This window comes from Notolepis coatsorum (assembly GCF_963971535.1).
Source record: "Notolepis coatsorum genome assembly, chromosome: 11".
Lineage (NCBI taxonomy): Eukaryota > Metazoa > Chordata > Actinopteri > Aulopiformes > Paralepididae > Notolepis > Notolepis coatsorum.
This window is the reverse complement of record NC_140175.1, coordinates 61,727,794-61,799,882: the sequence shown is the minus strand read 5'-3', so window position 1 is coordinate 61,799,882 and position 72,089 is coordinate 61,727,794.

Sequence of the window (72,089 nt, the reverse complement as noted above, 5' to 3'; positions counted from 1 at the left end):
CTCATACAGCTGGTGACAACGTGCTGGACGAGCTCCGCCCTCCCTCGGCAAACTGAGAGAGAAGCAGAGGAAGTAAATATTGCGTCTCTTCTGTCGGCAGTGGATTTAGCTCTCAATCGGTAAACTCTTAATATACATTACTATTGAAATGCATTTTTACTTAACTTTACAGCATTATTCAAACGTGATAGGAAGTTATGAGTCATCAGCCGTTTATATGCAGTACGTTTTTGCCTACAGATTATACAGTACATGGCAAAAGAGATCCGTTTTGCAGAGTTGGAGAAAGTAGCGTTTTTTTCAACCTGTTGACGTTTGAAGGTGAGTTTAAACTACTAAATAAGATTCGATTCCTAAACACTGTCACAACAGCAGTCATATTGTATATTTTCAACAATACGTTTGTTTACCAATAGGTTATTGGGTTTGTGTTGCCGCTGTTTAAGGAGACTCCAATTGAATTGATTTACCGAGTGACTGAGTTCGTTTTTTCTCAAATGTAAACTACAGTATAAGATCCAACAATGTCACAACAGCAGTCATATTGTATATTTTCAACAATACGTTTGTTTACCAACGTGGGTTTGTGTTGGCAGTTTCAACAGTTGGATGTACTCGGTGAAGCTGACTGAGTCGTGTTTTGTTTCTGCACAGCAGATCTATAATAATAACGATAATACATTGTGTCCTATCTATCTATCTCACTATCTATATGCTATGCTTTTATTTTTTACTCTGTTTATTTGATCAGGGACAGTGCATATCAATCAACAGTTATACATTTATAAATGAATACAAATTAAAAACTGTAAATATGCCAACATTAGCAGGGTTGCTAGTTTTCAGTTGTAGTCCCTGGGCTAGATGTTTAAAGCCCAACCTCCAGGTTAAACCCTACTGATCAATTATGGGTAGTTTACATCATTGGTATATAATTATATATATATATCTGTACATATCTCTTACCTACTCTTACTAGTTACACTGCTGGCCAGTATGACTTACTACCATAGTGTCTTTATACCTGTATCACTGTACATATTAATACTATATCTAAATCTGTACATATCTCTTACCTACTCTTACTAGTTACACTGCTGTCAGTATGACTTATACCATAGTGTCTTTATACCTGTATCACTGTACATATTAATACTATATCTAAATCTGTACATATCTCTTACCTACTCTTACTAGTTACACTGCTGGCCAGTATGACTTATACCATAGTGTCTTTATACCTGTATCACTGTACATATTAATACTACAACTCTGTACATACATGTAGTACTCATAGTACTAATTTATATATGTTATACCCAGTTTAACCACCTGTACAGTGTATATTACTATTTCACGTTACTGCTACATAGTCACTCTGGTTGGATGCCAAACCTCTTTTAGTTGTACTGTACTTGTGCTGCATGATGACAATACATTACAATCTGCACTGAATTAGTCACAGAATGTTTTGGGACTAGAAGGTTTACAGGGTTAACCGGCTGTCGTGTGGCAGTGAAAGGGTTAACCTTCTGTGTATTGTTGAAGGTTTAGTCCACATTGTTTATTGAACAAAAATACAACATGAAGGTTGGCCTTTAAGCCAGAAACAATAGTACTGTTACATTTGCAACATACGATATGCAAATATACAGTAAGGAACCTGACGCAAACTTTGCCATCACAACCATTGAACTATTATAATAGTTAGGATCTATGGGTAACAGTACTGTATATTTGCATATCATATATATGTCACAAATGTAACAGTACTATATACCTGTATGTCATGTATGTCCCTACGTCATAAATGTCATGTATGTTGTGTGTGTCATAAATGTCACTATGAATTGAAAATAGGGGACCCTGATGTAAACAAGACAAACGTCTTTCTCTGGTCTGCATCCCCTTAACAATTGTGTGTATTGAGCCGTACTGTATTGTACCCATTCTGCGTCTAGCCTTAACATGGTGAAAACACGTCTTTAAGCTATTGTATTGTACCCATTCTGCAATCTGTTAATAAAGTTTTCAATCGATCAATCACTAGCTAGCTATAGCTAACGTTACTCAACGATATATTGATTGATTGAAAACTTTAACAGATTGCAGAATGGGTACAATACAGACCATAGAAAGACTTTCATCTTGTTTACATCAGGGTCCCCCATTTTAAATTCATTGATTGATTGATTGATTGATTGAAACGTGTATTAACAGATTGCAGAATGGGTACAGACCGTTTCTAAAAGAGAATATATACATTTGTTCTGTGTGTGTTCTGTCCTGTATACTTCCATAGTAAATCTTCCATGTTCTGTGTGTTCTGTCCTACTTCCATAGTAAATCTTCCATGTTCTGTGTGTGTTCTGTCCTACTTCCGTAGTAAATCTTCCATGTTCTGTGTGTATTCTGTCCCACTTCAGGAGCAAGTCCTTCATGTTCTGCGGCCTGTATGCCGCCATCATATTCGGCGGGCAGTACTTCATGAGGGAGAGGCCCAAGCTGAACCTGCAGAGGCCGATGGTGCTGTGAGCCACATGCCGGGACCGAACAAGATTTAAATTGTAGCTATTCCCCTAATCTGTTAGCAATTTTAGTATATAAACCAAACTTAGGTGTGAGGTTAAAATCTTTCTCCGTTTAAACAAACATGACTCACAACAGAGCAGAAAACTGTCTTGAGTCTGATCTCTATTGTTAAACCTACATGTATGGGATTCAAGCCTGCTTGATTAATAACAAACACATCTTTCTATAATGTTGTGATAGAGCCTGCACAAGTATTATCTGTTCCAAGGTGATGGAGCCTACGGTAGTAAAGATGTAAAGAGTCTGCGGACAGTGTCTGGTTTTAATGTACTAATGGACTGATGGTCATTGTGTTTATGTTTGTGTACTTGTGCATGTGATTGTGTGTGTGTGTGTGTACTTATGTGCTCCAGCTCCTATCATATGTATTGTACTAATAATAGTGTTTACGTTCCATGTGTCCATATCTGGCTGCCAAGAGGTGCGAGGAGCTGAAGGAGAAGGAGAACACAGAGCTGCTGCGGGACCTGGAGCAGAAGAACGCCATGATCTCGGTCCTGGAGAGCAGCATCAAGGACATATAAACTGTACATTGGAAGAGGTCTACAAATATACAGCATTGTTGGGGGGGGGGGCTCTCTCGCATATAGTAATAATAGAGTATATACATTTGAGGGGGAATAAACTGTACATATACAGCACTGTTTGTGATACAAAAATAGTAGAGTACATTAACCTGGCACACAACATACTTGTTCACATGTCATTTTTCTTTCACTCTAAAGGAAATATGTCTCACATACAGTAGACCCCCCAGTAGCCTACTTTGTGGAGACGAAGATGATGAGTACCAGTCTTCTCCTCAGACATATAAACTACATTGGAAGAGGTCTACAAATATACAGCACTGTTTGTGATACAAAAATAGTATATAGTAATAATAGAGTATATACATTTGAGGGGGAATAAACTGTACTTTAGAGTGAAAGAAAAATGACATGTGAACAAGTATGTTGTGTGCCAGGTTAATGTACTCTACTATTTTTGTATCACAAACAGTGCTGTATATGTACAGTTTATTCCCCCTCAAATGTATATACTCTATTATTACTATATGCGAGAGAGCCCCCCCCCCCCCAACAGTGCTGTATATTTGTACTACGACTATGCTTGCACCTCATGGTACCAAAGCACCTCAAAGGCGCTAAAAACAAGATTACAAACATCACAAAACAAACTGGTCAGACTTCTACTTGACCTTACCCCTAGAACCCACCTCACATTCACTCACAGACGGCAGAGGTGCCAACCTCCTCATCAGGAGCAATTGGGGATTAAGCGTCTTGCTCAAGGACACTTTGACACGCTGCCGGGAACATTGGAATGCGCTGGCTGCAACCCCCACACCATTGAAATGCTAATTGTCCAGCACCTAGTATTTACTACTCTCATGATAGAAGCAGATGGAATCATGAGAGAGTAGCCTGCTTCTAACAAACATAATTATGTATTGTGTGCAGCCACTTTCTTTGTTAGGCAGACATCTGCAGAGGGCATCTGCCTTTTTTTAATATTAGCATTTTATATAAAAGTATTCTGTACTTCTGTATGACAACTAATAAAGAAACTTGAACATCAAATAATCAACATTCTGTTCTCTATTCCAGGCTAGATCTGACCTTGACTCATGTTACAGGATTAATACACATTTTCTTACACCCATATTGCTAGTTTTCACCTGAAGGGCAAATTACAGGGCCAGTCCAGTAAAAAAATACATTAATCATGTATCATTATGTTTAAAATAAATTGCATTTTGGTACAAACCTTGTCAACTTTGCCTTCCTGTGGGCTATGTTATGTATATGAGCAAATTGCATATAGCATTCTCTTTGGTAGCATTCATTCTGTGTTTATTGTGTCATACTGGGGAATAATATTAATATTATTATGTCCTATTGGGGACACAATTTTAAATTCTGAGCAATTCAATCGTTTTTTTTATAGAGCTCATCTGTGACGTCGGTACAGTGCGAAATGCAATCTTATAGTAACAAAACAATACACAAATTGAACATAGTTTTGAACGTTTTATTACAATAGTATTTACTGTCATGTTGCAATGTATAATCCAGCTAGCGTTCCAGTCAGATCCATTCTCCGTTCTTGTTGACAATTTTGGGGTCCGTGTCACCTGTACAAGAAAGATGACCCATGCGTTGAACAAAGTACCAACACTACGTTCATCAATCATAAATCTAAATGCCAAATCTTTTAAATCATGATTTTGTCTCAGTTTCATAAGAACAAGCAAGAGCTGCACACGCAGGGGCATTGTGTTAATTTGCCAATCAGTTCTGCTATATGTCAATGGGACTGAAGTTTGCTGTGAGAGGGCAGGCTGACTGCATCAGAATTTGGCAAGATACTAAAGAGAAAGAAAATTTCAGATGCCTTCATACAGTCCACATATTACCCCAAGCCCTTCACTGCTACAGTGACTTTGTACTTTTTACAAGAAGAGATATATATATTGAGAGAGTTCACAGAGATATTCAGTTCATCAATGACATGATTGTAAAGTTGCACACATTCCATGATGCTCACTTTAGTCCAAAAACATAAATCATACCTCTTTCATTGTCACTCATGTCCTGTGTTGGATTGACCTGTGTCGTCTCTGTGAGGGCAGTAACATCTCCATACTCCACATACTGATAACACAGTTGGATGTATTGATAACAGAGCTAGAACTTAACGTTATGATGCAGAAATATGTGCGATATTGTTACCTTTTTTGGGTGAGAGCAGACACGAGAGCCCGGATGGGAGATGGCTTCCCATCTCTGAAGTGCTTTGGGGTGATATTCCAATGTACAGTTTTGCTTGTTCAGTTGTACAGTGTCCCCCACCCACTCTTCCTACCCAACCTCCCCCCCAACATCCTCCAATGTACAGTTTCTATGTCAAATGTATATACTCTCTTTTCTGGACTCTTTTCGTATCACAAACAGTACTGTATTTGCAAATCTGGTATGTCATAGATGTAGCAGTACTGTCTATCTGTATGTCATGTATGTCATATATGTTATGATGAATTGAAAATGGGGGACCCTGATGTAAACAAGACGAAAGTCTTTCTCTGGTCTGCATCCCCTTAACAATTGTATGTATTGAGCTGTACTGTAATGTACCCATTCTGCAATCTGTTAATAAACTTTTCAATCAATCAATCAAGTATTGATTATTTTTTTTATATCACGTTAACAATCAAATGGCTAGCAAGCTCACCTGTGACATACTGTACAGTGCAAAATACTTTCGTCTTGTTTACATCAGGGTCCCCCATTTTCAATTCATAATGACATACATGACATACAGGTAGACAGTACTGCTACTGTACATCTATACATTTATGACATATCAGTTTTGCAAATACAGTACTGTTTGTGATACAAAGTAGTACCTGACGCATCGCTACTGTACAGTAACTCCAGTAGGTGGTAATAGATAGTAATACATACTGTACTGTAGTCAGAAATAAACGTTACCAAAATAATAACGTTTAGGCAAATCACAGACGCGGATACTACCACGTCTCTCTGTCGTCTTGTTTACATCAGGGTCCCCCATTTTCAATTCATAATGACATACATGACATACAGGTAGACAGTACTGCTACTGTACATCTATACATTTATGACATATCAGTTTTGCAAATACAGTACTGTTTGTGATACAAAGTAGTACCTGACGCATCGCTACTGTACAGTAACTCCGCCATCACAACCATTGAACTATTATAACTCTGTTACACCTATACACGGCTGGCCCATAGTAGGTAGTAATAGATAGTAATACATACTGTACTGTAGTCAGAAATAAACGTTACCAAAATAATAACGTTTAGGCAAATCACAGACGCGGATACTACCACGTCTCTCTGTTGTACCACGCAATAGGTTGAATTGTAGTGAGATAAGTTCGAGGTGTTTCATGTTTCATAAAAATACGAATTTCATAATATATTATAGCTTACTTGAATGAACAATCTCCCTCCCCACTTTACCAGCATATTTTAAATTCACAATAAAGTCTCTCTGTCTCGCGCAGTCCCAACGTTGACAGTGGCTCGTGTTATTGAAACAAAGGCAGTGTTGAATGAGGAATCAATAGACCGCCGCCGCGCCGGGCGACTTTGCGCCTCCTGGCGGCATAAAACAGAACGGCAGCCTGGGTCACAATTAATTAAAACGACGTGATATAACCGTGCGCACGTCGCGGCAAAGCGCCCAGGAATACTAAAAGCTTCATCTGTATATATCGCGCCACTCACTCATATCAGACGTCACCTCACTGCACTTATGTGTATCAAATATCATGTATGTGACAAATAAACCTCTTGAATCTTGACTTGCCATATTCAATCAGTTTCAGTAACTACAGAACAGTACATTAGACTCACTTGTTGTTTGGTTGCGCATCAGGTTGGAACAAGCCTCGAGCCGTCGCGTTAACCCTTTGAGAATCTTTTGTCGGCAACACCGGCAGGGCTTGATAAAGTGTGTGTCCAGACTCTATATAAATCCAAATCCAACACTGTCAGTAATGTACAGTATCTCGTGCTGATCTCTCCAACTCCTGAGAATACACATATCTTGTTATTACCGAACCACGAGCCTAGCTAAGCTGACGCACTGAATCGAAACTACTACACTGGACTGACTGGCGCCGCCCCGCCACAGTCTATAGGGTCTATGCCGTTCCGCGTAGCATTAGCTGGCACCATTCTCTGATTGGATTTCAAGGCTGTCAATCATTCAATCCCCGTTCGTGAATGGCAAGCGCAATACTGCACAGACCGGGCTTAGATGACATTAATAGCCTATTTTGATTGGCTATTATATTCATAAGGTCAGCCCGTGCAGGATAGTTGCAGTGTGTTGCACTAAGTGATTGACAGCTTTCCATTACTAGTGCAGTATGGGAGAAGGGCAGGCCTGATCAGAGAGCTCAGAGCCGTCACTTGGCCATTTATGAAGAAAAAAAAATTCACTGGCATTTTTTTACAGAGGAAAACATTTCTAATAAAAATAAAAAAATAATAATATTAAAAGAAATAAAAAATAAAAATATATATATATGTAAATTAATAATAATTATGAGTGAATTTGTGCTTCACGTGTTGTCATTGAATAACCTCCACTGTATGTAGCCCTGTCCCTCATCATACTACAGTAGCTGTGGGTAGTTAGCCCTGTTCATCATACCACAGTAGCTGTGGGTAGTTAGCCCTGTTCAGCATACTACAGTAGCTGTGGGTAGTTAGCCCTGTTCATCATACTACAGTAGCTGTGGGTAGTTAGCCCTGTTCCTCATCATACTACAGTAGCTGTGGGTAGTTAGCCCTGTTCATCATACCACAGTAGCTGTGGGTAGTTAGCCCTGTTCCTCATCATACTACAGTAGCTGTGGGTAGTTAGCTCTGTCCCTCATCATACTACAGTAGCTGTGGGTAGTTAGCATAGCTGTCAACATAGGCAGGAGACAAAATGTGTACATTTTAGCCCCACCCCTTCCCCCGGCCCCGCCCCCTCCCACTCGGCCCCGCCCCCTCCCAATGGAGCTGCCTCGTCGCTTGCCATCTGCTGGTCAAAACCTGTATGTACCCAGCCATTCGTTTAAGGGTAAACTGTAAATCTTTTTTCACAGGAAATGGACTGTATTATTTTACAGATTACTTTTGTGTTCCTACTTTAAGTGTAAATGCTATAAAAATACAGTAAATTACCTTTTATCAAAATATTAACCATTAAATAAAGGTTGTAATCTGTAAATGTATTTGATTTTACTGTAAATGTTATGATGAATTGAAAATGGGGGAAGAAGTCCTTCTCTGCTAAAAACAAGCCATTGTAATTGATTTGCTCCCACCTTGCGGTGAAAACGGAATTCCCTCATTTATACACCTATTGCACTCTTCCACAGCCAGACACTCTCACATCACATCTTAACCTTAAACAATCATTCTTTACGGCGGCTAGGTGGTGTAGTGGGCAAGGCACTCGCCACCAGTGTAGAGACGCTAGGATTCGCGTGTTCGAATCCAGCTCTCCACATTGTTTTCAGTTTAGCTGGTCGTCCGCAGTAATACACATTGGCCGTATTACGGGGAGGGAAAACTGAAGGGTGGGGATCGAACGTTGTGAACAAGCGACTCCTACAAGTCGGTTGGTGCGCCTGCGCAGTAGAATCAGGAAGTGTCGGGGGCAGCGTGAGCCTCCCACGCGTTACTCCTCGACACTGAGAGATCGAGCTGCGCAGGTGAAAAGATGCGACTGCTGTTACCTCAAGTACCGGAGGGGACTTGTGCTATGTATGACTTAGTCCACATTGCAGCCGGCTTGTGGGAGGCAAGAAACAGCGTTCGTGACTGGGGAGGGTTGAATTGGATGTTACGAAATTGGGATGGGGGAAAAATATAGAAAAAATGGGAGAAAAAGCGGATAAAAAAAAACAATCATTCTTTACATACCACGAGAGATAAACATATTTCTTCATTCATATCAACAGTCACAAAACATTCATCCAAACTTTATCTGACTTGCTTTCACGCAAACCAGTGCAGCATGTCACTATTCTGCTGACATCATTCATTCACCTAAGCCAATGGGAGGTCACATTGTTCAGTCATACCACACAGACCAATGAGAGACGTCGATATTCAACCAAACTCCCCAGTCATCCAAAACAGGAAGTAAAAAACGTTCATTCTTATCGGCAACCTTCCTCATTATATGCCAAACCAGCTCGATTTAAAAAAAATCTGCTTTCACAGTTACATTCACACCTCTCACCCAACCTTAGTTCATGTCATTAATCCTTACGTAAACCACTTCCCGCACGTAAATTGAATCTAACGTCACACGTTAAGCCAAAGCCGAAGATTTTCGTCCGCCATCCCGTTTTAAACAGCGTAAATATGACATTTCTCTTCGTTTTTAAAGCAATCAATTCATATTCGCCAACTCCTACACATCATAGCTAGTATCCCTCCGTTTTTAATAACAATCCGACCGTCGCAACATATTCTAAACACATAATATTCGCTGACGTTGTGTTTTCCACCGTGTGAGACATTGAAATCAGCTCGGCATACTTTACACTGCTGCCACCTGTCGTCACGGAGGGGAATTGCAGCCATTTTGTAAAAATTAATAAGTACAAAATACGAGCCAATTCCGTGAACCGTGAACAGGGCGTGAAGAAGGTTGAAAAAACAGGAGAATCCCGGAAAAACGGTAGGGTTGACAGCTATGGAGTTAGCCCTGTTTCTCAACAATTTATTAAACACAAGTACATCTTATTGAACATCATTTTGATATTTCATTACCAATTATCATAGCAAAACAGCTTTTTCAAACAGTCTGTAATGCATTTTGGAAACGGGAGATGGGCTCATGGTATAAAGGGCCACCTGGCCTGAGAAACGTAAGGCGGAAAGAAAAAGTAAGGACTTACTTCTGGTCATTATTTGGGTAGAACACACATATTTTGAATGCCTTAGGCAGACTTCAAATGAGCCATTTTAATCTAGATTAATCTAGATTATTACATGGCGTTTTCACATTCGCCGAAATGCTTGCTTGTGATTGGTCAATAGCCCCCCGACAGCGGTAATTATTTTTCAATAATGACCGCTGTTTTTTCAATAATGACCGCAGTGCGCAGCTGTTGGCAATCAAGCCCACATCAGTGCAGCAAATCAGACACACCTGCCGCGCTGCACTGACAGCGGAGTGTCAGCGGAGCCAGAACAGAGGCTGCCCGCGATAATAATAATCACTTTATTTGGGCTGACAGAGCCACAGAACAACTGCGATTTGTCAAATGAATTAGGTATATTGTTAGTAAGTTAGCCATGTAATAAGCGGGATAATGTATAGCGCTGCACTGACAGCGGAGTGTCAGCGGAGCCAGAACAGAGGCTGCCCGCGATAATAATAATCACTTTATTTGGGCTGACAGAGCCACAGAACAACTGCGATTTGTCAAATGAATTAGGTATATTGTTAGTAAGTTAGCCATGTAATAAGCGGGATAATGTATAGCCTACTCGGTCATTGTCGCAAAATAATTTACCTTCACTGACGTTTAAAACACCTCGGCGCGGCGCCTCGGTATTTTACGTGTCGGTCAATTATTTTGCGACAATGACCTCGTAGCCATACATTATCCCTTACTTAACTCCAGGATTGCAGATAGATTAATCTAGATAAAAAAAAAAAATCTATGCCCACCTCTAGTAAAAACACATTGGTAATTGTTGCAGCATTACAGTTGTTACGGACGGTGTCCTTATGTATATATATAGAGGGAGTAATGTATAATAATCTGTTGTATATATAGGCATGTGTTGTTTGTTGTGTTCTTTTGTCTCCCTCTTGTGTCTACATATCCCCATTCTCAGGTGTCTCCCAGTCCCAGTTGCAGCAGCAGCTGGTCAATCACCATCTCACTCCAGCAACAGCAACAGCAGCAGCAACAGCTGAGGCTCGTCAGCAATCAACCTTCTCTCTCACTTCATATGTCCCATTGTGTGCAGTGTTAGCCAGAGCTCTCTGGTTGATGGTTGTGGTAACTATCTCTGTGTCTTTGTGGTAGAGCTCTCTGTGTGTCATTTGGTATAGAGCCGTGGCTTTTTCTAGTATTTTGTAGAGCTGGTGAAGGCTCTGGTATTTGGTAGAGCTGGTGAAGGCTCTGGTATTTGGTAGAGCTGGTGAAGGCTCTGGTTCTTTGTGTTATTGTTTAGTGAACCACATTGTATCTTTTGGTTTTCCTTGTTATTGCACATTTCTGTCTAACCTTAATCCTTTGTATATTTGTTTGTCACCCAGCCTATGGTGATTGCTTTTCTTTGTATTAATCTTTTGTTTCGCACACAGGGTCATTGAGGACAGGAAGATACCCTGGGGTAAAAAATGTTGCATCACATAGGTGACCTGATGTTAAAGACACCAGCCTTAGGGTGAGCACCGCCACTTGTACTTTTGGGCATCTGCGCCTGTAAAGAGGAGGGTGGGATTTCATTTCCTTTTATATTTCATTTGGTGCCACTGGTAGTCCTCCTTGATCTCTGTGTTGCTGTGTTTTATAAATAAATACTATTATTTTGCAACTTGTTTCCTTGGTTTTGTGTCACTGCACCCTCACCTACCCTGTCTGTGGCCTTGTGTTGCGTCCCCTTACTGGGGTGCGTAACAACAGTGTATGCATTTTTTATTTCTTTTTTCACAGTAACAACAACACCAACACAGACACAGGACAAAAAACAGTGCAGTGGAGGATTAATAATTTAAATACATATATATATATATGTAAAGTGCAGAGTTCCAGTAAAGACCAGTGCAGTGTCATTGTGCCAGTGTCACTTGGGGGCGGAGGGGGGGGGGGACCTGAGGCATTGATCGGGGGGTGGACCTGAGGCATTGATCAGCCTGGCGGAGGACAGGGCGACAGGTCTGTAGTCATTAAGGCCCACATGGAGCGCAAGCAGTAAGGCCAACGTCTCCTGCTCTATTGTAGAGTAGCGTGTCTGGCTGCCATTACATTTCTTTGAGAAGTAGCCAACAGGATGGACCAAACCCTCCGAACACAACTTGCATCAACCTCAACAGAAAAAGGTCTACTAAAATCAGGAGCACTAAGGACTGGGGCACTGCATAAAAGGGCTTTACAGCTTTCAAAAGCTTGCTGACATCTATCTGTCCACACAAAAGACACCAAGGGACTGATCAGGTCAGTTAGAGGGGCTGCAACTAAGGAGAAATTTTTACAGAACCCTCTGTGGTATGTTCTGAAGCCTGATTGATCCTCCATGATGTTGACTATTTTTCAAGTATCTTGCTAATGAATGGGAGGTTATATAGTTCCGCCTATAGTTGGCCAGTACATTACTGTCTAGTTTGGGTTTCTTTAGTAAAGGTTTTATGACCGCTGTTTTGAATGCATATGGGAAAATGCTGTCAGAAGAGATATATTTATAGTCTTTAGGACATGATATGAAATATATTCCATCTCAGTTGATGTACTGCAAGTGCATTTTCACATGGTTACTTTTTTGCAGGGTTTACAGATGGTATCTGTGTTTGCATCAGGGGTAATGCTTATTTTGTTATTCTTCACATTTTGATGCAGAGGACTGTGGAGGGGTGGGGGCAGTGTTGAGTAGCTGGTCAATGACAGAGAGTAATATTCTAAATTATACATTTACAGCATTTTCTGTGATACTCTTAGACAAGTATTCCTTTCTTGCCACCTGTACTGCTTTGTTATAGGCAGTCATTGCTTCTTTATATACTGTATATCACAGTGAACTGTGAGCTTAGTTTTCCTCCATTTTCATTCAGCAGCTCTACATATTCTCTTAGTCTGACCAGCACTGCTATTGCCACAGCATCTAGTGTAAATGATAAGGGGTTGTTGAGATTTTCAATCATGCATTTTAAAGAGCAGTCCAGGCTGGGGCGGTCCAGATAGTATCATGATATTTGAGAACTTTTCCTCTGCCATGTCATCTAGTACCCTTCGCCTAACAACGGTCTCCGTTTTGGTCTCTGTTAAGATTAGGTTAGCATAAAAGAATACAAAGTGATGGTCGGATATAGGTAATTTGATTACCGACACGTCAATCAATGTTCAACCTTGTTGTCATCACTAAGTCTAGGGTGTTACCATGCTGATGAGTGGTTTCATTTACATGTTGTATTAGCTCAAATATGTTCAATACGTTGATAAGCTCAATAGCCACATACAGTACACTACCCCCTCCTCTCTTCCTACCTCACACACATATGTTTGCCTGCATCCCAGTCTCTCGCTCTGTCCCTCTCGTCTTCACCAACTCTTTACCATGACAAATAATAAATAACTTTATTTGTATAGCACTTTTCATACAGAAGTTGCAGTTCAAAGTGCTTCACAACAGTAAAAAAATACAGGCATAAGCGAGCATAAAAAAGATAGAGGTAGCAAGGTAAGGTAAATCACAGTTTCATTCAGTAATACAATTAATAAAAATAGTTTAAAATGATTCAGTTTAAAAATAGTCTAAAAATTATAAAATAGAACGGACATACAACAGGGTATTTAACATACAACAGAGCAGTGCATCAGTAAGAAGTGAAAAGTGTGATAAAATAGTTCTCTTAAAATTACAGTGCATACAGTATAAAATTAGCTTTGAACCGACACATGAATTCAAACACTGTAATCACAGTGTTTAGAGGGTCTATCACAGTGTTTGTCGGGTCTATCACAGTGTTTAGAGGGTCTGTCACAGTGTTTAGAGGGTCTGTCACAGTGTTTAGAGGGTCTATCAGTGTTTAGAGGGTCTATCAGTGTTTAGAGGGTCTGTCACCGTGTTTAGAGGGTCTGTCACAGTGTTTAGAGGGCTATCACAGTGTTTGTCGGGTCTATCACAGTGTTTAGAGGGTCTGTCACAGTGTTTAGAGGGTCTGTCACAGTGTTTAGAGGGTCTATCAGTGTTTAGAGCGTCTATCACAGTGTTTAGAGGGTCTGTCACAGTGTTTAGAGGGTCAAGGTTGTCACAGTGTTTAGAGGGTCTATCAGTGTTTAGAGGGTGTGATAGACCCTCTAAACACTGTGCTAGACCCTCTAAACACTGTGATAGACCCTCTAAACACTGATAGACTCTCTAAACACTGTGATAGACCCTCTAAACACTGTGATAGACCCTCTAAACACTGTGATAGATCTTGTGGGGCGGCGTGGCTCAGGGGTAGAGCGGGTCGCCCAATGATCGAAGGGTTGGTGGTTCGAATCCCGCTCAAGCCCATGTCCATCCCACTGCCGTTGTGTCCTTGGGCAAGACACTTAACCTACTTGCCTCGTATGAATGTGTATGCGTGTGAATGAATGTTGGTGGTGGTCGGAGGGGCCGTAGGCGATGATTATTCGCCACGCTTCCGTGAGTCTGCCTCAGGGCAGCTCTGGCTGCAATTGTAGCTTACCACCACCGGTATGACTGTGTATGAATGAATAATGGACTCTGTACGCGCTCTGGGGTCACTGGGGTGTCATGAAGAGCGCTATATAAATCCAATCCATTATTATTATTATTATCACAGTGTTTACAGTGTTTGTCGGGTCTATCACAGTGTTTAGAGGGTCTATCAGTGTTTCAAGGGTCTATCACAGTGTTTGTAGGGTTTGTAATCACTCGTTTAGCATTTCAAATATTTTAATATTTAAATAAATAAAACTTACATCAACTCCGAGCAGCAGTTTCTCCGTAGGCTCCTTGAAGTACACCATAAGGAGTCTTCTCCGAAGCCTCTGGATCATATCTGGCCAGAACTTCCCTGATCTCCGGGTTTTCCAGTTTCTGGCAGAACTGCAGGATGGTCCGTCCTCTCTGACCCAGGGCATCTTGGATCTTTTGAAGGGCATCGGTGTCTGTCAGGAGGCCAAAGTGGGAGAAAAGCCCCGTCTGAGCGAAGAGAAAAGGCCATTCCTCTTTGAGCTCCACCATCATTGGTGCAGGCATTTTGTTCAAGTACCGCTGCAGGATGACGTAGGTCCTCTGCATCAGAAGTTCTGCTCTCTGCCCCACCCATCCCTTCCTCTGTGTACAGACATACAAATACATGTAATGAGTACCCAAGTAACAACAATTAAATTTGATGTCGCCACCTCTGGGAAATTGAGTGGCAAACCTTTAATTTCATGCTATCTCATCATTACTCATTCTGAATATTAAGGTGGCCTTTTTGCTTAATGTGGGATGTTTATTCATGTGTCAATTCACCAAAAGTAAAGTAGATTGCATGCCTGAGTAGATGTTCCGCAGATCCCTTTTCAAAGCCCCCAAGGCTTCCTCTGTCTCCCCGTCCGGTATGTCTGCTGGGCCCCACCTCACACACCTAGGGATAGGAAGGAATCATAGGTTAACTCAATAATATTGGGGGAAATTATATTTTACAAAATCTATACATAATTTAAACATTCAATCCAAATAACCTAAGTTAGTCTAGCATGGCAGTGCCCCTGTAACCCCTAATTGCTCCCAATGGAGTGTGAATGGAGAGGACACTGGCACTGTTTTGCCACCCGTACACATAGGGACCTCTCATCAGCCTGGACTCTCCTGCCACTCCAGTGTGTCGTCTTCCCTCTCTGCGGCGTCTAGCCTTCTTTAAATACAAGGAAACTAACACTAAACAGCAAAAAAAATTATGATGCTGTTAAATGATAAGTTCACAATTTGACTGTAGACCCCTCTACCATGAACCTGAAACACAGAACCAATCATTTCACTCATCACTGCAGTGTTGAGCTTCATCACATATGGGACATAAGATCTCTCCCTGTGCAAGCTGTGTAAGGATGATGAACCTTCAACCTATTAAAGAAAATAATTTTTAGAATCAGTGAAGCAAATGTGACCACTGTGTTTCTGTCCTGTGTGAATAACGGACACGGGAGTCGAGATGGATGGAGCACTTCTCTTTTACTGAGCTGTGAATGGGACACACAACCAGCAGGTTAACCTGTTCCACCCGAGTGTTGCATAAAATGTGTGTTTTTAATATCAAACGTATTCAAGTATTAACATCACTAACATGTCACAAAAGCATGTAGAATGTATATTATCATCAATACGTTAGTTTAGCAATAGGTTAAAAGTGCCATTCGATAGATTTAACGTTTCGATTTGCTGAAGTATATTCCGAGAGGGCGACCATTTTGGAAATTTTTAACTGTGGGAATTTTTCTGAACTACACTTCCTGGAAGATTATAATGGGATTCAAGGTTCAGAGTCAGTTCTGTATGAATTATTTCAATAACTGTTATTATTCGGGATAATAAGCCACAAAAGGTAACGTTTGACACATTTTAAAACGCAATTAATTTCTCTTCCCTATTGTTAACATGTAGGAACAATTAGATCTGAAATTAGTTTCAAAACGGTTGCACTGTGGGGAAAATTAAAAAGTACAGAAGATTACAGTAGATTATTATCTGTTCTTATGCATGCCTGGTGATACTAAATCCAAATTGAAAGGCATTTGAAAGATAATATATGTATATACATATATAACCTACCTGTATAAAGGTTAAAAGTTGTTGCAAATATTTGTTTCCCCTCATAAATATACCACTATATACATTAATTTCTTATATTAGTTTTAAAATGACCATTTAACAGTTTAACAGTGCTCTGAAAATGCTCTGAGAACATGCAGTCATCATTCACTGTTTTAAGCACAAACACATAAGGGAGGGAGGGAGGGAGGGAGAGAGACAGGCCCGGCCTGTATGCCTGCACCCTGCCATGTTGTTGGTTTACCATGACTTTTTAGCAAGCAAGCATAATGGTAGCAGCAATGCTAAGCTAACTGATTGTGCCAGTGTATCCTGTTAAAGAATACAGCATAAACCACATTTTGAAACGTTACTGATGTTAGCCTACATAAAATGTATAAAAGTATATGCAACAGGTGGATATCACTAAACACCAAAATCAAGAAACATTCATTATAGCTAACTGCTAACGCTACTAGCTAAATTAGCTTCAGCTAGCAGGCATGCATAACGGTTAATATAATATTCTCTACCATGTAAAAACGAACACGGCACTACTCCGCTGGCGTTTGCAATCGAAAGCATACATACAACATACAACATAATCGACATTATTGCCATGCAGTACTCACCAGTCTTAACGATGCAGAGAGACATGAGGTAGCTGCCAGGAAGCTGCCGCACAGGTGCATTCTGGGAGGCGGGGCACAAGTGCAGTGCAGTCTGGGTGATGAGACAATGACGACAAACAGCATACGTTGAACAGCATACGTTGATTCAACATTTATTAGATCTTGGCATTTCAATCATTAAAATTCAACCACAAAACAATATTGATTCAATGACATGTTTTTAACATTGGTCAATTGGTTCATCGGTTAATGGTTGATCCACCATCAATCGTCGACCTTAACCAAAAATCAAGCATTTTGACCATAACTCAACATTGAATTAACATCTTTTGCTATCTGGGTACGGAAATAACCTAAAGGGGATACTTCAAAGCATTACTTGTACTTTACGTCTGTATGTATTATTACTGTTTAGCTAGCGCGCTTTTAATTAAAACACTGGTTATTGTTATAACTCTGTCTCTGGTCTACTATTCTTTTAATTGTGCATATTACTCCTCTCCTCATTCGAACCTAGAACTGTGCCCGTGGCGAACAGCTGTTACTGTTAGTGATACAAGTGCTACATAAAAAAACACATGTTCTGAGAAACCAACAAGGTTTTCAAGACGATCGATTAATTAGAATATCGTGATCGATTGTATCAAATGCTGCACTGAGATCTAGCAGGATAAGGATGGAGATCTTATTCTCATCAGAGTTTAGCATGAGGTCACTGATTATTTTGGTGAGGGCAGTTTCAGTGCTATGATATTTTCTGAATCCCGGCTGAAATTCTTCTAAGATGTTGTTTTCTTCAAGAAAGGAATTAATTTGAACTGAAACTATCATTTCAAGTACTTTACTAATGAATGGTAGGTTGGATATTGGACAATAATTTGCCATTACATTATTATCCAAGTTAGTATTTTTTAGTAATGGCTTTACAACTGCTGTTTTAAATAGCAAGCATCATTAGAAATAATTAAAAACAGGCTTTCTGTGTAGAGGTTGCATGTTCTCCCCATGTTTGCATGGGTTTCCACTGGGTACTCTGATTTCCTCCCACACCATGCATGTTAAGTACATACAGTACTCCTGCCATTATCCACTGGCATTAGAACTAGAGTTGGTCCCCGGGTGCTGGACTATGGATGCTCCTAAATATAGCATTTTCATGGGTTAGAAATTCCTGGTAAAAATCTAGTTGAAAGAATGAATGATCATTGCATTTATATAACTTTTCTAGACAAGTCAACTCAAGTTCGATGCTGCTTCACGAACAATGTCACTCACCCTTCCTGCTGACTTGTTGTACAGAACTTGTAAGTCACTTTGGATAAAAGTGTAAATGCATAATGTAAGTGTAAATGTAAATATACAGATACAGCTGGGAAAAGTCCAGGAACAGCTGTTTGCCTGCCGTTATGATGCCGTTTTGCGAGGTTAATGTTAACAATGACCAGCGGGGGCGCTCTCATACAGCTGGTGACAACTGCCCGACGCGCCGGCTTTTGTTCATTCATTGGAGGAGCTCCGTGCTGGACTAAGCTCGAGTTCCATTCAATTCCATTACAGCTGGTGACTTCATTCATAGGATGCTACAACGTCCTACAATATGTCTACAGACTGCATGAATGAATGTTGCTGAATTAAAGAATGAATAAGTTAAACGTGTCAATTCAGCAGTCAAAGTGTATAATATTAAAACGTGTCAAATCTAACTTCATTATTAGATGGCCGACGTACGGCTCTCTTGTCCATTCATTTCATCAAAAGAAAGCGTTAGTGTAATGCTTCTTGGTAACAATAAGTTTGTGTACGCAATGTTGCTGAATAAAATAATGAAACCGTTAAGACCTGTCGAATTAGCAGTGGAGGTGCCAGGTGGGCTCTATTTATAATGATATATTTTGTCTACTCCCGTGGTCTAGTGGTTTATCCCCATTCCTTTCAAGCCGACGCCCGGGGTTTGATTCCCAGCCCTTTCTAATATTTATATATTTTTTTTATTATTTATAAAATTAAATTGCCCGCAACGATGTGCATAATACAATAGTAATAATATATAATAAGAATCCAACCAATAGAGCGACATTGTGCAATAAACAAGTAAACAAAGTAGGGCATATCGGCATTTGTACATGAGTTAAGAGTGTTCTCACGGCGCGTCATCAAACCGGAAGTCGGCCTACTTGGCGATAAACTTGGATGTAAACAACGCGTGATTGCATCGAACTAGCAACTCTTCAAGTTCATTTTTGCTCAAAATGGTCAATTATTGCCGTGTTCTTGGCTGTACTAATAGGTCGGATAGGGAAACGCATTTGGAGTTCTTCAGATTGCCAATTGTCATCACAAATCAAGGAGAAGAGGGCAAACAGGAAAGGAGACGTTTGTGGTTGGCCAAACTGAACCAGGATTTCCATGGCAAGACTCTTGTCAACATTCGAGTTTGTTCTGCGCATTTCTTGTCAGGTAATGTGAAATATATTCTTGGCTGGATATGATTGTTATCTCATTTCATAACCTACTACAGTAGTAGTGTAAGACTCAGTTTACGTTATGGTAACGTTACGTCAGGTAACGTTATGTGAAATATTAATAACAGCAACTATCATTTTACAGTGGAATAGTATGATGCTGGATATGATTCTTATCTCATTTCATAACATACTACAGTAGTAGTGTAAGACTCAGTTTACGTTATGGTAACGTTACGTCAGGTAACGTTATGTGAAATATTAATAACAGCAACTATCATTTTACAGTGGAATAGTATGAGGCTGGATATGATTCTTATCTCATTTCATAACCTACTACAGTGTAAGACTCCGTTTCTGTAAATGTTCCTAAAATGTAGTGTCAAAACAAAGTGTTTCTTGTCAGGTAACGTTATGTGAAATATTAATAACAGCAACTATCATTTTACAGTGGAATAGTATGAGGCTGGATATGATTCTTATCTCATTTCATAACCTACTACAGTGTAAGACTCCGTTTCTGTAAATGTTCCTAAAATGTAGTGTCAAAACAAAGTGTTTCTTGTCAGGTAACGTTATATGAAATATTAATAACAGCGACTATCATTTTACAGTGGAATAGTATGAGGCTGGATATGATTCTTATCTCATTTCATAACCTACTACAGTGTAAGACTCCGTTTCTGTAAATGTTCCTAAAATGTAGTGTCAAAACAAAGTGTTTCTTGTCAGGTAACGTTATGTGAAATATTAATAACAGCGACTATCATTTTACAGTGGAATAGTATGAGGCTGGATATGATTCTTATCTCATTTCATAACCTACTACAGTAGTAGTGTAAGACTCAGTTTACGTTATGGTAACGTTACGTCAGGTAACGTTATGTGAAATATTAATAACAGCGACTATCATTTTACAGTGGAATAGTATGAGGCTGGATATGATTCTTATCTCATTTCATAACCTACTACAGTGTAAGACTCCGTTTCTGTAAATGTTCCTAAAATGTAGCGTCTAAAGTGTGCTATATTTTTCATTATTGTATTCCAGGTAAAAAGTGTCACCTGTACAAGAAAGATGACCCAGATTGGGTGCCATCTGTAAATATGACCGGAAAGCAACAGCCTTCTTCTCTGCAACCACCTAAAGAAACACAATACCAACGGCGTGTGAATCGTACCCAGCAGAAACTGAAGGTGGATGCTGCCCATGCCTTGCTTCTTATGGACATACCAGCTGCTGCTGATGATTCTGCTGCAAGTGATAATGTGTGCAGTATAGGTACTCAAACTGATATGACTGGTGATTTTATTTATTCTATGACCAATGAAGTTATAAATCTGAGAGCGGAAAACCTTCAGTTGCGTTCTGATGTGAAACAGTTGTCCTCTACCTATGACCAAAGTGCATTTGTGGGTAAAGATGAGAAGGTTTTATTTTTCACTGGTCTACCTACATTCCAGATTTTGTTAGCACTCTATGCATACCTTAGTCCCCACCTTCCTGTGAAGAAGTCGCTTAATCCATTCAAGATGCTGATGCTGACATTGATGCGACTAAGGCTTAATGTTTCTACAACCTTCCTATGTTATGCATTCAATGTGTCAATATCCACTGCTTCTAGGGTATTTACTTATTGTATTTTGCACAATCACAATGTTGAGTTTTTTTGTGGAGGACATCTTCAGTTTTGCAGGATTTTGAGAAAGCATGGCACTTGAGACAAAACACACTATATCCTATATAATTGTATTTTAATTCCTCTTGTTTCTTTATATACATTGCGTACAGCTTGTTATATTACATTTTATTGTATTTTCTTGTTCTTGTGACCATCTTGGTCGACAGGTCATTTGTCAAGTAATTGGTCAAACGTTTCACACCGAAACGTCATGATATGATTTCAGGCTGCCAATAAATTTGGAAAAACCTGGAGTGCGTGCCTGGACATTGTTTTTCCATATTTTTATGTGTGGTACAATACACCATTCCCATCAGAACACTTGAATAACAGAAGAGACAGTTTTGTATGTAACGTGTTTAATAATTGTTTAATAATTTTGTCACAGGAGAGATTAGCCTCTAGGATGGAACCCAGGTAGGTAATTTCATCTTTCCTTGTGACAATATTGTCACCCACTGTAACTGAGAAGTTACAAGTTGTCGAACAGAACTTGTAAGTCGCTTTGGATAAAAGTGTCAGCTATTTTCTTTTCTATTTTTTTTTTTATATCCTTTATTTATCCAGGAATGTCCCATTGAGATACAATATATCTTCTTCCAGGGAGTCCTGACCAACACGGCACACAACACGTTTCAACATAAAAACAAGGGCATTAAACAAAAAACATACAAATCAAATATGTGATAGTGGCTTAGCCACACATTTTGCAGAGATTTGTAGCAGTGTTCCATTCAGATTATCAACACCGCAAGGTTTATCTGGTTTAAGTGATAGGAGGAGCTTTTCAATATCATTTGGACTTGTGCATTTAAATTTAAATCGGCATTTCTTGTCATACATTATATGTTTTTTAATTACAGAGTCTGACAGCTTACCACTCATTGGCAACATTTGATTTATAATTGTGTTTACCTTGGAAACAAAGTAATTGTTGAAATGAGTTGCAATGTCAAATGGTTCATTCAATGTTTTCCATAGTCTCTTACTATCCCCTTTACACTCCTCCAATCTGGTTTGATAATAATGTTTTTTCTTCTGTAATTGTATTCATTTATAAATGTATAACTGTTGATTGATATGCACTGTCCCTGATCAAATAAACTGAGTAAACTCAAACGAAACTATTTTTTTATTGCACAATCGTAGCGGGCATTGTAACGTTTGGGGTTTTGCGAGAGAACCAGTGTTGCAGTGAAAGATTAAACAAGTGAGAGAGACAGATGGACAGAATGAATTAATGAAAACTTTATTTAACTGATTGCAGAATGGGTACAATACAGTATGGCTCAATACACACAAAATGTTTAAGGGGATGCAGAGCAGAGAAAGACTAGCCTGTGAAGGTGTCACATTGGATTGGCAACCCCCCCCCACACACCATTGAAATGCTAATTGTTGGGGGACCCTGATGTAAACGAGACGAAAGTATTTCTCAGGTCTGCACCCCCTTAACAATTGTATGTATTGAGCTGGACTAAGCTCATTGAGCTGAGTAATATTATTGGCAAAACTTAGCCTGAAGTATATAATTAGGTTGCTGTATATCAAAAAAAAAAAAATTGTTCTTGTTACTGACTCGTGTCAATCTTCCATGTTTTCGCTATAGTGTGTAGACCTTGCTACACATGTATTTCGTTCATATTGTTTATGGACAATGAGATGGGAGTGGAACTTTGTACATGCCCTTTGGGCTTCGTTCCCTCCTAGCACTGTTTTTTTAAATAATGTGCTAAATAAATAAAATAAACTAAACATATGAAGCTAAATACTCTGCTCTCACATTGTAGCTTCCTGGGGGCTTGTTCAGAGGAGGCTGCAGGTAGACGTGCTGCAGGTAGAGGTGCAGATAATTAGGTTGCTGTTTATCATAATGAAGCTAAATACTCTGCTCTCACATTGTAGCTTCCTGGGGGCTTGTTCAGAGGAGGCTGAACTCACATTTCGCCGTGAACTCAGCTGTAACATTATTACTGACTGTGGATCGCTCGTGCTATCGCGCAACGTGATTGGTTGTTTCAAAACAAAGTGGGTCTGGGAAATGAAGTGTGGATTCGCGCAAAATGAATTAATATATATACATTTAATAACGTTAATTTTTAATCGTTGGGCATGGGGGGAGGTATCAAGTCTTTTCAAGTCAAGTGAAGTTGCGTAGCAACAACAGCGCGCAAAATGAATTAATATATATACATTTAATAACGTTAATTTTTAATCGTTGGGCATGGGGGGAGGTATCAAGTCTTTTCAAGTCAAGTGAAGTTGCGTAGCAACAACAGACAATAAGTTGACTCAGAATAACTCATGTACAAATGCCGATATGCCCTACTTTGTTTACTTGTTACAATGTCGCTCTATTGGTTGGATTCTTATTATATATTATTACTATTGTATTATGCACATCGTTGCGGGCAATTTAATTTTTATAAATAATAAAAAAATATATAAATATTAGAAAGGCCTGGGAATCAAACCCCGGGCGTCGGCTTGAAAGGAATGGGGATAAACCACTAGACCACGGCACTAGTGAAAATATATCATTATAAATAGAGCCCACCTAGCTATCTACACAAAATATATACATTGACTGCTCCATTCGACAGGTTTTAACTGGTTAATTATTTTATTCAGCAACATTGCTTTAGACATGGTATGGTATTTATTTTAGACAACAAAACATACAGATCGTTATACAGTATACTGTGTAGGACGTTGTAGCGTCCGTCTAATGACTTTGCGCCTCCTGGCGGCATAAAATAGAACAGCAGCCTGGGTTCCTAATTCATTTCCGACGTGATATAACCGTGCTCACGTCGCGGCAAAGCGCCCAGGAAAACTAAACGCTTCATCTGTAGATGTAGACACTCAAAGTGCTTTACAATGTAGGGTGGAATTTGCCTCCTTCACCACCACTGTGTAGCACACAACCTTGGGCTATGCAGGCTCAATGGCTGCCAAAAACTGGTACCTGTCACACATCACTGAAAGGCTCACGAGACAGGGATTACTGTAGTAACTAGCTGCCCACGGTACAGATACGTCTATTTAATTAAATTTTCTATGGCCCGCAAGAGGCTGCCTGCAAATCTGACCCGTTGGGTAGCTGTGATGTGTGATGTGATTTGCTGTAAAACTTTGCATTTCTGTATCAGCCGAATTTCCCTGTGGATTAATACAGGATTTCTATTCTATTCTATATATATTGAAATTCTTTATTAGAAAAACCACATTGAGATACAGTATCTCGTTTTCGAGAGGGTCCCAAATTTTTTGCAATGTAGTATGTAGTACAGAATCAGAACACATAACACACAACAAAAAAATAAATAAAGGACATACAAAAACACAACAAAACAAGTACACATTATAAGAGGATATGTCTCTCAATCTCCATCATAATTGTAACGTTCGGGAGACTATCATCCTTAGGATTGTCTCCCACTGTCTACCTGGGTCACTCCTGTTGTTATGGTTCACCTTGTATGTCACCACTGATTGCTGTCATCACTAATTGTCTGTCACACCTGGGTGCTGTCATTGGCTGTCAGACTGCTGCTCCTCATTGACAGCGTGGAATGTTGAGAATGTGACGTATTTAACATTTGCTCTATTCCTTGTTCTTTGCTAGAGCTTCACCTAATTCTACGGACGTACCTACCGCTGGACAAGCACAGACAGATTGTCTCTCCCTGTTATAGTATATGCTTTTCCCCTGTTAATAAACAGTACAACTGTTTTGGTATAGTAAAACATTCTCCGTCTCGTTCTTCTACCTCGACAACTTGGAAGTCACTTACCCGTTCGTAACAGAAGCTCTAGCCATCATGACTTCCAACGAGGAGATACGGGACGAGATGGTGAGCCTACGGGACCAGCTCAGGATCATGATGGAGCGGCAGATGGCAGTCGGTGTCGAGCTGGGTTGACTGGGAGATGTTTCCCTGGCTTCTCAGGAGACGGCGGAGACAGCGTTGGCGGCGGTGAACCAGGCCCGCTCTACGGCCGCTGGGACGACATCAACGAGGATATCCACAGCCGGAGCATCATCGATCGGCGGGGAAGGCGAGCGGGGGTATCCGGTGGATCGGGAGGACTACCGAGAGCCACGTCTGCCGGCGCCGGAGCGCTATGGAGGGGCTCCTACCGGCTGCCGTAAGTTTATCGCCCAGTGCTCTCTCATTTTTCAACTACAGCCGCGTACTTTCCCCAGTGGTGTGGCTCGGGTAGCCTATATTAGAGGCTCTCCTCACGGGTCGTGCTCTCTCTTGGGCCACAGCGGAGTGGGAGAGTGGGTCTGTGGTCTGCCGCGACGCGGATGCCTTCGCCCTGGAGTTACGCCGTGTATTCGATACCTCCAGGGTGATTTCCATTTACGAGGCCGGCAGTCGACTTATGTCCTGCCGGCAGGGCATTCGCGCCGTAGCAGACTACGCCATTGATTTCCGTATTGTGGCTCGGGAGGCGGACTGGCCTGAGGTTCCCTGCTGTGTCCATTTTTTGCATGGTCTCTCCACTCGCATGCAGGACGAGCTGGCTACGCGGGAGCTACCCGAACGCCTGGATCTATTGATTAACATGGCCATTCGGTTAGATAATCGTCACCGGGAGAGGGGACGCGAGAGGGAGGCTTCGTCACAGGTACTCTTCCGTCCCTCTCCTAGTGTCGATCGGCCAACATACCAGCCAATGAGAGAGCACCGGGGCGATGACGAGCCCATGCAGCTGGGAGCGTTGAACCTCTCTGAAGCGGAGAAGCAGAGGCGGGTCAACGAGAAGCGCTGTTTTCATTGTGGCCGCACGGGGCATCGCTTCGCCGCCTGTCGGGGCTCGGGAAACGCAGGAGCCCGCTAGGCCTGGGGAAGGTGCTAGCAGGTGGGCATGTCTCTCCGGTCATAAACGTTCACGACTCACGTACTTTTTTTGATGTCACTGTCAGGTGGGGGGATTCTTCTACAACGGCCAAGGCTTTAGTGGATTCGGGGGCTGCGGGCAACTTGATTCATGTGGGGGTGGCTCTAGAATGGGGGGTTCCTTTAGAGACACTAGAGGTGCCCATCCCTGTCCGTTCGCTGGACGGCCGACCGCTTGGTTGTGGATTTGTTACCCAGCGCACCGGGAAACTGTGGGTTCGGGTGGCGGGTAGCGAGGGGGAATATTTGAATTTTTTTGTTGTTATGTCTCCTCATTCCGACATTGTTTTAGGCCACCCCTGGCTTGTGCTGCATAATCCTCGTATTAATTGGGCTACGGGTGAACTCTCCATGGGAAGCGGCGTCAGCGCTGACGCTGGCGGGAGTTCATCCGTCCCTCCCCCCCTCCCTCTTTTGTCTCTCTCCAGGTTGACGGTGGACGTTGCAGATTCTTTATTATCCCCCAACCCCGATTTGGCAGGTGTTCCTGCGGTCTATTGTGACCTGGCGGACGTTTTTAGTAAAACGCATGCTAAAGCACTACTGCCTCATAGACCTTACGACTGCACCATTGATCTTCTACCCGGCGCTTCTCCGCCCCGGGGACGGATGTTCTCTCTCTCCCGCCCTGAGACAGTGTCCATGAACACTTACATTCGAGAGGCATTGTCCGCGGGGCATATCCGACCGTCCACATCCCCTGCAGGCGCTGGCTTCTTTTTTGTGGCTAAAAAAGATGGTGATCAGCGGCCGTGCATAGATTATAGGGGGTTGAATGACGTTTCCATCAAGAACCGTTATCCTTTACCGCTCATGGACACCGCCTTTGAGTGCTTACAGGGGGCACAGGTCTTTTCTAAACTTGACTTACGTAATGCATACAACTTGGTCAGGATTAGAGAAGGGGACGAGTGGAAAACTGCATTTAATACTCCTAATGGGCATTATGAGTATTTGGTCATGCCTTTTGGTTTAGCTAATGCTCCAGCAGTTTTCCAAGCCCTGGTCAACGACGTGCTGCGGGATCTAATTGGGGTGTCAGTGTTTGTATATTTGGATGACATCCTTATTTTTTCTCGCGATATGGTGCAACACCAACTGCACGTTCGTGAGGTGCTTCAACGTCTCCTTAAGCATCAACTGTTTGTTAAGGCTGAGAAGTGTGTGTTTCACACTGACACCGTTTCCTTCCTGGGCTTTGTGTTGACGAAGGGCGATCTTCGCATGGATCCAGCCAAGGTGAGTGCAGTCTTGGATTGGCCACGGCCTTCGTCGCTCAAGGAGTTACAACGGTTTTTGGGCTTTGCAAATTTTTACAGGCGCTTTATTCGCAATTTTAGCGCCTTAGTCAATCCATTAACCGCTCTCACTAAGTCCTCTCTCCCTGGCTTTGAATGGTCGCCTAGGGCAGAGTCGGCCTTCTGCGACCTCAAACGTCGATTTACCTCCGCCCCTGTACTGATCCGTCACGACACAGAGGCTCCGTTCATTGTGGAGGTGGATGCCTCTGACACCGCGGTGGGGGGGGTAATCTCGCAGAGATGTTTAAAGGATGGTAAGGTGCATCCTTGTGCCTTCTTTTCGCGCCGGCTGTCTCCGGCCGAGCGTAACTACGACGTGGGTAATCGGGAGTTATTGGCAATCAAATTGGCATTGGAGGAATGGAGACATTGGTTGGAGGGGGCGGCACATCCTTTCATTGTTTGGACTGACCATAAGAACTTGGCTTACATCCAAGGGGCTAAACGCCTTAACGCTCGCCAGGCCAGGTGGGCGTTATTCTTCACTCGATTTCGGTTTACCATCTCCTATCGACCCGGTTCCAAGAACGTCAAGCCTGACGCCCTGTCACGTCAGTTTGATCTTCCGGGTCGAGAGGAGAAGCCCCACCCTATTGTTCCACAGGCCTTGATTTTGGCACCCGTGTCATGGGGCATAGATAGGGTGGTGAGGTCGGCTCAGGCACGGGAGCCCGATCCCGGTGGGGGTCCTCTGGGTCGGATGTATGTGCCCAAGGCGGCACGCTCACGCCTGCTGCAGTGGGCGCATACATCCTCTCTCACCGGTCACCCTGGGGCCACCAGAACCCTGGAGTTTATCCGTAGGAGGTTTTGGTGGCCGACAGAGGGGGGGGATACACGCTCCTTTGTGGCGGCCTGTCCGGTGTGCGCGCGCAGTAAGACCTCTCGCCGTGCGCCGGTGGGTCTCCTCCGACCGCTTCCTATTCCCAAGCGTCCCTGGTCGCACATATCCCTGGATTTTATTTCCGGTCTTCCCTTATCGGATGGGTTCACTGCCATCCTGGTGGTGGTGGACCGGTTCTCCAAGGCGGCCCACTTCATTCCCCTCCCCAAGCTCCCCTCGGCCCGGGAGACGGCTGACCTTGTGGTGCAGCACGTCTTTCGGGTTCATGGGCTTCCAGTGGATATTGTGTCCGACCGGGGTCCTCAGTTCGCCTCCAGGTTCTGGAAGGCGTTCGCCGCCGGTCTGGGTGCCTCCGTCAGCCTGTCGTCTGGGTTCCATCCGCAGACGAACGGGCAGACGGAGCGTGTCAACCAGGACCTGGAGGGCGTTCTGAGGTGCTACGTTGCTGGGTGTCCGGCGACGTGGAGTAGGAGGTTGGCCTGGGCTGAGTATGCGCATAATACCCTCCTCTCCTCCTCTACTGGTATGTCTCCCTTTCAGTGTCAATATGGTTTTCAACCTCCTCTGTTTCCCGAACAGGAGCAGGAGGTGGAGGTGCCGTCGGCCCAGGCACATGTGGCTCGCTGTCGCAGGACGTGGAGCAGAGTGCGGACGGCGCTGCAGAAGGCCTCGGTTAAGGCTCAGCGGCAAGCTAACCGCAAGCGTCGTCCGGCTCCGGTTTTCCGTCCGGGACAGCGGGTTTGGCTTTCCACTCGTGATCTCCCTCTCCGGGTGGAGTCCAGGAAGCTGGCTCCTCGCTTTATAGGGCCCTTTAAAGTGGTGCGTCGGGTGAATCCTATGAGGGTCCATCCGACGTTTCATGTGTCCCTGTTGAAGCCATTCCTCTCATCGCCCTTGTCCCCGCCACTCCCTGCGGTTCCTCCGCCCCGCATTATTGACGGTCAGCCTGTCTATACGGTGCGGAGAATCCTGAGTTGTAGGCGGAGGGGTAGGGGGTTTCAGTTCTTGGTGGATTGGGAGGGGTACGGGGTAGAAGAGCGTTCTTGGGTGCCTCAACGGGACATATTAGATCCCAGCCTGATCGATGATTTCCGGCGGCTGCATCCCGAGGCCCCTAGGTGAACGTCAGGTGCCGTTCGTCGGGGGGGGATACTGTAACGTTCGGGAGACTATCATCCTTAGGATTGTCTCCCACTGTCTACCTGGGTCACTCCTGTTGTTATGGTTCACCTTGTATGTCACCACTGATTGCTGTCATCACTAATTGTCTGTCACACCTGGGTGCTGTCATTGGCTGTCAGACTGCTGCTCCTCATTGACAGCGTGGAATGTTGAGAATGTGACGTATTTAACATTTGCTCTATTCCTTGTTCTTTGCTAGAGCTTCACCTAATTCTACGGACGTACCTACCGCTGGACAAGCACAGACAGATTGTCTCTCCCTGTTATAGTATATGCTTTTCCCCTGTTAATAAACAGTACAACTGTTTTGGTATAGTAAAACATTCTCCGTCTCGTTCTTCTACCTCGACAACTTGGAAGTCACTTACCCGTTCGTAACACATAATAGGCCTAATCCACGGCAGCCACCTGACGATGCCACCGCAGGGCAAACAAATATGCTTACCCCGCGATGACACCGCCAGGCAGCTGCCGTGAGAAAGGCCCAACAAAACATTCAAAGGGTAAGTAGAATACAGGATGTAATAGATATTGAGCTCCAGAACTGGCAGGAGAAGAGGAGCACAATCATCCTGCCCAACGAGCGCCCCAAATCAACCAATCGGCCCCCTGCCTAAAAATAGGAGTAGAGCCAACTAGCTAACCCGTAACACCCGCATAAAGGACGGCTATGCCCCACATCCCCTCACCAGCGCAGGAGCCCCACCAAGGAAGCATGTACAATTGACCATAAAGTTAGGTCATTGAGCGTTTTTTAAAGGTAAAATGAAGATATGGATCGAATGATCACCGGAAGGTTGTTCCAGTCCGAAGGGGCTTTGAACATGAAGGATTTCTTGGCCATTGCTTTTGAGAATGGAGAAACTGTGTATCCCCCCCCTCTGTCGGCCACCAAAACCTCCTACGGATAAACTCCAGGGTTCTGGTGGCCCCAGGGTGACCGGTGAGAGAGGATGTATGCGCCCACTGCAGCAGGCGTGAGCGTGCCGCCTTGGGCACATACATCCGACCCGGAGGACCCCCACCGGGATCGGGCTCCCGTGCCTGATCTGACCTCACCACCCTATCTATGCCCCATGACACGGGTGCCAAAATCAAGGCCTGTGGAACAATAGGGTGGGGCTTCTCCTCTCGACCCGGAAGATCTGGGTTCCATCCGCAGACGAACGGGCAGACGGAGCGTGTCAACCAGGACCTGGAGGGCGTTCTGAGGTGCTACGTTGCTGGGTGTCCGGCGACGTGGAGTAGGAGGTTGGCCTGGGCTGAGTATGCGCATAATACCCTCCTCTCCTCCTCTACTGGTATGTCTCCCTTTCAGTGTCAATATGGTTTTCAACCTCCTCTGTTTCCCGAACAGGAGCAGGAGGTGGAGGTGCCGTCGGCCCAGGCACATGTGGCTCGCTGTCGCAGGACGTGGAGCAGAGTGCGGACGGCGCTGCAGAAGGCCTCGGTTAAGGCTCAGCGGCAAGCTAACCGCAAGCGTCGTCCGGCTCCGGTTTTCCGTCCGGGACAGCGGGTTTGGCTTTCCACTCGTGATCTCCCTCTCCGGGTGGAGTCCAGGAAGCTGGCTCCTCGCTTTATAGGGCCCTTTAAAGTGGTGCGTCGGGTGAATCCTATGGCTTACAGGCTACGCCTTCCGGCCTCTATGAGGGTCCATCCGACGTTTCATGTGTCCCTGTTGAAGCCATTCCTCTCATCGCCCTTGTCCCCGCCACTCCCTGCGGTTCCTCCGCCCCGCATTATTGACGGTCAGCCTGTCTATACGGTGCGGAGAATCCTGAGTTGTAGGCGGAGGGGTAGGGGGTTTCAGTTCTTGGTGGATTGGGAGGGGTACGGGGTAGAAGAGCGTTCTTGGGTGCCTCAACGGGACATATTAGATCCCAGCCTGATCGATGATTTCCGGCGGCTGCATCCCGAGGCCCCTAGGTGAACGTCAGGTGCCGTTCGTCGGGGGGGGATACTGTAACGTTCGGGAGACTATCATCCTTAGGATTGTCTCCCACTGTCTACCTGGGTCATTCCTGTTGTTATGGTTCACCTTGTATGTCACCACTGATTGCTGTCATCACTAATTGTCTGTCACACCTGGGTGCTGTCATTGGCTGTCAGACTGCTGCTCCTCATTGACAGCGTGGAATGTTGAGAATGTGACGTATTTAACATTTGCTCTATTCCTTGTTCTTTGCTAGAGCTTCACCTAATTCTACGGACGTACCTACCGCTGGACAAGCACAGACAGATTGTCTCTCCCTGTTATAGTATATGCTTTTCCCCTGTTAATAAACAGTACAACTGTTTTGGTATAGTAAAACATTCTCCGTCTCGTTCTTCTACCTCGACAACTTGGAAGTCACTTACCCGTTCGTAACACATAATAGGCCTAATCCACGGCAGCCACCTGACGATGCCACCGCAGGGCAAACAAATATGCTTACCCCGCGATGACACCGCCAGGCAGCTGCCGTGAGAAAGGCCCAACAAAACATTCAAAGGGTAAGTAGAATACAGGATGTAATAGATATTGAGCTCCAGAACTGGCAGGAGAAGAGGAGCACAATCATCCTGCCCAACGAGCGCCCCAAATCAACCAATCGGCCCCCTGCCTAAAAATAGGAGTAGAGCCAACTAGCTAACCCGTAACACCCGCATAAAGGACGGCTATGCCCCACATCCCCTCACCAGCGCAGGAGCCCCACCAAGGAAGCATGTACAATTGACCATAAAGTTAGGTCATTGAGCGTTTTTTAAAGGTAAAATGAAGATATGGATCGAATGATCACCGGAAGGTTGTTCCAGTCCGAAGGGGCTTTGAACATGAAGGATTTCTTGGCCATTGCTTTTGAGAATGGAGAAACTGTGAAAAAATACTGAACAGAGTGTGTGAAAAAATACTGAACAGTGTCTTAGACGATAAGTGCAAGAAAAAGGGACCATCAACTCTTTCAGATATCAAGCTTTGTAACAATATTTCCTATTCTTTTGTATGGACTGGCTGCTTTCTGGAATTGATTTCAATGACACCATTAAAGTGAAAGAAAAGGGATGCACGTGATTCTACATTCCATGTAGTAATATATCTATTAACATTATACTGTAAGAGTGATTTTCCTATTTGGCAACACTTGCTACTGACGTTGAATAGCCCTGTACTACAGGCCACAGTCTGTGAGCCAAACAGTGAGTGTAACATTGTGTTTACGATGAAGACGAGTATCAACGGAGTGTAAAATGCATCGCATTCCTCATCATCTGTATCAATTAGCTCTGTGGTCTCCCCCTCCTCCATTAATTATAGATGACACAGCTCAGACAGAGAGAGCCACATCGGATTGACCGCAGAGGTGAAAATGACAGCTGACTGAGGTCGAGTTATCGAGCGGTGCTTTGGCTCAAATTGGACATTGATATTCATGTCATCAGGAGCCAAGTCTATATAGACAGGCCCCTATTGATCAGAGGATCAGAGACGTTTGCCTTATATAGAGTAGCTCTGGGTTTTGGACTGTTTTCAAACTTATAACGACTTAAATTGTTGTTCTCTTTATAAAATGAATCCTCTCTGATTAATTGTACACAACGTACACAAACAATAATCTGATCATGTTACTTTTGCCAATTTTCTCAGTGTTTGGAGAAACTTTGTTGGTGTACCTAATTCAGTGATCGCGACCAGATATAAAATGATCATTTATTTACGTGATTTGTTACAGAATACTATGACTACCATCTTAAAATAGTCAGTATATAATCCAATAGAATATTCAAACATTACTAATTTAATTGCTCTCTACACTTTTGATTGACTTTGCCTTGACACATTCAACAGTATCTGCCATCTACTGTTTTTATTTATTCTTTGGTTTTTACCAGATTATGGTCAACATAAAAAAAAAATCTGACCCGTCACATGTAATATTTTTTTTTTATAAATTTCTTTATTGCAGGAAAAGTAATTTGTACATTTACAATTGTCGACATCATACATTTTCCATCTTTTTTCTTTTCTTCCCCTTTCATTTCCCCTTCCCTTCCCTCACACCCACCCCATCCCCCCCACACCGAAGTTGTTGAAAACACATCTGAAAAACATCCAAACATACAGCATAGATGCTACTGGGAAAGAAAAACAAAAAAAAACAATAATAATATCAATCAGACCCATCTGTAGTATGTACACATATTTAGATAAAAAGAAGTAAAGAAAGAACTAAAAACACTGTGGCTGTGGAAGAAAGTCATCAATGAGATTATTTCCCCCACCCCTGTCTATAGTATTGTGGTAATTCTTGAGTAGTTTGGCATTCTGCAGCTGCGTCTCCCATTCCCCTCTCCCTCCCTCCCCCAGTTACCCACCCAGCCCCCGGGGGTCTCATTCACACCCATACATACCAGGACAGGGAAGGGGGGGGGGAATTGGAATAGGAATACAATAATAATAAAAGATAAAGAAGTGCAGTTAGAGGTGTAAAGCTCTATCCTTTCTAAGTCTCTTCATTGATAGTCAGGGTATCGATGTGTTGCAGAAATGGTTGCCAGGTCACATGGAACGTTTCAAGGGAGCCCTTGAAGTCACAAAGGGGCTATATTCTGTTCTGATGAATCAGAACTGGCCTGCTCTGCGTTGTGTATTATCCCTTAAAAGCCCTATGTACTTTAAAAAAAGTGGTTTAAAGCGACGACAAAGAGACGGCGGTTGGAAAAAGGAGTCAGAGAGGAAGTTATTGTAAGGATCCGGTTTTAATGGAATCCCAACGTTAATAACAAAAGATTTGAAAAACAATGCAATGAAACCCAATCATGCCCGATACTGTGCCATCGGCTGTGAGTTTCAGACTAAAATTCACTTAAATTAAAAGAATCTCTCTCGGCTCCTCCTCGTTGGTTCGCTGGTGCTCGTCTCAACGCGTCGTCGTCCTTCTCGTCCAGTAGGGGAAAAACAAGCTTCTGGTCGTGTTGTTTTCTGTTGTGTTTTTCTCTGTCTCTGAACTGCTCACTTTAAAGACTAACTCCTCCCCCAGCATTACGTCAGGAAGGGCGGACCTTTCTATGAGAGAGAGAGCTTCCAATTGGAGGACCAGTGTGGCGGCCGTTTTTAGCCCACCCACACTTTTGATTGGGTGAAACTAGGTAGCAGCCTTTTTAGCTTATCTACCAGGATATGTCCTTATTAAGGCATAGGTTGGCTCTTAATAGCCTGACGGAAATGCCCTTATAAAGGCATAGGTTGGCTCTTGTATTGCTGTTTAGAAGATTCTTCAGTGTTTGTTCATAGTTAAACTATATATTTCTGAAGTTAGTTTGCCCGCTTGGCAGAAATGTGTCTAAACAAGTGTTTCTCTATTGATTGGTTAAGATTAACAAGACTATACGTGAGGGTACATGTGTGTCATTCTCTGAGTCATATAAGAGTTCTATAGTCCAAATGTTTGTGAAGCCACCTGGCCACCGTCTGTTTGAGGTGTTAGTCTCCCCCACCCTTAGAGAGAGGGGGGTAGGTGGGTATTTCCACTCCGCCTGGCGGGTGTTTCTTCCTGTTCCTGATTGTTCTATTGAGACTGGTTCACTATAGCCGGCTATAAATCAACATCATATCTATTCAGAATCTATCTTTAACTTGCCAACAGGATCTTGGGACCTTTGATATGCTAATTTACTCTGTCCCCAAGCCTCTACTCTGTGTTTACCTTTGCAGAGAGACAGAGAAAAAGGCTGAGTATCGCCCGTTTACAGCTATGTGCTGATCCAATCTGTGTCCCCTCCACCCCTTCCTCTCCAGGCGGGGGTTGGAGACACCGCTTGAATCAGAATGTGTGATGCACTGTTACCATGTTCAACAACGACTCTGTAGCGGACGGCAGCCCTGTACATAGGTTATACATTTTGCTTGGGAAATTCCACCACAGTTCCCCGGTTTGGGGATTCTATATCCCCAATATTCTTGTTAGTATTTTCTCAATCAAACTGTTCGTACATTGTACAAATACCTTAACCTTTTAACTGTTTAGCCAAATCACATAAAAACCAAATATTTAAAGAATCCTCTAACGCACAGTTCATATTTGTTAGTGCCAAATGCTTTCAACACCCTCGTTAGCTCACTCACACAATTAACGATTATCAGTTAGTTGAAGTTGACACAATTTTAAGTTCACTCACACAATTAACAATTACCAGTTAGTTGAAGTTGACACAATTTATCAGTTTTATCAGTTATTTAAAGTTGACATCCGTCTAGGTCCGTTTCTTTATACAAAAAGAACATCGGACCAGTTATCAGCTTTTTGCTATACTTATGTGTAGTTAACCAAACATGTCTGTTTTGTGCGGCTAACTCTGAAAGAAAAGATTATTGCATCGCATTAAAATTAAACATTTCTAAGAAAGGAGAGAGCTCAAAATCAAAAAATCAAAAATATATACACGCTCTCTCCATGGACTTATCATTTAGCTTTTCCTCACTTTTTCCTATGTGTACCTTAGAGGTTTCTTAATAACTCGTTGCGGTCGAGAATCTCTTTCCGGGCTTGTGCTAAGCACGGTTCCCTCCGGTCCTTTTGGTACCCCATCCAAGTCCACAGAGGAGAAATCATTATGTTCCAATTCATAATCCTCTCCTCTGTCTGGCTCCTGTAGGAATCCCTCATCCCCTACCGGTGGCCAATCGTGTTGCCCTCTGTCTGGCTCCCCATAATCGTTTGCATCTTCTCCTTCGTTTAGAGGTTGCGCCGCCCCGGTTTCTTGCTCAAGGGCCCGTGGTTCAGATTCCCATTCTTGGCCAATATCTACAGATTTTACGCAATGCGAAATATGAAACCCTTCAACCTGTAAAGCCCTTTCGGTGGCTCGGACGACTTTGTATGGCCCTTCTCGTCGCGCGCCATACCATTTACGCCTAAATACTTTAACATAAACGTAGTCGCCCGGTATGATTTGAGGTGTACTCGGCCTATTCACCTCCTCCCCGGTTTCATGCTCCTGTCTACTGGAGACATGATCCAGAATATTTGTGTGGATCTTTGACATGTATTTCACGTACTCGCGCATATCATTGTCCAGGATGTCCAAACTTGGACCTTTGCCTGTCGCGCGCAAGCCTGGCACTACCATGCAACGACCAAACATGATTTCGTGCGGTGTCAAACGCAGACCGCGAATTTCGCTCGAACGACACGCCATCAATGCTAATGGGAGAGCGTTTAGCCAATTCAAACCTGTGTGTTGACAGATCTTAACCAATTTGTTTTTTAGTGTCCCGTTCATGCGTTCCACCAACCCCTGGCTCTGCGGGTGATAAACGGCCCCCAATCACTGTTTTACGCCTAAATGTTGGAGTAGTAAACGTACAGTTTTGTCGACAAATTCTTTTCCATTGTCCGAGCGGGGACACACCTTGTGCCGGGTGGCACACGCCTCCACCCACCTTAAAAAACGACAGACAACGACAAGAATATATCTCTTCTGATTAATTGGTTTAATCATGTCAATGTAATCAATTACAAGGTCTCGCATTGGGCCATTGGGCGTGGGGATATGCCCTGGTGACACACTAATCCCCTTAGGTATATTATTTTTCAAACATACCGTACATCTCTGTATCACATGATCAATTTGACTGGTTAAATCTGGCGCCCAAAAGCCATATTCTTTGATTTTTCTCCTCACCTCTCCCCGATGAGCATGACAGAAGTCATGAGCCGTGTGGATCAGCAGTCCGACCAGGCCAGCAGGAGCCACCACAAATCCACAGTGGCTGCGCCATAAACCTAAAACATCCTGACTAGCCCCCCTGGTTACCCAGAGGTTTCTTTCTACCTGACTAGCCTCCTCCTGGAGAGTCAAAACATCCTTGTAAGTTATCTTGTCCTCTAACTCAACTTCGTGTGTGATAACCAAGACCTTACCTGCCCTGTCAGCACCTGTCACTTCCTTGGCAGCTTCATCTGCTCTATTGTTTCCTCGAGTTATTTTGGACTCGTCTGACTGATGAGCAGCACACTTGATTATTGCAATCTGCTTTGGTTTCATAATTGCTTCTAACAAATTCTTAATCTGGCTACAATGTTTTATGGCGCTTCCATCGGCTTTCTTGAATCCTCTCCCTTTCCATACCGTGCCAAATAAAAATGCGATTCCTTGTGCATATGCCTATTCGGTATGAATATTCACAGTTTTGCCCTCTGCCATTTTACATGCTTCAGTCAGTGCGACTAATTCTGCTAGCTGAGCTGAGCAGGGTTGTGCTAAAGCTTCGGCCTTTTCTACCACAAACCCTTCGCCCCGTGACCTTATCACGGAGTAGCCTGCTTTTAGTCCCTCACCAACTCGATAACAAGAGCCGTCAGTCCATAGTTCCAGATCTGGACTGCTAAATGGAAAAGCCTGCAAGTCTGCTCTGAGTTTAGAGTACCTCTCGGCTTCGGCCACACAGTCGTGAGGTTCTCCATCCTCAGGCGTAGGGATGCCCGCTGCCGGGTTCGTTATGGAACACCTGACCAGAGTCACATCTTCCTGTTCCAAAAGCCTGTAATAATGTCTAATGCGCGGCATCGTTAGTGCATATTTACCGCACTCCAACAGACTCTTTAAGTCATGCCTCACCATGATATCCACTGGATATCTCATCATGATACTTGCGGCTTTCTCGTACATTGTATAGAGTCCAGCCATTTCCCGGTAGCAGGGAGCCATCCCCATCTCGACTTCCGAGAGTAATGGAGTAGTACGCCATCGGCTGTGGTCGCGCCCCCACCCCGGTGTCCTGGGTCAACACCGCGCATGCCTGCTTCTGATCTGGAGAGGAAGAGACGTATAATATGAATTTCTTGGTATAGTTAGGCAAAGCCAGGGCTGGCGCTTCTAACAGTCGGGACTTGATTGTTGTTGTGACTTTTTGCTAGTAATATAATTTGAACAGCTTGAAATATATCATTTATTATTGTAGCAAAAGGTGTAATCGAATTGGCATAAATATGTTTTATAATAGCCTAAATGGAGATTCACTTTAAATTGTTTATCATATTGTTTAGAATTAGATTGCATTATAGACTAGATTCTGTAACGCACCATTTTTGCCCCCAGTGGGAAGTCAGCTGCGCGCAGGCCTAGACCACACAATTGAACGCTAATTAGTGACGCGTGCCACCTGTAAAAGGGTGTGTTTGATCCTTCGGGAGAAGTTGACAGAATGTTTGTTAGATTACAAGCTATGCCTCGCTGCTGCTCTGCCTAGAGAAACCTGTAAAGGGAGAAACGAATTAAATGAAATGGAATTGAGAACTGCATTTCTGCCTCCTGGTCGTCAATGGAACATGAAGAACAAAAACTGTGAAATATGAATAATCATACGTGTTTAAATAAGAAGAGGATTTGGAACAGTTTATTGTGCAAACAAAGTGGTGCCGAAACCAGGGAGAATTTAAGTATATTCTACACAGACGGACTAATTGGATAAAGAAGAAGAATGACTGAACTAACAAGATTGAAGGCTATCCGAGGAGCAATAAGGACGTCTGTAACCAAGTTGCTGAACAAGATAGACGAGCAGATAGGAGCAGAGGCCCCATGTCTGCCCGACTTGGAGGAAAGTAAAGCAATATTAGTCGTCAAGGAGACCACTCTAAATGAACATGATCGGGACATTGCAGCAGCGACGGAGGAGAAGGACCTGGTCGAAGAAGTGACCACGGCTCTGGACTATATGGACCGAATAATCAAAAGGAAAACTCGGATCAACAGGTTGGTGCGCGACTCTCTCATAAAGACAGAAGAGGAGCGACAGAGAAGAGTGAGCGAAGGGAGCTCACACTCATCAAGTAGATTGGATCATATCAGACTGCCGAAATTGATAATTGGAAGATTCAGTGGTGATATAAGCCGATGGCAAGACTTTTGGAATCAATTTAAAGTGTCGATTCACAATAACACCACCCTGAGTTCAGCTGACAAGTTCAGCTATTTGAAGTCATTATTGACAGACACGGCCGCAAACGTAGTCGCAGGATTATCTTTATCCGACGAGAACTACGACAATGCAATTGCAATGTTGATGGAAAGATTTGGCCGTAAAGATTTGATCATAAACGCACACATGAACAAGCTCCTTAATCTAACCCCTGTAAAGAGTGCCACGAACATTAACGCACTAAGGAGATTGTATGATGACTGTGAAATACAAGTGAGAAGTTTAGACGCACAGGGCGTTGTATCGGACTCATATGGAAGTCTACTGTGCCCGATTCTCATGAAAATTATTCCCGAAGAGATAACCCTGGAGTTTACGCGTGTTCAGGCTACAGGGTCTGTATTGAAAGTCAAAGACCTAATGACATTCCTGCAAAGGGAACTCGAGAGTCGGGAAAGGACAATGAACTTGACACAGAGAAAGGAGACTCCACCTCCACCCGCAGACAGTGTCTGGGAAAGGAGGAGTCGGCGGCCCCAGCGCGCGGGCGTCGCATCGACATCTACATTTTACGCAGCTGATAATGAAGATGGAAAAGCATGTGTATTCTGTAACAAAAGCAATCACAGATCAAAGGACTGTTCAGAATTCACTGCTGAGATCAGGAAAGACAAATTGAAGGTACAGGGCAGATGCTACAGATGTCTAGGTGCCAGGCACACTTCTAGTAAATGCAAAGTGCAGGGAATGTACTGCGAGGAGTGTAATAGTGTATAGCATCATAGAACAGTGTGTACCAGACAGAAGGGCACCCAGAGTAATGTTAGGGAAACCCCTTCAGATGCTGTAGTGTCAATTGTCCCAACATCAGAAAGAGGCACAGTTCTGCTGCAGACAGCGACTGTATGGATTGAAACACCCACACGCAGCCAGATAGTGCGGTGTGTTATGGATGGGGGTAGCCAACGCAGTTTTATAAGAGAAGATATCTCAAAGGCTCTAAATCTACCAGTAGTAGGGGAGGAGGTATTGAACCTGCACACATTTGGCTCGCTAGTACCCAAACGAATAACCTGTAGGAAGGTTAGAGTGTATCTGAGAAATATTCGAACCAACCAAGCAGTGGAACTAGAACTGCTGGAGACGCCACTGGTGAGCACGTCATCAAACCTGACAACAGCCAGTGAGAAACTGAGAGGAACGCTGCACAAAAGAGGAATGCAACTTGCTGATACCCCAGTGACTGGAATGGATTCAGAAAAGCATGGAATCCTGAACGGAGGTGATTACTACTGGAAAATCGTCACTGGATGAATGGAGAGACTGGATGACGCACTAGTTGCGCTCGAAAGCAAGTTTGGATGGTTAGTGCAAGGAACTGTCGCAATGGCAATGCTGTGTGGCACAGAGACGGCAGACGTGGACGTGCTGCTCGTGAGCCTGGGAGAGGAGCAAGCGCTTTCAAAACAGTTGCGCAGCTTCTGGGAAACTGAGTCCCTCGGAATTGACATGTCAAAAGAAGGCCGCGCTGAGAGCGCAGGCGCTGCAGACGCGCTACTGAAATTCGAGGAGTCAATCAAATACACGAACGGGAGATATGAGGTTCGGTTGCCATGGAGAGAGGAACAGGTGATCATCGCTGATAACTACGCCACAGCTGAGAGTAGATTTGCTCACCTGTTAAGAAGATTCCATAGCAACCCCGTACTGTACCATAAATATAATGACGTCATCCAATAGTACCTAGCCGATGGAATAGTAGAAATAGTAGAACAGGTGCAGCCCAAACAATCGGATAACCCTATTTACTATTTACCCCATCATGCTGTAATTAGAGATCAAAGATAAACTACAAAATTAAGAGTAGTATTTGATGCGTCTTCACATGGAAGAGATTGTCGTTCTCTTAACGAGGGTCTCCAAACCGGCCCCAATTTAAATCCAGACCTGTTAGGCATTCCAGTCAGATTTAGACAGTATAAAGTGGCCCTCATGTCAGACATTACGAAGGCCTTCCTTCAGATCTCTCTAAACGAACAGGACAGATATGCATTGAGATTTCTCTGGACCACCGGAGAAACATTGTCAATGGACCAAATTAGCATTCTGAGAATGACGCGAGTTCCATTCGGAGTGTCCTCCAGTCCATTTCTATTAGCAGCCACAATTCGTCATCATCTAAAGAAATACGAGAATAAATATCCAGAGGTCGCAAAAACCCTAGATGAGTGTCTCTACGTAGATGACTATATCTGCGGTGCTCACACAGTAGAGGCGGCTTTAAAAATCACTCAAACAGCCAAGGAGATCATGTCTGAAGCTGGAATGGATTTGTGCAAGTGGAAAACGAATTCAAATGAGCTGCAAAGAGAATGGACACAACAAGTGAAAAATGAACAGGTGGAAGTCAAAAGCCAAACGCCAATGAAAGTGTTAGGGCTGACATGGAGAACAGAAACAGACGACTTTGTGTTTGAAATGAAGGATTTTATTGAACATTTAAAAGACAAAAAAAACAAGAAGAGAGGAGTTCTCCAATCCGCAGCACGAATCTTTGACCCAATAGGTTTTTTATCCCCATTTAGCATTAGGGTAAAATGCCTGTTCCAAAAAATGTGGGAACGGGGTCTCGACTGGGACGCACAGCTCCCAGATGACCTCTCCGAAAAATGGAACCAGTGGTGCGCTGAAATTCCTGATTTAGGCTCTATAGCCATAAGCAGAAGTTACACTTCAGAACTGCAGAATAGTGACGACACGCTTTTAGATAAAGAGATCCACATATTCTGTGATGCGAGTGAAAAAGCTTATTGTGCAGTAGCCTATTTGCGCACGACAGATATAGATGGAAAATGCGCCACTAGTCTAATAACGGCCAAAACTAAAGTTGCTCCATTAAAAAAAATCACCCTACCTCGACTAGAACTGATGGGAGCTTTGATAGGGTCTAGACTAGGAAAGTTTGTATGTGAACAATTAAAACTGCCTGAAATCAACACACACTATTGGACAGACTCAATGATCGCTCTCCATTGGATCAAAGGCACGGCTAAACAATGGAAGCCGTTCGTTCAGAACCGAGTGATCGAAATTCAGAACCTGACCCTCCCAGAGAACTGGGGGCACTGCCATGGAGCAGAAAACCCGGCCGATCGCGGCACACAGGGCTCCAGCGTAAAGACGCTAAAAGATGACTCTCTGTGGTGGCACGGGCCACAGTGGTTAAGAGAGCCAACCGGAAAAAGATGATATTGATGAAGGAGTGAATTTGGAGGAGTGTGTGGTGCAAAGCCAGATAGTGAAAGAGGAGAAAACAAGTATGTGTTTGGGCCCGCTATTTGACCTGGGAAAACACAGCAAACTCAACCGAGTCCTGCGCGTCACGGCGTGGATGCTGCGTTTTACAAACAATACACAGAAGAAAAAAAAGAGAAATGGTCCGCTGTGCGCAGAGGAAATCAGAGAGGCGGAGAAATACTGGACAAAACTCTCCCAAACAGAAAGCTTCCCAAAAGAACAATCAGATTTGTTAAATGGAAGAGAATTGCATAGAGGCTCAAAATTAATGAGCCTAAACCCGTTCATGGATAATGAAGGGCTTCTGCGCGTCGGAGGATGGCTTCAGGAAACCAACTGGCATTACGCACAGAAACACCCTCTCATACTGTCCGGGACTAACCCCTTCTCCTTGCTGGCCATTAAGAGAGCGCACAATGATGTATTCCACTCTGGTTTACAAGACACCTTGACACAGGTGAGAGAACAGTTTTGGATATTAAGAGGACACCAGTTGGTGAAGAAAATGATAAAACAGTGTCTCGTGTGTCGAAAAAGTAAATTAAAAGCAGGCCAACAATGTACTGCGCCCTTGCCCAAAGATAGGGTGACAGAGGCCCAGCCGTTCGAAGTAACAGGTGTAGATTTTGCAGGGCCATTATATGTAAAGCCCCAGAATAAAAAGGCATATGTAGCTTTATTTACTTGTGCAGTGACAAGAGCTGTGCATTTAGAAATAGTATCAGACCTCAGCACAGATTCATTTCTTTTGGCCTTTAGACGATTTGTGGCCCGACGAGGAATCTGTACCACGATATATTCAGACAACGCAAAAACATTCAAGCGTGCAGACAAAGATCTGAGAGCTATGTATAATTTGATAAAAGATAAGAAGATACAGGAGTTCTTTGCAGGGAAAATGATCACCTGGAAATACATAGTAGAACGGGCAGCTTGGTGGGGCGGGATGTGGGAACGCATGGTGAGGTCAGTGAAGGTGTGCTTAAGAAAGGTGTTAGGAAAAGCGTTTTTGACATTTGAAGAGCTTCAAACGTTGCTTACTGAAGTGGAGGCTGTTGTCAACTCAAGACCCCTCACCTTCACACACGCAGAGTGCGGAGAGCCTGCTCCGCTAACCCCAGCCCACTTCTTGGTGGGACAGAGACTCACGACCCTACCTCCACTGCCCACTCCCCCCAATTACCCCGCTAATGCTGACGCAGCTAAGCTCAACAAACGGTTACAATACCGTCAGAGACTGATCAACAGATACTGGATTCGATGGAAGAAGGATTATTTAATGGAGCTGAGATCAGCACACACAGCATCTACGACCAAGCCCAGAACATTCAAGGTGGGCGACCTGGCTTTACTGCACGAAGACAAACAGCCAAAGCATATGTGGAAAATGGGTTGCATCGAACAGGTGTTCATAGGACGGGACGGAAAGGTGTGTTCATGTTCGTTAAAACTCCCCAAGAATCTGGTCCTGAAGAGATCGGTACAGCTGCTGTACCTTTTGGAACTAGGAGAATGATGACGCTTGGGAGCTCATCGGGGGGGGGTTTGTTGTGACTTTTTGCTAGTAATATAATTTGAACAGCTTGAAATATATAATTTATTATTGTAGCAAAAGGTGTAATCGAATTGGCATAAATATGTTTTATAATAGCCTAAATGGAGATTCACTTTAAATTGTTTATCATATTGTTTAGAATTAGATTTCATTATAGACTAGATTCTGTAACGCACCATTTTTGCCCCCAGTGGGAAGTCAGCTGCGCGCAGGCCTAGACCACACAATTGAACGCTAATTAGTGACGCGTGCCACCTGTAAAAGGGTGTGTTTGATCCTTCGGGAGAAGTTGACAGAATGTTTGTTAGATTACAAGCTATGCCTCGCTGCTGCTCTGCCTAGAGAAACCTGTAAAGGGAGAAACGAATTAAATGAAATGGAATTGAGAACTGCATTTCTGCCTCCTGGTCGTCAATGGAACATGAAGAACAAAAACTGTGAAATATGAATAATCATACGTGTTTAAATAAGAAGATGATTTGGAACAGTTTATTGTGCAAACCATCCTCAGTCCAAACCACTTTACTACTCAGCTTATCAACGCCCGCCTCTTTCATCATGTCTCTTAATGGTTTCACTATTTCAGTATAGTTTTCGACCCATGGAGAACTGTACCCTGTGATACCCAAAAATCCCATCATTTGTCTTACCGTCACAGGTTTGGGAGCAGTCTTAATGGCCACCAAATGTTCTTCCGAAATAGCCCGATGGCCCTGTGAAATTGTTTGTCCTAAATAGATCACTTTAGGTTTACAATACTGCAATTTCTTCAAAGACACTTTGTGGCCTTTTTCTGCCAATAGCTGCAACAGTTTTACGGAGTCGCAATGACATGTTGTCTGATCGTCTCGCACACAGTATAAGATCATCCATGTACTGAATGACCCTAGAGGTCAATATTGTATCCAACCCATCTAAGTCCTCCCTTAGGATTTTGTTAAATATGTGTGGCGAATGCTTTAGTCCCTGAGGGATTCTAGTATACTCATAATGCTCATTTTTATAGGTAAAACCAAAAAAATGCTGGCACTCCTTGCTCAAGGGTACACTAAAATATGCACTACACAAATCTATAACCGTAAAATATTCAGCTTGCGATGGGATAAATGTCAATAGCGTATGGGGGTCGGGGACATCCGCGGGATAGTCAAGTAAAACCTCGTTGACAGCCCTCAAATCGTGTACCAACCGGTACGAGGTATCAGGTTTCTCCACGGGTAGCAACAGCGTGTTACTCCGGGGATTAGTTGTTTTCTGTAGGACTCCCGCTGTCAAAAGTCCTTTGATTTGTGGCTCGATTCCAGCCACCGCTTTCTCCTTCAGTGGGTACTGATTTTTCCAAGGCAGGGTGGCCCCCGGTCTAAGCTCCACTCTCACAGGTTGAGCGGACTTGATTAATCCAATGTCAGTGCTGTTTTTTGACCACAGCTTCTCTGGCACCGCCTTCATCATGTCCTCCTGGAGGCTCAATGCGTTAGGGAATTCTCCCATATCTCTTGGGATAATTGCACAGTTTGGGGGCGACCCATCCCTGTGCCTTGGACCATGATCTTAATAAACCTTTTGTCGGGGCTTATCCAGATCAGTTTGTTTTCTTTCATCTGTTCAAATTTTATTCCTTCCGCTTTTTTCATCATCTCGCCAATGTGCTGCTGATCGCACGAGTTGGCTACCTTTAAAGTCACATGGGGAACACTGTCCGCAATCTCGTGTTCTTTATGCAGATATTCGCTCCGTGCAATACGTAGCGCTGCTCCTTGCGGCCCCAATATGATATTGGTAGCATTAAGCTGTACTTTGTCTGGTTGCACACTCAGCCACTCCTTAGTCTGTGACGAGTCTGCATCTTTATGGTATTGCAGAGTGCAATGGTATGGTGTCTTTGGATCACTTGCTTCAGGCATGTTGGCGGTGATAAATGTCTCCCATTCCAAGGCTGAACCAAGCAACTCTTGGTCCAGTCCCCCTAGACAATAGATTTCCGGTGGTCGGCTATCGATTCTTTGTACCATCTGATAATAATGGTCTTCTCGTACATTTATCACACAACCATCCGCTGTACATTTAATGTCCATTCCCAGTAACCCCAGCCCATCTCGGCCAAGTAAGTTAATGGGTGAACTTTCCGAGACCAGCACGGGAAGAGTCGCTTCCCTGCCTCGATATCTCAGGGTCACAGGGTCGGTCACAGGCGTCAGCTGTTTTACTCAAATCCAATTGGCCGTACGTATCGACCGGACAGGGTTAGGTGCGTCGCGTCTTGGGGTTGCACTACCGTATAGGCCGCACCGGTGTCTGCCATCATCTCGACAGATTTGTCATTCACCGATATGCACACAATAGGCTCCTCCCTTAAAGACGACACTGACAGCTGACACCTCCCCATTGGACTCTCTGGGCCTCTTCAGAGTGATTCGTCTGGCCCTCTTGATGGATTCACCGGGCCATAGTTCTCACTCGGGTGCTGGCCTTGGTTTGGGCCTTGGTTTTCATTCTGGGTCTGGCTTTGGTTTGAGCCTTGGTTCCGCCAATTTCCACCTTTTCTCCTGTTGTTCCATCGAGGTCCCCCTCTTGTGGGCTGAAGACGGTACTCTCCTCCTTGGGGTTGATATCCTTGGTCACAGTCCCTAGACATATGCCCGAAATTTCCACACGACCAACACTCCACTGACCCTGGCTGAGGTCTGGATCCATTCGATCCTCCTCTTTGACGTTCATTCCCTCCTCGGAACTGCCCGTTCGCTCCCCTCTGGCTCTGTTGTTGTTCTGGCGCAGGACCCCCCTGTGTCCCCAACTGACCCCGTCTCCGGTCATTTGGTTCCCCGTTGAAGCCCGTCTCCCCTCTTGGTTGTGGGGACTGGACTAAGGCTTGGAGGTATTCCACTATCTTCCCTGCATCGGTTGGCTGTTGATACAGGATCCTTCTGTGTTGTTCCGCATCCTTATCCTTTTTGTTTTGTTCCCTCTTCCGATATAGGTCAACTTGATGGGCCACATTATCAGTATAATAGTTTAGGGGGAGGCTTGACAGAGACACCACCTCAGCCAGTTTTTGCCTGACCTCCATGGGGAGGCCGTTTTCAATCTTTCCTCTTAGCACGGCTTCCCCCAGGGGGTCCTGTTCTACATCCTGGCCAGTTGTATCCCTCCAGGCGGCGTAGGCTTTTTGTACATACTGCCTAGGGTGGGTGTCCCCCAGGGTACCAATGTGGATTTGGTCTGGGTGCATCTTGGTCAGGTAGGTTTCTCGGAGGGCCAGCCACAGTACTCCCCTGTGCCGTGCGAACAGGTCCGCATCCTGCGCTCCAGTCCCCACATGGTTTCCCATGCCAGCCTTCTCCAGTACTTTTTCCATGCCCGCTTTTCCCATCACGGTTGACAATAGTCTTTTTACATCCCCCATCGCCATCTCTTGGTCGATCATTAGTTCCTCCAATTTGGCAATCCACGGATTGGCCCCATTCTGGAGGTGCGGCAATTTCTCAGATACTTGAGTCATGTCGGACGCCTTCCAGGGGTGATATTCCAAGTCCTGTCCTCTTATTATCACGGGAGCTATTTTGACGGGGGCCTGTTTGTGGGGTTGAAGACTTTTCGTCTGTGATCTGGTCACCATTCCACTCCTCACGTCCTCTTCCATCTTGTCGAGGGCCTTTTTCCGCTCTACTTTTTCTTCTTCCAGGTCCTGCCGTTTTCTCTCAACCTTTTCCCATATCTCCATCACCTGTTTATAATCCTTCGTATCTTTGCTCTCTGCGTTGTCTGGGTTATTTATCCTCCATGCTATTTCAGCATTGTCATTTTTCAATTCCAAGAGCTGCTGGTCTATTTTTACCAGATCGTCCCTTCTCCTTACCATCTCCTGGACAAGTTCAACACCCTGTGAGGAAGAGATTTTTAAATCAGATTCCTTACCTCTTAGTGCCCTTTCGGATTTTCCCTCTCGACTTCCCGTTTCTGTTGGTATCTCCATTCTCGTGGATGTTTCGTGTTTCTTCATCAGCGCCCACTCGGCTAGCGTGCTGCCAACCGGGGAACTGTTTCTTATTTCATACCGGCTGGAATCACTTGAGGGGGGGCGACCTCTTTGATACTCGCTCTGGCAGCCAGACTAGTCTGGGGTGGGGCCGTGTCTTTCCATTAGCTTTTCCCACTTTTTCCGTGATACCATCTCCTCATATTTGCTTTGTCCTTCCACTTCAGCCGTACGGATCTTCCTGGCTACTTCCGACATATATCCAGTCTTTTCCCCTTGATGCTGTGAGGGCACATATTCCCTCTCTGAACAAGTCAAGGGTTGAATGTCTTGTGGCTCAGGTGTCAGGTGAATTTCTGTTCTTGCTTGTCCCGACTCTCTATTCCCCCGATCGTCTGTTAAATGATAAGGGCTGCTCATTTGTATTACAGGCAGAATAGGGTACACTCGTTCCCCATTCCTACTGTCATATGGTGGGGGTGCTAAAGCTCCCTCAACTCTTACCTGTTCTACTCTTGGGTGGGACACTGGTGTGAGTGAGGCTACCTGAGCTGCACTTTGGACGATGACAGTTGTTGTGTTAGGGGCCAGGGGAGTTATGGTGACCGGGGCTACCTCCTCTGCTGGTTTGGCCGCTTCATTGACAGTTGCACTGCCCTTCTGGTCACTATTTCTCCTCTCGGCCTCCCGTGCGTAGGATTATATCATCGTAGTTTCTTGCAGAAGTTTCTTTGCCCTTGCCTTTTCACTCCTGTGGTGTTTGAATGTCTTAATTAGCACTCTTATGTCAGCTATTAGCTCCAAATCAAAAGAACCTTCGATGGGCCAAGGGTTTGTAAGATGTTCCCATCTTTTGTTCCATTTTTTTGATATTCTATCGACTTTTTCCAAATAATATGTGTTATCTTTTGTGTGGGGGTGACCGTTGGCGATAACCTGTACTGGACTTTCTTCTATCCAACCAATTAGGGTCGACCTATCTGAGTGGGTTGCGACTTCCATTTTCCTATATGAGATCTTATTTCCCATTTACTAGAGCTCCCCTTTCCTTTTGATTTTGTAACAATGGCAACAGGCAAAAAAGTGTTTTCTGTATTCCCTGTCTAAATGTAGGTGTCTATGCTTTTTGTGACTGACTCCTACTCGGACAGCCAATAGTGGCACTGTAGGCCCTACCTATTCTCTTCTGTCCCTTTTTCACCTGAAATTCTTACCTGATTTGTGGTGTTCCGCGGGCCCAATGGAACTGCTGGAGATCAGAGCACACAAAAGACAACAGTTCTTGTTAATTTATCAACTGGACTTGTACTTTACTCTGTCTTTATAATAAAAAAATTTGAGAGGTTCCTTTCATTAACTGCATGAGTTTCTTTTTACTTCCTTCATACAATTTTTAAAAACGAGATATTTGTAATTGATACATGTGTTTGATGTCGCCAGTTTCTACTCCCTGATTTTCTTCCTGTTCGATCTCCGTCAACACACTGGGTTCCTATTTTTGTCGAATCTCGGCTCTCCACTATTCCTCCTTGATTATACTCCAATTCTGATATCCCTCGGGAAACAAAAAGATCTTGATTAGTCTTTCATTACATACATTCTTTCATATTTTTTCCATTATTCAGTACCATTCCCCCAGGGGACACTCGTCATCCAGACTCGTGTCCACCAGAGATAATCTAAAAGAATGCATCGGACACCGCGCCCTGCACGCCGTGAGTTGTCAGCCCCTGTTTTCTGACGAGTCCATAACAGACCCTCCACAGAGGTCAGAACACACCCCACCACAGGTACAAAGCAGTCAGCATCCAAGCATCTCATCCCACCATTCAAGCTATCATCCCCAGAATCCAGTGCCCTGCCGGACGGCCATGCATAACCGGCCGGACCCAACACCGAACCCTGGGTACACAGCTCCATATAATACAGTCATCACCCACGTACCTACTATGGGAAAAATAAAATTGCATACACATCCATACAACCAACGTTAATGTACAACCTGTTCAGGCACGTCCCCTACCCCATACCCTCTCGCACACCCTGGCCCTACCGTCCCCCAACCCAGAATGTCCACCACCCAGATCAGAGAACAGCTGCCAGAGCGTACTCCGGGTACCTTGGCATCAACGGGACGCCCACATCCGCCCGGCCCCCCTCCGCGTCATCCCTTACTATCATCATCGCAAACGCAGGTGCCGCCGAGCAGTGTGACCTCTCAATCGCAGGACCAGCCGCGCAGAGAGTCCTGAACATATACATAATACACACCTTGATCACAGCCACACAGACAACTATAACTGCAAACATCACCACGGCATAAAACAGATACTTAACAACAGACCACCCCACATAGCCCAGTTGTACATGACCCCAGTCATCCCATGAGTCCTCCCGAGAGTCATGCATATCCCTAGTAATGTTCTTCAAATGCTCAATTACGGCTGGCAAACCCATTTCATCATTGGCTGGTATGAATGTGCAGCACTCCTGACCAATCAACGCACACGTGCCCCCCGACGCTGCCAATAGGAAGTCCATAGCTGCTCTCGTCTGCAACTCCATCAGTCGTAAGGACCGTAACTCCTGAGCCTCCAGGCTCAAGCCCCTCGCTGTCGTGGCAGCCATGTCCTCAAACAATTTAGCCAAATGATCCAGTTCTCCCATGTTTGCATATGCCCCATACCAGGGAAACGCCATCCTAAAAAAATGGTCCGCATCCCGTGTCTTCCTTGTCTTGGGAAACGCCGGCAAAACATCAGACACCCTCATAGCCGGTACTAAGTAACCCAACGCACATCTTCCCCTCCAGTCAATTGGCAACGAGGCATACGCAAATTCACCACAAATCCAAAACGCCCCAGGCGGAGCTGGTGCCTCTGAATCCCTGCCCCAGACCCCATTATCCCCCAGGCAGCCGTCCAAGTACCCCACGACTTTACCATTCGATTTACCCTCCACACACTTCTCAAACCCTGCCGACCTATATGCTATTGGAATGGGGCCAGTGTCTAACAGCCCACCTATCTTCATTTTATTCTTCATTAACCCCTGCCCCAGATATCTCGCAATCCTTTCCGATCCCACCCCGTTACACAGGTCAGGGGTAGGCAAATCCCTTAACACGTTGGCATGACACTTCGTTATAGGGTGTGCAATCAGAGGAAGGCCCGCGGCGGCCGCCTGTGGGGACAGGCCGCACACATAGCAATCTGATTTATTAGCTACCTTCGCCACCGCCCTTGCCATCCCCAGAAACAGATTACCGTGACGGTCTGGCAGCGACCGTTTACCCACTACCACCACCTCTGGCAGCTCAGGCTGTCGGAGTGGAACATATAGCATCACGCTAGCCAACATACACAACCAAACCATTGATATAGCACACCCCAAAAGCACCCGCCTACTACTTTCACTCAAACCAGGAACCATGTTGAGTGTTCCGTCCTCCTCCGCGTTCCTCCTTCACCGGCGCGTGTCCTAATATGTCCTGCAACCCCCACAAACAACACCATGTCTTTATAAAAACACGCCCCACAGCCAACAGCCTACTGAAGTGAGGACCCAAACTCAAAACAGAGAAGCAGGACGCACCGGAACCCCTGAAGGGTATAGACGGTGGGCCGAAGGTCTCTAGAGGCTTCCGTTAATGAAATGATTGATCTGGTTTTACAGAGTATATGTTATTGTAATATGAACTACATAATATACTATAATAACACATTTCCGTTTGTTGGCAACGTTTTTGGGTCATATCTTTATGAAAATTAATGTGTTGATAAGATAAAAACTACCTACGTTTGTGAAAAGGGGTGTTGCTGCGGAACCAATCAAAACGCGTTACAACGTCAGGTGACTTGATTTCTCCCAATGACATTCCTCAAGCTCCGGAAACTAGGAAGTAAATTTTCGACTCGTCTGTTGACAACACTGGATTTAGCTCTGCATCGGTAAGCTCTCAATACTCATATACATTACTATTGAAATGCATTTTTACTTAACTCTACACAGCATTATTCAAACGTGATAGGAAGTTATGAGTCATCAGCTGTTTATATGCAGTCCGTTTTGACTTCCGATTACACATTGGAAAATGTTGTAGCCAGCTCACAGACTAACGTTACGTTAGCATTTTAACTTTCTCAGATAGCAATCTAACATTACGTTAGTGTAAATCAAACAACTCTAACCCAATACTAATAATAGTAACTTGTTTCACATTCTTGCTGTGTGTTACACTATGGTATAGCGGTATGTGTTGTTGCCTGTGACGTTGTACTGCTACATCTATTTATGACATACCAGATTTGTAAATACAGTACTGTTTGTCACAAGACGTTGTCACAACCGTTACATATGTACAAAATATACTGTCTCATAAATATACTCTTCCAATATATAAATATACATATAAATATATTGTTTATATATGTTGTCACTATGAATTACAAATGGGGGGCCCTGATGTAAACAAGACAAACGTCTTTCTCTGGTCTACATCCCCTTAACAATAGTTTGATATTGGATGGTCCCTGTGCTGTTGTTTACTGTCTATCTGTATGTCATGTATGTAATATGTTATGATGAATTGAAAATGGGGGACCCTGATGTAAACAAGATGAAAGTCTTTCTCTGGTCTGCATCCCATTAACAATTGTGTGTATTGAGCTGTACTGTACTGTACCCATTCTGCAATCTGTTAATATGATGAATAACGTTATCTATTGTAGTAACAATGTTCCAAAATGTATTGATTGTTTTCTGTTTCCCCAGATGCTCAACCCTGGACCACACGACAGATATATTCTAGGCCTAATTAACCCTAGCCTGAGGGTTCTATAGTAATCAATCATGCAAGCTCAAAGATTGAGCTCTTGAGGTGACTGGCCCTGCTCTATATCAAGAACCATTATCAGAGTGGCAACTGCAGGACCTGTATTTCCCAAAACAATGAATATCATGATTGAATGAGAGGCCATGGTAAACAGCACAGTGAATGAACAATGTGCAGTCCCCTTATATATTGTTCTGGATAGAAGTGGGGCCAGGCTAATCTGCAAGACCTCAACTTTTGAACAAGGATGGTCATCCTCTCACATAAGCTGTCCGGGGACGACTCACACAGCTCTCTACTCTCTGGGCCCTGGACTGGACACCCCTCTACTGTACTAGTTACACATTACACACATACAAATGACAATAACACTATGTAACAACCATCAAATGCACTCACAGCACACACATCCACACGCACACACTCACTTTAAACAAACAACTGACTGCAGCACCCACTTTAGAACACCTAAACACACTTTATATTTATTGGCAAAGAATTTGCACTACAAACCATAAAAAAAAAAAAAAATACACCTTACTGTAAATTGTACCTCATCCCATTTCTGCATTGTACTGTATAGTATATTGTATTGTAACTCAGTTACTTTTCTACTCTGCATTGTACATTGTATGTATATATTGAACACTTGTCTACGTACTTGACTTCTATTTTATACTTATCTATTTTTATCTAGCACAATCTCTGGAGCAAAACAGAAAGAAGCATTTTATATAAAAGTATTCTGTACTTCTGTATGACAACTAATAAAGAAACTTGAACATCAAAAAATCAACATTCTGTTCTCTATGCCAGGCTAGATCTGACCTTGACTCATGTTACAGGATTAATACACACTTTATACACAAATTGCATATAGCATTCTCTTTGGTAGCATTCATTCTGTGTTTATTGTGTCATACTGGGGAATAATATTAATATTATTATGTCCTATTGGGTACATAATTTTAAATTCTGAGCAATTCAATCGTTTTTTTTATAGAGGACGTCTGACATTGATTGAAAACGGTTAACAGATTGCAGAATGGGTACAATACAGTACAGCTCAATACACACAATTGTTAAGGGGATGCAGACCAGAGAAAGACTTTCGTGAGAGACCAACAAAGTGAGGTATGTAATACATTTAGAATCAAATTGTGGTCGATTAGATCTAACGTTAATATCACGTTATCCATCTAATGGATAGCAAGCTCACCTGACGTCGGTATGGCTTGCGAAATACAATCTTATAGTAAGAAACAAGGGGGGGGCGAGAGAGAGTGAAGGAGGGAGGGAGAGAGAGAGAGGGAGGTAGGGAGAGAGAGAGAGGAGGGGGGGGGGGCAGGTGGTGGAGAGAGAGAGAGAGAGAGAGGGGGTTAGGGAGAGGGGGGGGGGCAGGTGGTGGAGAGAGAGAGAGAGGGGGTTAGGGAGAGGGGGGGGGGGGCAGGTGGTGGAGAGTGAAGGAGGGAGGGAGAGAGAGAGAGAGAGAGGTAGGGAGAGAGAGAGAGGAGGGGGGGGGGGCAGGTGGTGGAGAGAGAGGGGGTTCACACGACTCATTCAACATCAATGATAATTCAGTTACACTGTAATACCATCCCATTCACAACATACAGTATTGAATAACCCTAGCAACATATTAGCACGCAGCCAGCCAGTCGCTAGCCACGGCTAGCGGGCCATATAGCATGTAGCTAGTTAGCCGCTTAGCTTACGACGAGCGGCCTACTACACACCCAATAGACTACGAGCTACGACGAGCGGAACATATTAGCACACAGCTAGATAGCCGCTTAGCTACGACTAGCGGGCCATATAGCATGTAGCTAGTTTAGCCGCTTAGCTACGACTAGCGGCCTACTACACACCTAATAGCCAACGAGCTACGACGAGCGGTCCATAATGTCGAAGCAACTTTAATCTCAATATAAGCGCTAGTGTACAGATTTAATCCCTTATTTTATTAATCAATGTACAATATAACAATAAGTCCTTATGTTATGTCAGTCATTCCTAACCTCTAACAGTCATTCAAACATACACATTATTGATAAAATTCAAACATCCATTCAGATTTTGATCTCATGCTATTGTTATCAGAACGCCCGCGCGGCCATCTTTAAAGATTCACATTCTATGTTACAATTTTCAATAGCTTCTGCGCGTCCATTTTTTATTTGCTCAAGCGCATTATTATACTATAACCGCAAAGGACGTTTACCTTGCAAAGAGCATATTGAAACGAATATTGTTACTAATCGCTTTTTTTTTATCGCCGTCGCGGGCCGAGACAGTGGAATTGGGTGTCCAGGCGAGCATGCCCTCTCAGGATATGTACCCAATATTTAACCTGTTTTGAACTCGCTTTCTCAGGGCCAGCCAGGCAATTCGATCCCCCTAACCAAGCTCTAACACGGCCAGATTATGGTAGGATAGCTGCTACGTTTAGTAAAAAAATCCCCGCCCGAACGAACCTCTAAGCTAATTGCATGCTCACCCAAATCTCAGCCGCCGTCCGCCTATCCCCACCATCTGGGAACCCCGCGACTCGCAACGAACTATACCATATTAGCACCCTCTAACATAACCACCCTTTCCCGCGGCCTGCAACGGTGTTGAACTGAAACCTGGAAACTCCATTTGCATTCTTGCCGACGTCCTGTACCCCTGCTTTCTGTCGCTTGAGAGGCGCCAGTAAACAAAGGCACGGCGTTAGCCCTGCAATCGCACATATCAAGGTCCACTCACCGTATACAGAACACGAAAAACACAACTCATCACTACACACCCTGGAAGACGACCCGCGATTGACTGAGCTAGCCGGGGCCAGTCATATCCAGAGCTGCACACTAACGTACCTACCCATCACATAGATAATTTAGCAGTTTAGGAGACTGTCGTGATGAGTTTCCCAGGCACCGATTAGCCGAGAGTCAGAAGAAAAAAAATTCCTGGCGCATCAGGACAAGGGTCGACGGCACCAATTGAAGTCACGAAGGGGCTATATTCTGTTCTGATGAATCAGAACTGGCCTGCTCTGCGTTGTGTATTATCCCTTAAAAGCCCTATGTACTTTTGGGAGCTCCAGTAGCTCACCGCGTACCTTGAGCGCTATTTCGGCGCCGGGGACAACCGTGCTTGTCACGGATCTGGGGTTTAGCGATTTCGAATCCCGGACTGCAGCCGTGCCTTTCCCAGAGTGTCTTCCCCCCATCTGTACCCCATTCAGCCTGTTTCTGTCGGTCATCCTTGACCAGAGTAAATGCGATAAACGCAAAAAAGAGCCAGCGGAATGGCCAAAGTAAAAAAAAAAAAAAAAAAAAAAGCCCTATGTACTTTCAAAAACCAGCTAAGTGGTTTAAAGCGACGACAAAGAGACGGCGGTTGGAAAAAGGAGTCAGAGAGGAAGTTATTGTAAGGATCCGGTTTTAATGGAATCCCAACGTTAATAACAAAAGATTTGAATGAAAAACAATGCAATGAAACCCAATCATGCCCGATACTGTGCCATCGGCTGTGAGTTTCAGACTAAAATTCACTTAAATTAAAAGAATCTCTCTCGGCTCCTCCTCGTTGGTTCGCTGGTGCTCGTCTCAACGCGTCGTCGTCCTTCTCGTCCAGTAGGGGAAAAACAAGCTTCTGGTCGTGTTGTTTTCTGTTGTGTTTTTCTCTGTCTCTGAACCGCTCACTTTAAAGACTAACTCCTCCCCAAGCATTACGTCAGGAAGGGCGGACCTTTCTATGAGAGAGAGAGCTTCCAATTGGAGGACCAGTGTGGCGGCCGTTTTTAGCCCACCCACACTTTTGATTGGGTGAAACTAGGTAGCAGCCTTTTTAGCTTATCTACCAGGATATGTCCTTATTAAGGCATAGGTTGGCTCTTAATAGCCTGACGGAAATGCCCTTATAAAGGCATAGGTTGGCTCTTAATAGCCTGACTGTGTATTGCTGTTTAGAAGATTCTTCAGTGTTTGTTCATAGTTAAACTATATATTTCTGAAGTTAGTTTGCCCACTTGGCAGAAATCTGTCTAAACAAGTGTTTCTCTATTGATTGGTTAAGATTAACAAGACTATACGTGAGGGTACATGTGTGTCATTCTCTGAGTCATATGAGAGTCCTATAGTCCAAATGTTTGTGAAGCCACCTGGCCACCGTCTGTTTGAGGTGTTAGTCTCCCCCACCCTTAGAGAGAGGGGGGTAGGTGGGTATTTCCACTCCGCCTGGCGGGTGTTTCTTCCTGTTCCTGATTGTTCTATTGAGACTGGTTCACTATAGCCGGCTATAAATCAACATCATATCTATTCAGAATCTATCTTTAACTTGCCAACAGGATATTGGGACCTTTGATATGCTAATTTACTCTGTCCCCAAGCCTCTACTCTGTGTTTACCTTTGCAGAGAGACAGAGAAAAAGGCTGAGTATCGCCCGTTTACAACTATGTGCTGATCCAATCTGTGTCCCCTCCACCCCTTCCTCTCCAGGCGGGGGTTGGAGACACTGCTTGAATCAGAATGTGTGATGCACTGTTACCATGTTCAACAACGACTCTGTAGCGGACGGCAGCCCTGTACATAGGTTATACATTTTGCTTGGGAAATTCCACCACACCCTTTAGGGAGAATGTGATTCACTCAAGCTTAACGCAATGTAGTATCTCATGTATCCATCTGTTGTGAGTGGGTGGGGAAGGGTGTATCCATTTAAAGAGAATAAGTCTCCTAGCGAGGAGGGTAGTGAACGCCACAACTTGTTTTGCAGCCCTAGATGCGATCGAAGGGGTATTCGGTGTACCGAAAAAGGCAGTGAGTGGATCAGGGTCTAACGTCACACCCAAGACCCTACTCAGTGTATCAAATATTGCAGTCCAAAACTCTGTGAGTTTGGGGCACATCCAAAACATGTGCATATAATCGGCTGGAGATTGTTTACATCTATTACACGCATCCGTTCTATCCGGGTATATCTTTGCTAACCTCGCATTGGTGTAGTGAACCCTATGCAGGATCCTACACTGCAGCAAACTGTGTCTTGCACATATAGAGGAAGTGTGTACAAGGTCTAATATATGATCACATTGTTCATCTGTAATGATAATTCCCAGATCTTCATCCCATTTGGCTTTTAGGGAGTCTAAGCAAGTTGGGTTCATCCAAAATATTTTATCATATAAAATTGAGACGAGCCCTTTCCGCCCGGTACCGAGCGAAACGAGAGGGTCAGTCCTAGAGTCTGGAGGACGGCCAGGGAATTGTGGGAATTGGTTCTGAACAAAATGTCTGATCTGAAAAAAAACGGAAAAGGTGGGAATTTGGGAGATACATTTTTTTTGATAGTTCTGCAAACGACGAGAACACACCTCCGGAGTAGAGGTCATTAATGGTTAGCAAACCTTTGTTCGCTCAGCTTCTGAATACAGGATCAGAATAGGATGGTAAGAATAGGTGATTATGAGAGATTGGAGCTAGCCCCGACGGAATGTGTAGGCCAAATTGTTTCCTAAACTGATTCCAAATTTTCAAAGTATCCGTCACAATTTGGTTTCGACCCACCTTTTTAATAGGTATCGAAATGGGTAGTTGGGATGTTGCCACAGACCAGAGTGAGTACTTTGAAGAGGAGACTTCCATCCGAGCCCATTGGGGTTGGTCTTCTTCCTCCCTCCTGGTCCTCCAGTAAAGGAGTTTGTTTATATTACATGCCCAGTAGTAATAGCGAAGATTGGGCAAAGCCAAAACCCCTTCCGATTTGGGAAGTTGCATGATCGTCCTCTTAATACGTGCTCTTTTGTTACCCCAAAGGAATGAACCTATAAGTTGATCAATTGAAGTGATTTGGCCATAAAAATCCCTAGATATGTGAATCCTTCCGTGGCCCTTTTAAAGGGGAAAAGCGATTGAGGAAGCCGCTCCGCAGTTACATTAACAGGTAAATATTCACTTTTCTGGAGATTAAGTTTGTATCCAGAGAGCTGCCTATGTTGTTCTAGAATATCCAGGATAACAGGGATGGACAATGACGGATTGGAGACATAAAGTAGGAGATCGTCGGCATACAATGAGAGTTTATGAACCAGGCCGAACCTCTCAATCCCCTCAAATCTGTCCTCACTGCGAAGCCATATGGCTAAAGGTTCTGCGGCGAGCGAGTAGAGCAAGGGAGAAAGCGGGCATCCTTGACGAGTGCCGCGATAAAGCGCAAACTGGCCCGACTTGGTACCATTCACATTAACCGAGGCCACCGGGGACGAGTATAGGAGTTTTATCCATGAAATAAATCCTGGTCCCAAACCAAATTTCTCAAGTGTATGGAACAGGCACCTCCATTCCACTCTGTCAAACGCATTCTCAGCATCCAGGGAGAGTACCATTTCTGGCGTACAAGTCGTGGTTGTGAAAAGGATATTTAACAGCCTCCTGGTGTTAAAGAAGGATTGTCTATCCATGATGAAACCCGTCTGATCCGGGTCTATCAGGAACGGGACCACCTTCTGAAGACGGCATGAAAGGACCTTAGCCAATATTTTACAATCCACATTAAGGAGGGAGATTGGTCTGTAACTGCTACAAAGGAGAGGGTCTTTACCTTTTTTGAGCAGCAGGGACAGTGACGCCTCTGATAGCGTGGGCGGCATTTGGCCCTTTAGAAGGGAGTCATTATATACTCTCAGTAGAAAAGGAGCAACCAACGCGGAGTAGGTTTTATAAAATTCTGTAGTATAGCCATCTGGCCCGGGTGATTTGCCACTTTGTAAAGATTTGATTGCCTCAGTCCCTTCAGAGATGGTTATAGGCGTGCCTAACTCTTCAGCTTCCGCTTTATTCGCCTGAGGGTACTTGAGAGACTTGAGGGGGTTTGGGCGATCCCAGTCCTGCTGGGAGGACTCCGACGTGTAAAGTTTGGAATAGTAGTCAGAGAAAATTTCAGAAATGTCCGTAGGGTCTGTTGTAATGACACCTAATTAGGATTTTATCCTGGGAATCAGTCTAGAGGCACTCACCACTCGTGCTTGGTACGCAAGTAATTTTCCGGCCTTATCCCCCTGCTCGAAAAAACTTTGCTTGGTGTGCAGGAGTAGTCTCTCAATCTTACTAGTTGAGAGAAAATCATATTGTGATTGGAGCTGGAGTCGTTTCTTGTATAGAGCAGGAGTTGGTTTAGATGAATACTGGATGTCCAATCGTTTAATCTCATCTGATATACCCGTTAATTTGGATTGTTCCTGCTTCCCAAAATGAGAGGTAAAGGAGATGGCCTGTCCGCGGAGATATGCCTTAAAGGCCTCCCATAGCATGTCACTGCTAACTTCAGGTGTGTCGTTTATCTCAAAGAAGATTTTTATTTGTGCATGAATAAAATCCCAGGTTCAGATAATAAGTGGGAATTGAATCTCCAAAATTTAGAGGGTGTTCTACCCTGGGGGAAGTTAATTTCAACGGATGTCGGGGCATGATCGGAAATGACTATACTATGGTACTTAGTAGAGACTACATTATGTAGTAGTTTTTCATCTAGTAAAAAGAAGTCTATCCTCGAATACGTGTGGTGGACATGGGAGAAGAAGGAGAAAAGTTTATCGGTAGGAAATTTTGCTCTCCAAGGGTCTATAAGGCCAAGCTGTTCCATATGAAATTTTAGGATGCTCGCCGCTTTGGAGATGGTAGTTCGTCTATCCGAAAACCTATCCAGTTCTATGTTTTGGACCTGGTTAAAGTCTCCTCCGATAATTATGTGATGATCATTAAGGTTAGGTATCGAGGAAAATAAATTAGATACAAATGTATCACTGTCCCAATTTGCATATATTGAGGCCAAAACCACCGGAATGTTCTGCAGTCTGCCCGACACTATAACCTATCGTCCGTCAAGATCAGTTAAAATGGTGGCAGGCTCGAAGGGTACATCCCTATGTATAATAATTGCAGCTCCCCTGGCTTTTGCTGAGAATTTAGAATGAAAAACGTGTCCCATCCATGCTCTCTTAATGCGGGGGATATCTGAGTTGCAGATGTGTGTCTCTTGTAAAAAACAAGGGTCACCCTTGAGGTGCTGTAGATGGTTAAGTACCTTGTTACCCTTGATAGAGTTATTCATCCCTTTGACATTCCATGAGACGAAACGGATGTTCCTGCCCGTCACTGCCATGTTCTGTTAAGTATATACATACCTGAGTTGAAAAGATAAAACATTGGAAGAGAGGAGAAAGGTAGAGGGGGATAGAGAAAAGGGGGGAGGGGGGGGGTTGACGCACACACATACACCCACACAACCATACACATACATACTCACCCGGGGGTACATCCCTTTGTCCCTAAGGGGACAGCAACAGCCTCTGTACCTCTCCGGATACATTCCTTCCGGTGGAGACTTCATCCTCACTCCCCTTTTCCCCCTCTCTCCCATCAATTTCGAACAGCTTCCAATATGGTTATGGATAAACTTTTAAATTTGTGTTAAAAGAACATTCGAACAGCCAAATAAATAAGAAATAAAAACAAAAACAAAAAAGGGGATGCTTAAATTCAAAAATGAAAGATTGGGATAAAAAATGAAAGATATTTGCAACACAACTCGGGGCTCATCCATTAGAGCATGGACATAAAAGCGCTACCAATGACTACCAATAAGGAGTGCGACCCATAGAAAGTTGAGAGTGAACACGTAAACCGAGGCGTTCCAGTGTGTGTAGGTCAACCTATAATTCAGTGGACCTGGGCAAAGCCCGCCTCCAGCCTATAACAGCTCAGGGAGAGTGTCTTTAGCCCCTGCTACCAAGCCCACTAGGGATATAAAGATTGCAAAACCAAAACAGAGTTGAAACAGAGGTGCCACTCTCTTCTATTCCTTTTTCCCCCTTTCTCCTTCTGTCCATTTAAAAAAAAAAATACAAAATAGGGAGCAGAAGAAAACGGCATGCAATCATTCACAAGGTCATGGCTATAGCAACCTGGTTGGCATAGGGTTCCTTTTGAAGGAGTCACTCCGATTGAAATAACAATATTCCCCTTCTGAGGCATAGGCGGCCAATCTATAGTGACTGGGCACTATAATATAACCAAGGTCCACAAGTTCAGCCGAACACTCAATACGTCGTAATCATGTCTATTGCTGTTGGTGTTGCTTTCAGCTGGCCCCGAGGTGTCCGTTAGACCTAGGTAAATGGCCTAGTAAATTCAGGCCCAGTCTCTGCGCATTGAGTACTCCTTTTTTTTTTTTATCCACTTTTTCTCCCATTTTTCTATATTTTCTCCCATCCCAATTTCGTATCATCCAATTCAACCCTCCCCTGTCACAAACGCTGTTTCTTGCCTCCCACAAGCCGGCTGCAATGTGGACTAAGTCATACATAGCACAAGTCCCCTCCGGTACTTGAGGTAACAGCAGTCGCATCTTTTCACCTGCGCAGCTCGATCTCTCAGTGTCGAGGAGTAACGCGTGGGAGGCTCACGCTGCCCCCGACACTTCCTGATTCTACTGCGCAGGCGCACCAACCGACTTGTAGGAGTTGCTTGTTCACAACGTTCGATCCCCACCCTTCAGTTTTCCCTCCCCGTAATATGGCCAATGTGTATTACTGCGGACGACCAGCTAAACTGAAAACAATGTGGAGAGCTGGATTCGAACACGCGAATCCTAGCGTCTCCACACTGGTGGTGAGTGCCTTGCCCACTACACCACCTAGCCGCCCGCGCATTGAGTACTCCTAAAGCATACAAATAGAACCTTCATTATCCTGTCAAACCGGTCCATTCTATTTATCTAGCAGCCTCTAAACAGAGGGAACGTCTACAGTTTGAATGAGAGAGAGACACATGTAAAATAAGGGCTATTAAAGAATAATAATAAAAAAAAAGGAGTTAGAAATACGGGCAAATATAATCCGCGTCGGCTATTTGGGAAGCATAAAGTTCAGTTTCAGAAGCCAGTCCGCTTAATTTCAATAGCATCTCCCCATGAGGTCTAAGTGTCAGGTCTAACGCAGTCGACCAGTCTAGCCCAACCAATGTCTATAAATTCAGTCTCGCATTCTACATTCATTGTTCATTGCTCCCGGCGTCAGGTTAGCTTACCACTGGGTACTCGTTGGGTAGCCGTCCACGCTAGGCTAGCTTGGCCTTGAGGTACGCTTCGGCATCTCCAACAGACATGAAGCGTAGTCTGTCCCCGCTCTCTTCCGTAATCATCAGTTTAGCCAGGTTGTGAAGACTAGGCCTCAGCCCCCGCTTGTAAAGTAGTGCCATCACATCGCGGTACGGTGCTCGCTGTTCCAACACAGCCGGGGTATAATCCTCGTAGAAAGCAATTTGTTGACCGTCGTACTGCATCTCCGCTCTTCTCTTTCTGGCCTCCCGGATCACCCGTTCTTTGGTTTGATAGTTATGGAACCTGATGATAACAGGCCTAGGCTTTTCACCCTGCTTCGGTTTAGCTGCCAGAGACCTGTGTGCGCGGTCCAATTCTGGAGGGTTAGGGAGGGTCTCTGCCCCAAGAATTTGGGATAAAAGGGTGGCGAAGAAGGATGTTGGTCTCGGGCCCTCAATCTGTTCTGGTAGTCCAATGATCCGAAGGTAGTTACGTCACCCTCGAGCCTCGAGGTCTTCCGCCTTAGCCTTTAGCATAGCATGGCTAGCCCTCAGATCTGCACATGTAGCCTCTAGCGACGCAATTCTTTCGCTTACAGATTCCGCATTCTCCTCCAGGGACTTGACCCGCTGTCCGTTGTCGGCCACGTCCGTTTTCATTTGGTCAAGTTTATTTTCCAGAGTAGTAATGGCTTTTCTGAACTTGGTGGTCATAACCTCTTTGTGGCTTTCAAGTAGGGTGGCCAGCCAGGCCTTGCTAAAAGCGTCGTCAGCCTCCTCCTCATTCTGAACATCGCCCCGTTTTGGTCTTGGAGTCTTGGATGTCATCTTTGCGAAGATAAATACTTAGTTAGCTATATCGATACTAGCATATAAACAAGAATTGTGAGGGTTTGGAGTCTTAAAACATAGAATAAAAAAAAACACGAGGGAGAGAGGGAAAAACGCATCCTACTCCCTGCTCACCATACCAGAAGTCCCCCGTCACATGTAATCTAATACTCCCCAGCCCTTACTGACCTGAGGATCAGAGACGTTCACATTACAAGCAGTTCCGTAGCTACCATGTTAAATGGTAAATGAACTGCATCCATATAGCAGCTTTTATCCAAAGTGCTTTACAACTTAACTTATGCCAGGCGGTCAGGTGGCGTAGCGGAGATTGTGCTCGTCACCAATGCAAGAGGCTGCGGTCTCGACTCCCGGAGAGTCAGCATTGCCTTGGCTTGGGCTGATCGCTATACTAACTCGTTTGGCTGAGTTAGGGGGAGGGAAGCCGTGGGTGGGTCCTGGGCGTTGTGGACAGAGACCCCTACAGTTCGGTCGGGGCGCCTGCACAGCGAGGGTAGGATCTGGAGAAAGGTAGTGTGACCTTCCACACGTTACACTCTCCCGGTGAGAATCTGCGTTGCCAGGCTGGCTGCCGGCTGGCTGCACATGTGTCGGAGGAAAGCATGTGACAGTCTCCGGCCTCCCGGACCAACAGTAGGGGGGGGGGGGGTGCGCAACAACCAGGAAAAGGGTTGGGAATTGGCATAACAACTAACAGTGGGATGGGAGAAAAATCAGAAAAAAGGAGAAAAATTAAAAATAAAAAAAATAAAAATACTTAACTTATGCCTCACATTCACCCATTCTGTCGGAGGCGACCATGCAAGGAGTCAACCTGCACATCGGGAGCAGTTAGGGGTGTCTTGCTCAAGGACACTTCTATACGCTGCCCGGGGAGCTGGAATCGAACCGGGAACCTTTTGATTACCAGGTGACTGATCTGCCTCCTGAGTCACTGTCCACTGTAACGACATGCATGCCCTCTGCCCTAGCTATGTGAGTGGTTTTTTTGGCCTCATAATCACGACTGACCCACCAGTTGATTAGCGGACTCTAGCTAAATAATGCATCAGTTACAGTAGGTTCGATTTTGAAAAGGAAAAGGACCTCTTACCTCAAGATATCTGAATGAAAATGGGTTCTATAAATACCCACAAGTCTCCCATTTACAGGCATACACAATGCATGGTAATCCCATGGGGGCAGTGTGCTGCATGTAGTACAAATGTGTTATTTTAGCCAATTTTATAAATGGTGTATTTGCCTATTTCTGCATCCTGTGGTTCCTAAACAGCTTTGGAATTGCATACAATTGCTGAGACTATTGTGGATCCAATGAGCCCAACTCTATTCATGTCTGATAGTCCCCATAGTAGCCATTTAAATGTAGTGTCGTTTTTATATGTTTCCCTCTAGGATGATCACAGCCTCATGACACTTTACAATCACAAACTAGACCATTCAGAGAGTATAGGGCTTGTCTAGATATTGAAAATGAGAGGGGGTTATTTTCAGAACAGAAGTGCTCACCCTCCAATTGATGATAAATGCAAATCTCCAGATGTCAAAAGGTTTTCTGCAAGGTCTTGGTGTCTTAATGTGATATTTTTGAGGGATTTATTTTGGTTAAATGTTGCACCATGTTACGATTCTGGTTCCTGACTACGGTCGGGAACCACCCACCTTCTCTGTCATCTGTCACCTGACTGCTGTCACTTGTTTTTCCGTGTCATTTAGTGCTGTCACTTAGGGGTTGGCTTCTGATTGGCTGTCACGGGGGTGTGTGTGGAATGTTGGTATTTGGTGGCTATTTAACATTCCTTTCCTCTGCTTGTCATTCGTCAGGTCTTCACTATAGGCGTTCGGAGATAACGCGGCCGGTTCCAGTTCTGGACCACCACTAAGCTCCATTATCTATTCTCTCGTTCCTTTGCCTTTGGCATAGTATCCTAGTATTACTCTTTGTGTTCTTTACTATTAAAGTCGAACCTGTTCAAGAGTATACCTTCTCCGTCTCTGTGATTGCCTACAACAATTGGAACTCACCTACCTCCATCCTGACAGCACCATATTTGTGTAACAAATTATATCAACCCAGAAATTGCTGCAACTTTATGATAAATAATTGAGCATCACAATGGCTATCATTAGGCATAGAGATAATGTCCCAATATATAATGGCCTCTATAAAAACATAATATTTATTGCATATTAACCCTTTTCCCGCCAATAACGTCGTACGATGGGTTTCAAGTTCATGCGAATTCTGCCAATAACGGCGTACGACATGATTCTGATAATAATTTCATATTTTTGCCATGGTATTCATATTCCACTCACGGAGCCTTGTCACATGCTGATGGACTCAGCACAACTCTGCAACGCTTCAATACTGCCACCTGGTGGCTGATCGGCGAGTTGCCAAACCGGAAATTCCCGTTGCAGCTCGGTCCGTCCCCTAATTCCGTCCGGCCACTCGTTTTAGCGTCCCGGGACTCAATACACACACCGTGGATATGGATCTTTGCCATAACTCAATAATCGACATGATTTGGGCGTGTATTAGTAATATACAAACCGGAAATGGATCGCCTAGATCCCCACCACATAACTGGGATCTGTTTGCTCCACTCTCATCACCCAACGGTACGAGGAGACTGACGTGAGTTTCAGCGTTTTTGTTTATCATTTTCGATACAAACTGCTCTGATCAATATATCACCCATACTACATGAAGCATCTAACAACTATCACGGAATTATAAACGACCCCCCCCCCCCTCCGTTCACCCGCGCATGATCAGTCATAACCCTTAGGACCATGTACAGTTGAAATTTTTAATATACCATCGATCGGTATCAAACTGCATTTGATGATCTAATATATGCATTTGTGCCTATATCTCACATTCTGGGAAATACTGCAGAAAACGATAAAAACATATTTATACTCTAGAGTGAGTAGACGGTATTTTCGTATGAACGTGTGAATGAAAAAATAAAACGTTCCTACATCCTGAACGATAGGTAATCGATGTTGAATGGGCCATAGTAATGTCAATTTAGCAATACAATTTAAAAAGTTATAGCCCTGCAAAGAAGGTGAACATCTCCATATACTTACAGTACTGGCAGAGAATGGTATAAGATGATCAAAGTGGTGGCAGGGAATGGGTTAATAGACACACTATTGACATATAGTGTTGGGTCCCAGCTTTCCAATGGTGTATGTCACTTGGATGTTATTGTTAATTGTTTCTTTTCCAGCACCCCTTTCTTCCCTTGTGTTGAACATGCCCATTTTTGGTGGGTGTAGCAACACACCACATTTCAAAATGTCCCTGCCTGGCTACCACACACCCAAAAGTAAAGAAACAAACTATATATTACATTAAGTACGCTTGTTCCTGGCTCCAAAAAGCACAGCTAACCGATTAAGCAAAGCTAATTCACTGCTTGTTTCCCCATTGTGACATCAGCCAGGGGAATAAATCCATATCCTGCCAAATCCATACAAATAGGCAAAATCCATTTTCCATAATTTGGGTCTCATTCACCAAGGACTTACGACAAAAAGGGCTTTCTCTTAGGGCCATTTGAGACCTTTTCGGGATGATTTTGGGATTCACCAACCGTCCCAATAAAACATTAAACATTATAATTAATATTATATTATAATATATTGTCTATATTCATGTCTTGCCCGAAAATGTCTCAAATGGCCCTAAGAGAAAGCCCTTTTTGTCATAAGTCCGTTGGAGTTGTCTTGCTGTCAAAAAACATTAAAATGCATAGATTCATACTAAACCATGCCCCCTGCCACCCTAGAGGTCCTGGCTATGGCCTGACAACTACATGGTTTTATCAGAGTTTTCTCAACATTTTCTAAATGTTTGGTGAGTATTGGGAGGTGATAATGTAGTACAGGATTTTATTGCCTTTTTTAAGTTTTCTGGCTGCTTGGAGACCTTTTGGCAAGCTTCCATTCTCGGATTCTCATAATTAAAAGCAAGGTTTGGGTATTAGACGGTGGGCCGTACCTTGCTAGAGGCTTCCGTTAGTGAAATGATTGGTCTGGTTTTAGAGAGTATATGATATTGTAATATGAACTACATAATATACTATATTAACACATTTCAGTTTGTTGGCAACGGTTTTTGGGTCATACCTTTTATGAAAATGAATGTTTTGATAAGCTAAAAACTACCTACGTTTGTGAAAAGGGGCGTTGCTGCAGAATCAATCAAAACGTGTTACTGTTAGGGTTTGAAACCGACCTCAAACGCACGGCACAGACAGGTAGTTCAGAGTTAGCCAAATACTAGGGCGTATTTATTTTCAGAGTCAAAAAGGAGCAAGTAACAATCTTGAAACAAAGGGAGACTGCCTTCAGCAGAGTTATCTGCGGCTCTGCAGATCCTCTTGGTGTTCGAGGTGGGGAAACGGTATTGACGCTGAAGCGGCTCTGCAGATACTCCCAGCTTCAACTCGAGGTGGAAAAGAGAGAGAGAGAGAGAGGTAAATAACAGTCCACATCACACAGAGGCAGTGCGGTCTCCTCATCCCTTAGCTGAGTCAGAACAAACAAAACGATATCTTCAGTGTTCACCACAGCACACAATTTAGCTGAGGGTCAGTGCAAAACAAAAACGATAAACTTCTGTGTCTCTTCAAAACACACACTCCAGCTGAGTCCAGTGCAAGCAAATGATAATCTTCAGTGTCTCCTTTAACACACAACTTAGCTGAGTCAAGTGTAAGCAAAAATAGAACTCTTCAGTGTTCTTCAAAACACACAAAACAGAATCGTCCAAAAAAGGGTTTGGTTCAAACTCACCAAAGCGCAAGAGTAAAGCGGGTAAACGAGGCGCAGCTCAAAACGGGGGACAAGGTCTTCACCAGCGGCAATCCACAGATGTCCTGGAGGGAGAGTAGACGAGGCACAGCAACGGGGAACAACAGGCAGAAACAGAAGTATTTAAAGCAGTAATACTCAAAACGACCCGACATCGAATGACAGAAAGTCAGAGTATATGAAGCCCCTGGAGCGCTGATTAGAACACACATCAGGTGCGTGATGGTAATTGACACTTGACCTAGAAGTGTGCGTTAGGCAACGGACCAATCATCACAGCACCCCAAGAAGCGTGTGGCGGGGAATGAACCAATCCTCACAGTACCCCCCCCCTCCACGGGAGCCACCCGGCGACCCACCCGGCCTGCCCGGATGGGACCGAATGAAGCCGGCGACCAGGGGCACTGGAGAGGGGGACAGAGACAGAGGCCCGGAGAGGGGGACCGGAGAAAGGGACAGGGAACCGGCGAGGGAGGCCGGAGACGGAACACAAGGGGAACCCCGGGGCGAGGGACTGGACGCCACCTGAAGACACTGGGCACGACAGGAGGGGCTCCACCCCCTGATGGTGCCGGAGGACCAGGCGATGTGGGGCTCATGCAGCACGAGCCAGGGCCGACCCAGGACTACCGGGACAAGAGGGGATCTGGTAATGAACGTGGTTACCAGCCACGGTGAGGAGGACAGGACAGGTGCGTTGAGTGATGTCAGCCAGGCGGTGATGATCCAGCGCGAAGACCTCCAAGGGCCTCTCGAGGTCCTCAAGCGGAATGTTGGCCCGGGTGGCAAACTCAACGTCCAGGAAACTCCCATCAGCACCAGAGTCAATGAGTGCAAGCACCGTCGCCCGCTGGTCCGCCCAGGCTAGGGTGACGCTCGTCAGACGGTTAGGTGGTGCATGGGTGGGGGAACAGGAAAAACGGCTCACCAGGATCTCCCGGGGTCCCGGCGAGCCTGGTCTTCTTGGCCGGGTAGGGCAATTGGAGACACGGTGTCCATCCCGGCCGCAGTAGAGGCAAAGGCCGGACCTAAGCCTGGACTCCCGTTCGGCCGGGCTAAGGCGGGTGCGTCCCAGCTGCATGGGTTCCTCCTCGGTCACAGCCCGGGAGGGGAAAAAAAACCCAGTCACGGAGGGGGCAGGACGGTCAGCAGAACGGTCCCGAGGACGGGGGGTCTGGGGAACGTCTGGGGGTCCTAGTCGTGCTCGCTCACGCCTTCTCTCCCGGAGGCGTCCGTCGATGCGGATAGCGGGGCTGATCAGGCCCTCGAGAGAATCGGGCTCCTCTTAGGTCGCGAGCTGGTCCCTTACTGCGTCGTTGAGCCCCCTCAGGAAGGTGAGACGAAGCACTTGATCGTTCCAACCGCTCTCCATTGCGGCCAGTCTGAACTCCAGCGCGTAGTCTCTGACACTGCCACTGTCCTGCCGGAAGGTGCCCAACCGATCTCCTGGGTCCTGGCCACGAGCTGGGTGGTGGAAAACCCTTCGGAGCTCTGCCACGAAGTCTGGGTAGGAGAAACAAAAATCGGCCCTCATAGCCCAGGAAGCAGTGACCCACTGTGCTGCTCTGCCCGTGAGCAGGTTAGTCATGTAGGCTACTCGGGCTCCCTCTGACAAAAAACGGCTGGGTTGATGAAGGAAGACCAACTCACACTGCATGATGAATGTGGCACAATCCTCGAAGTCACCCTCGAACAGACGTGGTTCGGAGAGACGGGGCTCCCGAGGTGCGAGGTCTGCCGCGGGTGGTGAGCTGGCTGAGACTCCTGGGACAGGTGGGGTTAAAAGCAGAGTGTTTAATGCAGTACTGAGAGCCTGTAGCTGGTGCAGAACAACAGCCTGCTGATACCCCTGGGTAGTCTGCTGGGTGGCCAGAGTGTCAATGGCATCCAGAATAAGCTGGACCTCGGCCCGGAGGTCCTGTAAAGCAGCCGCAGCTGCACCCAACTGTTGGGTGTGGTCGTTGACCAATTCAATCTGGACCGCCAACGCGGTTCTGACTCTGTCTGTGTCGGCTGAGGTCGACATGGTCGGGTCGTAATATTAGGGTTTGAAACCGACCTCAAACGCACGGCACAGACAGGTAGTTCAGAGTTAGCCAAATACTAGGGCGTATTTATTTTCAGAGTCAAAAAGGAGCAAGTAACAATCTTGAAACAAAGGGAGACTGCATTCAGCAGAGTTATCTGCGGCTCTGCAGATCCTCTTGGTGTTCGAGGTGGGGAAACGGTATTGACGCTGAAACGGCTCTGCAGATACTCCCAGCTTCAACTCGAGGTGGAAAAGAGAGAGAGAGAGAGAGGTAAATAACAGTCCACATCACACAGAGGCAGTGCGGTCTCCTCCTCCCTTAGCTGAGTCAGAACAAACAAAACGATATCTTCAGTGTTCACCACAACACACAATTTAGCTGAGGGTCAGTGCAAAACAAAAACGATAAACTTCTGTGTCTCTTCAAAACACACACCCCAGCTGAGTCCAGTGCAAGCAAATGATAATCTTCAGCGTCTCCTTTAACACACAACTTAGCTGAGTCAAGTGTAAGCAAAAATAGAACTCTTCAGTGTTCTTCAAAACACACAAAACAGAATCGTCCAAAAAAGGGTTTGGTTCAAACTCACCAAAGCGCAAGAGTAAAGCGGGTAAATGAGGCGCAGCTCAAAACGGGGCACAAGGTCTTCACCAGCGGCAATCCACAGATGTCCTGGAGGGAGAGTAGACGAGGCACAGCAACGGGGAACAACAGGCAGAAACAGAAGTATTCAAAGCAGTAATACTCAAAACGACCCGACATCGAATGACAGAAAGTCAGAGTATATGAAGCCCCTGGAGCGCTGATTAGAACACACATCAGCTGCGTGATGGTAATTGACACTTGACCTAGAAGTGTGCGTTAGGCAACGGACCAATCATCACAGCACCCCAAGAAGCGTGTGGCGGGGAATGAACCAATCCTCACAGTTACAACATCAAGTGACTTGATTTCTCCCAATGACATTCCTCCAACTCAGGAACTAGGAAGTACATATCGCGTCTCGTCTGTTGACAACAGTGGATTTAGCTCTCAATCGGTAAGCTCTTAATTCATATACATTACTATTGAAATGC